Raw genomic sequence first — 68,832 nt, forward strand, 5'->3', positions numbered from 1 at the left:
AATCAACCATTCTTTCTTTTGAAAGGAGAGCAAGTCACTACTAGAGAGAAAAGAATACAAACATAAAATCAGCAACAAGGAGGGAGAGCACCTCACATAAATCAAAACTACCAGAAGACCACACACCAATAAAATACTAAAATCACTAGGTATTAAAAGGTAAAAAAAAGCATCAAAATAGTAGGAAAATGAAAAAAAATCACCCAAACTACAATTTCTTAACTAAAAAATGGCAGCACATAGTTCAAACTTTGGGTTTGTCGACATGGTAACATTATCAACCGTACTATTTGCAGATGGTTGCATCAACATGATAAATTGAAGATTACTCGCCGTGCTGGAGCGTATTTTTCAGTGGGTATTATGCTGACAAGGTGGACTGTGATGTGATTCCAATGGATCTATGCCATCTTTTCTTGAGATGTCTATAGCCATTTAATCTTAATCCAATTCATGAAGGAAGATCCAACAGGTATTCTCTTGTACAATGTGGGACGCATCATGTCCTATGCCTGAGAGAAACATGAAAGCTGAAACTATTGTGGCAAAGAAGCATGTGAAGACCCAAAGCCAAGGATGGCTTTACGTGAAGGGGTCGGCTGACGGAAGATGATGCAGTCTCTAAATTCACATTAAATTGTAATTCCAGTGCAGCTACTAAAGTTTGCAAAGATACGCAGGTTGGAAGAAAATCGAGGTAAACAATCATCACATACTTGTTGGTTCCCTAAAGGTGCCCATCAATAATAAGTAGTCAGACTCTGTTGTGTGGAGATGATAAGCAGATTGCTAGCTAGCATCAAATCGTTTATTGACCCAGTTGTATCGGCTTGAGATCAAGTCGAATCTCGAGAAAGGGATAATGTCACATTTGGGCCAGGCAACAGCAGCTGCTGCAGAAGGACATTGATTTAGGCGGGACTGGTCGCGCGTTAACGCGGTCCATTCATATTCTTTTCAACAAGAAAACAATTCTATACCCATTTCAAAAAATTAAAGAAATGTTACCTCATTTCATCACACCTTCCAAAACATTAGGCCATCGCGTCCATGCAACAATCATCCAATGATCTAGTGCAATACTCCTACATTTTTATTGTTTAACCCTTTAGGCGAGTTACAAAATCAGTGACGGTTGGTATAACATGTGCAATTTAATCTCCCACTAGCAAAATACATGTGCGTTGCTATAGATGATTTTAAGGACAAACTGCAAAAAAAAAAAGAATTATACATCATTAAACTATTTTCAAGGAACAATAAAAAAATTGGATATACAATTAGACGTAAAGTTTGTAAAAGCTTACACGGCAAAAATAGGCTAATAAGTTTCTGATCCTGAATGCAATTGTATCTTGTTACCGAAGAAAATAGGTAGCATTCCTTTGAAGATGAATGCATTCGCTGCCATTCGTTTAGCACAAGTGTGAAGTAATAAAACTTGGAATTCATGTTATATCATAATTTACTAATGTGTAAGGCCTCATCCCATCAGTCAACACAATAACAACAATGAAACCACACCATGTGTACAGGTAACTAGATCAGTTGGTGGGTATTGTTACTTCGATTACGGGATAACGTGGTGCTATGACTCCATCGAATGTGGCCTCTCCTCTCTATCCTACATGTCCGGCAAGACACATGTTATAACTACAGAGCATCATTCCATCCTGTTTAAGCCAACAAAGCTCCACTCAACCCTGTTTTCATCCCCTAGTCCACAACTCAATAGAAATCCACACATTTGAACAAAATTGAAATTTAGCCTTAACAGTTCCTCATAAATCCCTAGTGGAACTAAAGAGCAATGGGCTACTTCTTGCCGCAGCGTGCACGCTTCTAAGGAACTACAGCATCGATCAGGTATACAAAAAATCATCGGGTTGTGCAGCACATTCTAAAATACTGCATGATGAAGCAGCAACTGCCACATACTAGAAAAGGTATTTTCACAAACTCTGCACACACTGCGTGTTGTCAGCATCAATCGATTCTTCTGTATGATCCAATCTTGGACTTCTGCCTGAACTCTTGTTTTGGACTGCCTGCCTTAAGACCATCATATAGGTCATTGGTGTATTGATCATTTTAACTCGGCCAGTCATGTTAAGCAATCATCTGATTAAGGTGCCAAGCTGTTGGTGTGATGCTACTTCTTTGCGGTTTCACTGCCTTGTGAAGTAGCTGAAGCAGCGGCACTCTTTTCAAGAGTCTTCGTTGTGGCATTTTCAGCTCCTGACGGCTCAGACTGTTTCTTACGCCTGGCTCTCCTTGTTGTCATCTTGATAAGATCATCTTTTTGCGGCACCTTTTCTTTTGTTGAGCTGCTTGTTTGCTGCTTGCTGTTGGATTCTGAATCCGCATTAGGAAGCAAAGCTCGAGAACTTAGTCGTAGTTGGCCCTTGTCATTTATCTGGTTCAGACAATCAAGAAAGCAAAACATTCAGAAAAGGATCAAATCATGTGGTCAGATAACAAATGGGAATGCTGGAGGTAGGAATTGTAGCATTAGTAGTTATGCACTATAAACACCTACAAACAGACGCTACAGTTTCACTGTTACCTACAACTACAAGGCTACAACCAATTTAGAAAAAACAGCTAAGGTCACTTTTATTTGTACCTCAAATTAGGCAAGATAAGAAATTCAAACTATCCTAATCTATTTTGAATTTAGAAAGAGATACCAACCTCAATAAGCTTGACGTCTATGCGATCACCTACTTTGAAAGCCTGCACAAAATGCAGACGATTGGATTACTTCAACAAGCAAGGGGGAAAATCGAAAGCAAATGAAACAAATTCATGATATTTCCTCACATCCTCAGCCTTGGCCAACCAGCCCGAACTTAACTCACTGATATGACATAGACCCTGCACATTGAGTTAAGCAAAACAAATTATGACAGCAAGACTATCAAAATTAAACTGGACGAATTTTCAGGGGAACATCCCTTTCTTTGTGAATTATATTTATATGATAAATATGTGAAACTGCTGAAACTAAATAAGTAAATTTCAAGATCTGCTCACCTCACGTCCTGGAGCAATTTCAACAAAGGCACCGTATGGAGCTATTGATTTGATCTCACAATTCCTGGAATATGAGTTTCCAAGAAAAGGGAGTGCTAATTAGTAACCTAGTAAAATGGTTAGGAGAAAGCAAGCAGGGTAATTAATTGAACAAGAGATGAGCAATAATATACTTCAAGAAAAATAATGTACATTAAATACAAAGGGTAAATGTGAATACCTGTAAATTTCCCCAACTTTTGGAACCATGGTAAGGTTAGCTATTATAGTTTTTGACTTCTCTAAGCTTGATAAGTCCCTTGCGGTAATTTTTACCTGCCAAAGGCATTTGTCAGATAGTAATTTAAGAAGGCTAACTGGCAACTATCACTAAGTTCTCCATACCGTGCCATCATCTCCAGTATCAATAGCATCTACCCCAGTCTCCTCAATTATACTTTTTATTGTCTTTCCACCAGAACCAATTATTAAATTCACCTTGTTAGGTTTGACCTTGAAGATCAATTGTAATAAAAACATGTTAGAAACTACAGTTGCAAAAAAAAATACACAGAAACACTTCATGAAGGAAAAAAAATAATAACCTTCATGACGTGAATTAAGGGAGCATGCGGAGATAGTGCTTTTGATGGTGGAGGTGAAGATTTTGACATTTCATCTGAGGAATATAAGCAAAATGTAGCATCAGATGGGGGGGAAAGATCTATGCAAGAGAAATATGCAGAAAATGACAGTTCCAACATAAGAGCATTCTGTGGAACAGGCAGAAGAGAAGACAGTTAATTATTGTGGACCATTCAAGTAGAACTTTCTAATATTAAGGAAATTTCCAATCATCTTGTGACATAATCTTTAAGTGACATTACTCCTTGGTGCTCACAAATTTATTGGGACTTTTTGAAAATGATGCCATGAAAATTGATAAATTCAAGAATAAGCATGATGTACCAGCACAAAAGAAAGTAGCTACTGCATAAGTGCATACCCTATTTTGCATGTCGTATACTAATGCAAAACAGTGAAATTTTTAGTCCACAACAAGCATGAATTATATGTCAACTTTTATGTTTTTTTCTGGAAATGCTGAAAAGGTTTCAAAATGAGCTCAGCGGTTGCTATGTTTTAATATTCCTAGTTCTACATTTTATAGTTATGAATTATCATGTATCAGTTATCACAGATTTTCATATAGCTGGGGTAAGCACATCAAAGTGTACTGAATGTCGATGTCCAATTTAGAACAGGCTTACTCAGAATATGCCGTCTACCATCCCTAGCCTGAAGGAGTGCTTGTTCCATCACAGGTAGAGTTATCCCAACTACCTGTCACAATGAAATTTCCAAACACTAACTTAAGAACTGCAGTAATGCCTCCTAACAGCAAGCTAAATGAAAAATGCTTGCAAATCTATTTAGTCATTACAACCTTGATGTCCATCTGGAAAGCAGTTATACCACTTTCATTACCAGCAACCTGCAATGAGAGTTGATTAGTAAGACTGAAAGATGTAAGCAGCACCATACTACCATTGCTAATGCATTTCCAAAGATCAAATTCAGAATACAATACAAGTCACACCTTCAAATCCATATCACCAGAGGCATCTTCAGCTCCAGTAATATCAGAAAGTATAAGTGGGCTACCATCGCCACCAAATTCTTGTGTATCAAGAACCAAGCCCATTGCTATTCCAGCAACAGGAAACTTTATAGGAACCCCAGCATCTTGAAGTGCTAAACAACCTCCACAAACAGAAGCCATGCTGGTGATGTATCACAGAAAAAAGTATTAGCAATTGAGGAGAGTGATCAAAAGCTTATTTGTCTACGGTACGGAACAAAGAAAAATGGCCGATTGTTGAATATGCCAGAAATGTTGGGTGAAAGTTCAGGCAACCCTGGACCTAGGATGGTTTTTGTCTCAAAATAAGGGGATTTTAGTTTTTGCACCTGACCAGCTAGCAGGATCTATACACCGAACTCTAAGCAGGCAAAAAGTAACAGAACATATGGAAGTAAAATAAAAGGCCGTGCCAACTCTCATGGTTCCGCAAATAAAAAAATGCAGAACTTTCTCTCGCCAGAAGAAAACAAACAAATTTATGCAAAGTAGCAAACAGAAAACGAATGTTAAAAACTAAAGAATAATATTACCTGGATGAGCCATTACTTTCAGTGATAGTACTCTCGACACGAATAGTGTAAGGAAAATCCTCTTCCAGAGGTAAAATTGGCTCCAGTGCCCTTTCTGCAAGCATACCGTGTCCAATCTCTCTCCTACTAGGTGCTCCAATTCGACCAACTTCACCAACACATGATGGAGGAAATGAGTACTGCAGTACGTCACATAAATTAGTTGACAATGCAGAGTAATTAATATTAATGTCTAACTTTGATGAAAACAAAGCTCCAAGCTAGAATGGGAAACTATTTGGGGCTGTTTCACAAGTCAGCAATGAAAATAGTAAGCATGTAGCCTTCAAAAGAAATCCTCAAGGTGATCCTCAAAGAACAAGAAAAGAGATTGGATAGATACTCATAGACACCTTGTCAATTGAGAAGCTTTTTGGCAAAGGTGTTTTGCTTACCTGAAGATAGAAGCTTTTTGATTCCTCGGTGTCTACAAGGTTGTCAATTCGTTGTGCCATTTGATAACCACCTAAAGTGACCACAGCCAGTGACTGCATGATCAAACAAAAGAAAAAAGGTGAAAAAGAAAGATACAGGTAGCAAATCTTGATGCATTTGACTCGAGTTGAAACAGCCTCTATTAATAAACGAGTAGAAAATACACAGCTTTAAAATACAGTTTGTGGTTGTGTTTTCTATTCATTAGAAACAAACTCTTTAACATAAAAATGCATCAGCTTAAGTTGTATAAGAAAGCTGATTTCTTATAGATATGGTGCATATGAATAGAATGCACAAATTTCTAAAAACATTACAAGGTATTGAACAGAAAGCAAGACACTAGCGGCATATGACAAATACGACTAGGTCATACTGTTCGAAATCAGAAATGACAGTTACAACAGACTCTGAAATAAGGTGTATTACCTTACCTGTGTTTCTCCCCTCGTGAACAGAGCACTACCATGTGCTCGTGGAAGTAACCCACATTGAGAATTAATGGGTCGAAGTTCCCAAGGACTCCGTCCATCGCTTCGCTTTCCGCCCTGAAGTTTGAGACATTTGTGTTCAGTACCAAAATTTCCTTATTCAACCAACAAGAAAAGTCCCAATGAACTGTAAGTACCAAACAGAATATACATCGCACTAGGAAGTTCAAAGGGAATGTCACAACAGATAACACTACTTCTAAAATAGAACCCTAATTATTAAACCTACATTGAAGAACAAAGGCATGTATGACAGGCATTGCCGCAGATACCACTATGCTAAATCGTGCGAACACCCCTTTTTCTTAATTCTAAACTGTTTCGCCATAGCAGCATTCTCTCCTAAATATTACAGCTACACTTCTATTTTCATTTTTTGGATGGCCCATCGTAGGATTTAAATAACTGACACGCCTTTACGGGCTTCCTTTGCTAAGCTACACTATTACGTTCTACAAAAGGATTTCCAAGGAACCTTTGAAAACCCAAAGTCCATATAGGAAGAAAGCCAGAGATCTTTTTGCAGCAAGAACTAGAAAAGCTCGTTTGATATTTCTTAGTTTTTACACAGCTGCGATCAAATCTATATGCTGCACAATGCAGATATTGCAAATCCATGATGACTCATGATAGTTGATTATCAACACTACCTTACATCAAAACATTGCAAATCACAAGTATACATATGAAAGTTAAATCCCTAACAAGTTCTTTTGAGCAGAAAAAAAACCTCTAACAAGTTGACAAAATAGACAACAGGAAGCATTCTGCTATGCTCACCTAAGCAAGCAAAATAAATCTTTAAGTGGTAAGTGTAATCGCCGAGCAATACCTCTACAATGCGTCGTCGTAAATATTTAGATGAAACCTCCTTGAAGACTAGCTTGACATCAACTTCTGCAAATAGCTATATAGAGGAAAGACAGTGCAAGTCAGTATGAAATGTCATCTGATAAATAGGTATGAGATGCTAGATAAAAAATGTCAAGGAAAGCAAGAAAAGTAGAAAAAAAAAGTCTACTTATGCAAGAAATTTGAGAAAATTCCTGGAGAAACCTTTGAAATACAATAACAGAGGTCTATCAATAAGATACTATATCAGATGCTTTAAAGAAACATTTATATAAACCACATCTTCAACGAAGACTAAAACAATAACCATCACCTGACGAGGGGGCTTCCTTGAAACCGGCTTGATGTGAACATCACCTTCATCTACTTCTCCATCCACTATAACTTCATCCTCATCTTCGTCCTCTACAATATCATCCAAACTTTCAGCAACTCCTGATGAGATATCTTTGCAAACATAACCCTGTTCAGAAAGTATAGTTATAACTTTCTCCTCCACTGCTGAAAGAGCTTTCCTTCTGGGAATCTTTTCTTTTATTTGCAATGCCTTCACCAACTCATCACCAGAAATATCCTGAACAACATTAGCAGTTGAAATCAGCAACCTGAATCAAGAAGATGTAAAGAAGAACAACTCTTCGTTCCGACAACATGGGCAATGCCTATAGGCATTGCACACTTGAAAGGAAAAATAATGTTGCACAGCTACCAGCATATTCTTTTCAACTTGAAACTTACAGGCTCATCAAAGTTACATCACTGATTAAATAGAGAAATGATCGGCTGGGTTCATAAGCTGTTTTTTCATATGATTTACAAAACTGACCAACTGAAAGAAGAATATGCGAGAACAGCAAATAGTATTTGTACAAAGAAGTGACCACTGGAACTAGCACCATAGCATGTCAAGAAAATAAAAATAATATAAACGTATAGAAATCAAGAAAATGGAAGGATAGAAAACATCATTCTAGGCACCATTCACTACAAATTTTAGACAGTTCAATTATTGTTAAGCTACAAACCTACAGAAAAGGTTATTAACTGCTTGTAGTTGCAACTATCAAGTTCATAGATTGTACAATTGGTAAAATAGGAGCTGTAGTATGTTCATACTTCAACATGCCTGTAGAGTTCAGGAGGTGGTAAGGCAATAGCATCAACCATCTTCTTCTTTCCACAGTTCTGGACAAGAACATCAATTGCTTTGCAGATCTCTCGAATTGCCACCTGATTTCTACACTATGTCAGAATCACAAAAAAGGGATAGACCACGACCAAAGTTGTGTTTCTTTCAGGAGCAATATATTCTATCTAAAACCATATCTTATTGATAAGATATAAGCTAACCTGCCCAGCTTCCACAGCTTCTAGCAGCTTCTCCTCAGTCAGGAAATCACAGTAGCCCTACCAAAGACTAGTCAGAAATCTCAACTATAAAAGGTATGACTAGTAATCTTAGGAAAATAATCAAGATAGTTGAGCTAATTTGAGGACTAGCAACTTGGTTTACCACATGAACCTAAATCGTAATTATTTTATAAAAAAAATAAAAGGAAAAGTAACAAATGTTCAATAAATGTATATAAGATGGTACACTACTCATATTTTCCTATAGAAGCTAACAAGCCTTATAGAACATCAGAAATAGGTGAGCCAAAAGGTATGGCAGTAAAAAATAGATATTTTTACTTTAATTATCAGATCATTCATCGCCTTAAACAATGTCTGGTGTGGTTTCATGTTTGGGTAATTTTGGGTGTGCTTTTTTATCCTTTTTTTACCCTTTAATGAAATGATATGCAGCTCTCTTGCATATTTGAGAAAAAAAATCAGCGCCTTAAAGCATCAAAATTTTCGGTTATCATAAGTGCATAAGCACTGTTGAAACTGTTCTAGTGCAGTACAGGTAAAATGTGAAATAATAAGCATGCATGCAGAAAGCATCAACAAACACGGATTCTATTCATAGAGCCTGCTACCAAAGATTTTGCCCAGATTAATTCCCATTGACATCCTAGTTGAACTTATTGGGTACAGAAATTTCTGCCACCAACCAAGCAAGCCTGATATAGCTGCTGGCAGTTTGCTCGTTATAATGATAACAATAAATGATAGGAGCTTCACCTAGGATGACTGCATGCTTCTAAACCAATGATAATTGATAAATGAATAGATAATGTTAATTTCTCATATCCAAAGTTAAAACCTACTGCTAAAAATAAACTGCCTTAAATAATATTGCCAAAGGCAAGTATGACATGCAAAATGTTTTAATGCTAGGAATAGGGTGAAGCATGTATGCAACCAAAGCATCAGCACTAACCTCAATCATCAATATGGCACTATCAGTCCCAGCCATCATCAAATCCAACTCTGAATTCTCCATTTGTTCAGTAGTTGGGTTAATAACAAACTGGCCGTTAATCAGGCCAACTCTTACCCCAGCAATTGTTTGTTTATTTGGAATTTCAGAGAGAGCCCTGCAGTGAAAGCTTTGAGATAAATAATAGTATCTTCAAGATCAAGCAAAATTTAAACTCGCGCAAAAAGAAAGAATAGATCATTTTGATATTTTTCGTTAGACCTACACGGCTATACCAGCAGCTGTGATAGCCAAGCAATCCGGAGAGTGAATGCCATCATAACTGAAGACCTGTAACAGTCAGACTATCTTATCACATCGAGTCATTGATGGAGGTAATCATCACAAAATCAAGAAATAGGTAGAAAGTAGAAAACAAAATATGATGTTTGAAGCTGGCCCATCAACCACAAAAATGTCAAGGGAAAAGGTAGCCAACCATGTTTTTTTTTTTGCTGCAAAGGTAGGCAAAGGGAACAACCAAAACAATTGTACTTGCAAATAAACATCAGCACAACTGAAGTTACGCCTAGCTTCTACAAAAAAGGTTCTGTTCGGGGCATCTTGCATAAATAAACATAGAACAGTCATCTATGAAGATTGATGATAGGAATTATACAGCATCAGGTCTTATGGTTGAAGTTTCTGCTTTTTTCCAACAAAACTATAAATAATAGGTATTTCATATTTAAAGGTTGAACCGTGAATGGGATTGGCCAAGTTATGAATCCTGAATCCGAGCTACATGATGTTATGCATAAATTGGTCATTAATGAGAAAAGTACCATGTTATCATGACCACCATTTGTAGTATTATGAGATTACCACAGAAAGTTGCTGCTATTTAGAATATACTAGGAAAGGTTACAACAAGAGAGAAAACTGATAATGAGTTGCTCATATATTAGCATATGTTGCAGGAAAAAGCCAGAACATGAAACAAAACTCAGGCAACATCGATGCAAGTTAACTTTTAAAGATTACCCAGGATAGAACTTGAGTTTCATAGTAGAAACCCTTGGGCATAGTAGGTCGTAGGGGCCTGTCTATCAATCTGCATACTAAAACCTGCAACGAAAGTAAGAAAGAAATTCTAATGATCCAACAAACACAATAGTTCAATAAATTAGAAGTTCTTATAGTGAACCTCATGGTCTTTTGCCTTGCCTTCTCGTTTGAAGAAACCACCACTGGAATCAATTAAAGTATAGAATAAGGTTGTATAAAATACACAAGCTGAGGATGCACAGCGAAAAGGGTGGCAAGAACAGTTTTAGGTTTCTATACCTAGTTCTTCCAGCAGCTGAAAGGCGCTCTTGATAGTGAACCGATAAAGGGAAAAAGTCAGAAGGGTCGTTTGGAGAATCGGACAGACAAACAGAACAGTAGAGAATCTGCCAGCATAGTTTGAAATTCCAATTAGACATAAAAACGTCTACAAGTTGAAATAATGAGATTAAAAATATTTGGGACTTCAGTCTTCATCAATTAAACTGGAGAACAATGGACGAAATAAAATTCAGACTACAACATCCTGTAGAACTTGGGGAGAAGGCAAATTTTAGTATGCATAGGCAACATGCTATCCTCCAGAATGCCATTCATGAATTATGGTAACCGTCAATGAGAACAGAAGAAGAGCCATGTATTTAGAGGCAGTAAACACTAAATTCTGGCAACTTACTGTTTCCCCGTCCGTGACCATTACAGAAGCACTCGCTTGCCTCCCAATGTGGCCCGTCTCCACCAGTATCTGCGGAACACCAATACACTCCATTTAAGTAATGCTCGCACTGTGTCATCAATCAACGAAACCCAACATGAAGAACATTAAAAAAAATCCAATGCGCCTATGCAGTTGACATGAGCGCACAACAAGGCATAGTTGGTGCTGTTCACTTTCGAATTTTGATAACGGGAGGATTGCACGTGAGAATCCAGCAATTACGAGCGCGCAAAAAGCGTACAGCGCGCGCCACAATGCATTGTGCAGGGCCACACTCCGACACAGCCGCGGCGATTCGCGGCGCGTGAACAGAGCACGGCGCCACAGTTCACAGCTCGGGGGAGGAAATGTAGTTCACTGGCGCTCACCTCGCGGTCGCCGACCGGGATCCTGACGGAGAACTTGGACGGTCCGGAGCTGCTCTCCTCCTCCGCGACCGCGGCGGATGCCCTGACAACGACATGCCTCTGCGCTGGCGCCCTCCTCCGCGCGCGGCGGCGCGAGCACGCGGCGCGCGGGAGCGAGGCGTGGAGCGGCGGCTCGGGGTGCTGCTGCGGGAGCGCGAACGCGAGGTGGCGGCGGTGCGGCGGAGGCGCCGGGAGGAGGAGGTGGAGCGCGGCGGGGCCCGCGAGCATCTCGAGGCGGAGGTGGAGGCGCGACGGCGAGCGTGGGGGGTGAGGCGGAGGAGGCGGGAGACGACAGACGAGAGGGTGGCGACGCGCCCACGAACCTTATCACTTTCTCCGCCTCCGTTTTGCCTTCCGCCGTGTCCGTGTGGGTTTTTAAATCGCGAGATTTTGCCGTGCCCCTGCCCCTGGGGTTTTGGGATGCTACCTTTAGGGCAGGGTTTTTCCAGGTTTTAGGACGGTAGATACACATTGAGGTCCGTACCCTTAGACAAAAGATACGACCTTATTTAAGTTTGAATCATATTTGTTCTGAAAGTCATGAAAATTACTTTTTTTTTTCTACATGATATAGTACTGTACCAGGCATAATGTCGAATATGTTGGTCCCGCGAGCTACATAGATAAAAGAAATTGGTGTTGCTATTTTCTACCAATGCAAGCATCAGCTCCCATCTCTCTCCTCTCTACCAAATAGAAAGTCACTTTTTCATTTTACATGCAAATCCACTTATGCTCATGACACCCACAACAATGTGTTACAAAAGTTGCATTCATACTATAAATGCACATATAAGACCTGCCATCTACACTCTACACTCTAGTTTATATAGCTAAATGCTCGTAGTTCATCAAAGTGGAGTGGGAGGGGGGGCATAGGACCCTAGGCTGATTGGCCCAAGTCCCAACTCTAGATACATGTACTGTGATCGGCCAAGTCCCAGCTCTAGATACATGTACTGTACGCGTGATGTTTCGGTGATCCCTAGCTGGTACTGCTCTCTCTGCCTGTACGTTGCATGTCGTACGCACGTGTGTATAGCTAGCTAGATGCTGCGCTAAGCTAGGCCGTATAGCAGTATCTCATCGTAGCCATTATTGCAGGTAAAGCTGGGATAGAGCCTAACATGCCCACATGTAGGCTATTCCTACATGTGGATGCTAGGGTAATAGTTCATGATGGTGCGTTAGGTTTGGTCTATAAGAAGATGTAACACTTTCATTGTTTCATAATATATTTTTCTTATCGATAGATGGGATAATCTCAAATTCTTACCAAGGCAGGTGCTATTCGGATATAAGGTAGTATTGGATCAAAGTTCATCTACTGTAAGCCCTTAAAATTCTAGCTCTTCGTCCAACATTATACATGTAACATGTAAATACAATATTGATCAGGGCCCGTACTCATGTTAGAACCTTTTTAATATGTGGATTGCTTGTATAGTCTTGCAGGCATATGCTCCAAATTTGAATGTAAATCCATATAATCTATATCCATTTTCCGGATCTTTTGATAATTATTTATTCATCCAACCTATATGTTAAGTCAATATTTTATGATCCTCTGGAGTTTACTAGGGACATGTTTTTGAGAGAGAAAATTGACATGATTTCGTAGAGCTGGTCATTCTGCACACATCAAGGATTGCCAACGGAAAGTCCAGCCAGCCAAGACGTTGCATAAGAGTAATTAATAATTACCGAATCACGCAAATCATCAGAGCACCAGTGGTCTAGTGGTAGAATAGTACCCTGCCACGGTACAGACCCGGGTTCGATTCCCGGCTGGTGCATTTTTTTCTTTTTTCACTCCTTTTCTTCTTCTTTTGTCATTTAGAACCTCTTTTTCCACGGTACCGGCAGATTTAACTACCGGAATTAACATGCAGTCACACACACACAGAGCTGTCGACATCTTTTTTTTTTCTCCTCTAACATTTCAAGCACAAGCAGAACTGATAAGCAGCTAATTATAATTCAAGTTCAGCCAAGCAAAGGGCTTGAAATCTCCCGAATGGAAAACCAACAAGCAGAGAGTTCATATCGATCTGCTGCCTGCGATCGTCGGTAAGCAGCCATGAGGGTCCTTGTAACAGTACACGTGCGTCTTTGGCTGCAGTTTTTCAGTTCTTGCCTGCAGCATGTATTTCGAAAATGTGTCTAAATCATTCGATTTTTGCAATTAGAATGAACTTGGCAAACTCTTGCGCTCGTTCATTCTTCGCAAAGAATGGCAAGTCGTGGCCCTCCCCTCTCTGCACGTTTCGCTGTACACACACGGCACGGCATCTGCTGCGCGTGCACGAGATCGAGAAGCCGTCGGCGTAGAACGCATGCAGTGGTTGAGTCCCAGTTCAGAACCAACCAACCACGCGTGTCCACGACACGTCTCGGACGCACGAGACGAACAGCTCATGCCAAAGAAGCCAATCTTTGGAGGCATATAAAGAAAGACTAGCACATCTGATCATCATGCTATACTTTTTGAACTGGAATAGCTGATTGTCTCAAAAGGCCTTCATTGTTTGGATGATTCTTTCACACATGAAGAAATTGATTCTGTTATAAAAATTTGCCCAGCTCCGGAGCCTGATGGCTTCAACACCGATTTTATCTAGAAATGTTGGCCAATAATCAAGCAAGATTTTTTTGATTTGTGTGCAGCCTTTCACACTGGAGATATCTGTCTTAGAAGTATCAATGGATCTTATACCACTCTCATTTCAAAAAATGATGGTGCCTCTAAAGTTTCTGACTTCAAGCCCATTTCTTTATTAAATTGCTCTATGAAAATCATTACAAAGTTATTGGCAAATAGGTTGCAGAGAGTCATCATGGGAATCATCCATAAGAATCAGTATCGTTTCAACAAATCTAGAACAATTCAGGATTGTGCCCTTTGAATACTTCCATATATGTCATCAATCTCATAAGGAAATTATCATTTTGAAGTTAGATTTTGAGAAAGCCTTTGACAAGATAGAACATGAAGCCATGCTGGCCATTATAAAACATAAAGGGTTTAGCCTGTATGGTTAAACTAGATGAGGGATATTTTCAGTTCAGGCACTTCCTCAATTCTACTTAATGGTGTTCCTCGAAAGACCTTCCACTGCAAAAGAGGGGTGACCCCCTATCACCACTTCTCTTGTCTTGGCAGCAGACTTATTACAATCTATCTCGAATGATGCAAGAAGAAGAGGCCTTCTCTAGCTACCAATCCCTCTCCTTCACAGCTAGGATTTCCCCATTCTTCAATATGCTGATGATACCCTGATCATCATGGAAGGCTGTCTATCTCAATTGCAAACTCTCAAGGATATGTTGTAGACATTTGGTACTTCTACTGGTCTTAAAGTAAATTACTCCAAGTCAATAATGGTCCGTGTTAATATTGATGATGAGAGGTTAAGTCTCCTAGCACAAACTTTTGGATGTAGTGTGGGTACCATGCCCTTCACATATTTAGGTATGCCTCTCACCAAACCAACAATTGAAGAATTCCTGCCTATGGTTTCAAGATGTGAAAAAAGACTAGTTAGTACTTCAACTTTTCTTTCTCAAGCAGGAAGGTTGGAAATGACTAATTCAGTTTTCTCATCCCTCCTGATGTTCTATATGAGTACCTTCTTACTGCATAAAACAGTTTGCAAGCAAGTGAATAAATACAGGAAGCATTACCTCTGGAGGGGCTCTAATATCAACAATAGAGCACCACCCAAAACTGCATGGGAAATGGTTAGCTTGCCCAAAAAGGAGGGAGGATTGGGGATCTTGAACCTTCAAACTTAGAATGAAGCACTGGTAATGAAAAACCTGCATCAGTTCTTTAATAGAGCAGACATTCCCTAGGTCCATCTTGCATGGGAGAAGTACTATTCTAATAGGCAACTTCCCAATCATATTAAGAAGGGCTCCTTCTAGTGGAAGGATGTTCTCAAGCTTCTGGATAAATTCAAAGGCATGGCTTCAATTTCGATTAGAGATGGACAAACATGCTATCTTTGGCATGATCTCTGGAATGATAGAGTTCCTGCTCAGACTTTCTCTCAGCTATTCTCCTTCACCATAAGTGATCTAGGTCAACTCTTTTATTTGCCTTTATCTGCTATTGCTCTGGAACAACTGACTGACCTTGCTTCCAGTTTGGAGGATCTTCAAATCAATTCTGATCCTAATGTGTGGACATACATTTGGGGTTCTCCCTCATTTTCTTCGCAGAAAGTTTTAAACATCTCACTGGTCATAGGCAAGTTCATCGATTTTCAATTGGCTCTGAAAGTCAAAATGTCACTACAAGCATAAAGTGTTCTTCTAGCTAGTCCTCCGAGACAGACTGAGCACCAGAAACATTCTGAGGAGGAAAAACATGAACCTACCTTCTTATATTTGTATTTTATGTATGAATGGAGGAGAGGAAACTCTATTCCATCTACTACTTGGTTGTTCTTTTGCTCAAGAATGTTGGATTCTCTTAGAGCTTTTCATCGATATGTCTGCTGAGCTATATGACATTTTAGACAGTTTCATAGGGCAGCTGCAGGTTCCCTTTTTTATGGAAATCATCATTCTTACGAGCTGGTGCATTTGGATGTCCAGAAATGGCCTGATCTTCAAAGGGATTCAACCCCTCTGTTCAAGCATGTTTAGCACGCTTCAAAACAATTTTTGCTCTAGTTATTCTCAGAGTAAAAAAAGGAATGGAAGTCGCCTATGTTTCAATGGCTAGACCAATCTCTGCAATTTTTCTTATTTTCTTTCTTTCCTTCTTTATTTTGTTTCTTGAACTTTGCCTTTGTGTTGTTGTTGATACTTTCTTAAATATATTATTAATTAGTAGGAGACTTCCTCTCCTATTTCATAAAAAAAACAACCGATCCAGACAATATACTGTACTTTTGCCGTGAAAATTGCATATGCTATGTCGCTCGAACTTTATGATTTCCTTCTTTTATTAGTCATTTTGGCTGCAAATATACTCACCTTCCCACTCCATTATGTTTCATGGAAAAGCAACACATATATATGCTTAGTTCAGAGATGTAGGGAGAGCTAGGGAGGCTAAACTATCCTAGTTTTGTTCAAGTCGTTTGGACTTTGGACTAGCTTATTCATGTTGTTGCAATGATCTTTTTTTAGTTAGAAATCTTAGTGCGATGATGTTTAAACTCCCATCAACAATTCTTTTGACAAAATTATCCTAAAATTATTCCAAAAAGCGGACGTGGAGACTCGGATCAGGGCACAACGTGACTAGTGGGAGATAGAATGACGCGCACAAGCGTAGAATCCTTTGTCTTTCATGTCAAGGCTTACCTTTTTTACTAGAGTCCATCTCATCTCTCATTCGTTCTCTCTCCTTCCACCACATGAGCCTCTATCGAGCACATTGCAACATGGCTTTCCCTCCTCTTTGGTTGCCCCTCTTAGGTAACCTCTTAATGGATGCTCGTGAATTTAACACACCTTTATGGTAGAAAAAAAATTGAAAAGATCAAATAAAGGTTGTTTTTATAAATCTTTTCAACGTAACGGACTACTACAGCCTATGTAGATGGCGTCCACAAAAGGGCACATGAAAATTCCTTCAAAGAAAGGCACGCGGAAATCTACTTTTCCCTTTCCCCACGGCGAAAAGTCCCGCGTCAGCACCAGCACGAGCGGCTACCCCTGCCACGTCATCCCCACGACGAATGTTTCTCGCGCACGCTCCTCCGCCCCAAATGACCAAAACGCCCCTCCCTTCTCCTCCGCAACCGACGGACCAGCGGCAGAGCGCCTTGCTTCGATAAAACTCTAGTGCTCTGGCCCTGGCCGCCAGCTCGGATTGGTAGCTGCCTGCGGCTCTGCCCCCTCCTCCTCCACCCTCGGTTCCCGTGCTGCGGCATCCCCTGCTCGCCCGATTCGAAATTTTGAATCTTCTCTGCTCTCTCTCCATCCCAATTCCGTTCCGTTGTCGTCTCGTCAGCTCCAGTTCTTGGCTGGAGTTGCAGTATTAAAGGACTCCAGCTTTCCTGGGCTGGATTGCGGCCAGCCTCACCGATTCCAACAGCTTCCCAACCTTCCTTCCCCACCGGTTCTTGCAGCTGAGCTTCCGCGAAAAAAATCCACCCAAAATTCCAGCGATTTCCTCTTCAAGATTGCTGTGCTCGCCGGATTCTCGGCCGGCCGGAAATCTTGGGTTCGCCGCAGTCCCGTCCGCGCCGGACTGCTTCCTAGCTAGTTCGAGGAGCAGCGGCTCCGCATTGAGCTGCCGGTGATGGCGAGGCTCGCCGCGGCGCTGCTGCTGGTGGTGGCGGTGGCGTGCTGGGCGGTGGCGCCGGGGGCGGAGGCGCTGGGGATGAACTGGGGCACGCAGGCGTCGCACCCGCTGCCGCCCAAGGCGGTGGTGCAGGTGCTCCGGGACAACGGCATCAAGAAGGTGAAGCTCTTCGACACCGACTTCGCGGCCATGAGCGCGCTCTCCGGCACCGGCATCGAGGTCATGGCCGCCATCCCCAACAACATGCTCGCCGACCTCGCCGACGACGCCGGCAAGGCCAAGGACTGGGTCAAGCGCAACGTCAAGCGATACGACTTCGACGGCGGCGTCACCATCAAGTGAGTCATCCATCCACCACCCGTCTCGCCGCCGGCGCGGCGCGCCATGCCCAGGCCTCTGCCTCTATCTTTTAATCTTACCTGATATGGTAACAATGCTTTGTGATTGCACCAGCATTTACCTTGCATCGATCCAAGCACAGTCAGCTTAGCGTTAGCATCGCACTGAGCGTTTACGACAGCGACGTGTTCCGAATTGTTGTTGTGCTCCTTGGCACAAAATCATCCAGCCAATCATTCACGACAATCGGATAACGCAATGCTATAAAATTCTGTCTGTTTTTTTTTCTTTTGGCGCAAAGCTATCATCTTGCAAATCTGAAGAGCATGCTCAACCATCAAGTTTGATTTGTTTGGATGAGGGTGGTTGGATGGTGGGGACAGAGTCAGTGGAGGAGGCTATTGGCAAATTCGGTTGGTCGTGCAAGGCATCGCCATTTCTCTACCGGTCATTTTCGGGCATGGATAATGTCAGGACAATGGTTGTCATTGTTTGAATATCTGTTGATTGCCATTAGATTAAATAATCCGATGGTTCGGTGACGGCCCAAGCATGCTCCATCTTCATCTGATCAACTTGTTCAGGGCATGTTTGGAACATGGGTAATGTCAGCGTCGTTGCGATTGTTTGAAGATCAATTCATCAATAACATACTAAACTAGTTTGATGTTTCGGTATGGTCCATATGTACCAAGGACGGTCAAGGTTTGTTCAATTGATTTGTTAATGGCGTGTTTGAAAAAAAAAGGGGAGGATAAGAGAAACATACTCCCTTTTAATCTTTCGTGGAGACAGTGGGTTCCTACAGATTGATTGCGATGACGGTTTAGGTTGTGTTGGGTTTTATGTATAAGTGTAACATATAATTTGGAGATTTGAGGGTATTGCTTAGAAACATGGCAACAAAATCATAAGCTATCAGGGACCGAAAAATTGCCGTGCAGTTGTTGAACTTTGATCCTGCAAGCCCACTGAAAATCTGCTTTTGCCCTTTACACCCTGCAACTGTCTGTCATGCATCCGACCTAACCTGATCATAACCAGCAACTGCCGCCTCCTAATTCAATGGGGGAAGGCACTCATGTCTACTTCTCATTTCCTCTGTAATTTTGTTTTGTGATTACCTATTATGTGTTCTAGGATTTTTTTTTGGTCAAGGTAGTGATGTGAAATATTCTGTTTCGCACAACTCCCAAACAAATTCTACCAACTTTACTCTCAAGTCTCAACAAAGTCTCATGGCATCTGAATTTATGAACCGGATTTACTTGCTCTAAGTTCATAATTGTTAGGTGAATCATTGAAAGATGCTTCTGGTCCACTTCTTTGACAAATGAAAAGCAAGAGATTTCATCTTTTACACTACAAGCTTACCAGTTGCCATGGTCACTGAGTATCAGAGAAGTGAGATCTAAGAGCTTGCTGTGATCCTCTCTTGCAGGTACGTGGCCGTCGGCAACGAGCCGTTCCTGCAGTCATACAACGGCACGTTCATCAACATCACCTTCCCGGCGCTGCAGAACATCCAGAACGCGCTCAACGACGCCGGCGTCGGCGACCGGATCAAGGCCACCGTCCCTCTGAACGCCGACGTGTACAACTCCCCGGACAGCCACCCGGTGCCGTCGGCGGGACGGTTCCGCCCCGACATCTCCGGCCTCATGACGGACATCGTCAAGTTCCTGGCCAAGAACAACGCGCCCTTCACCGTCAACATCTACCCGTTCCTGAGCCTGTACCTCAGCGACAACTTCCCGCTGGACTACGCCTTCTTCGACGGCGGCGCGACACCGGTGAACGACAACGGCGTGCTCTACACCAACGTGTTCGACGCCAACTTCGACACGCTGGTGGCCGCGCTCAGGGCCGTCGGGCACGGCGACATGCCCGTCGTCGTCGGCGAGGTCGGCTGGCCCACCGACGGCGACAAGCACGCCAAGGTCTCCTACGCGCAGCGGTTCTACGCCGGGCTGCTGAGGCGCCTGGCGGCGAACGCCGGCACGCCGGCGCGGCCGAACCAGTACATCGAGGTGTACCTGTTCGGGCTAGTCGACGAGGACCTGAAGAGCGTGGCGCCGGGAAACTTCGAGCGGCACTGGGGCATCCTCCGCTACGACGGCCAGCCCAAGTACCCGATGGACCTCGCCGGGCAGGGCCGGAACACGATGCTTGTGCCGGCGAAGGGGATCAAGTACCTGCCCAAGACGTGGTGCGCGCTGAACCCCAACGCCAAGGACCTGAGCAAGCTCGGCGCCAACATCGACTACGCGTGCACGTTCGCCGACTGCACGCCGCTGGGGTACGGCTCGACGTGCAACGGCATGGACACCGCCGGCAACGCCTCGTACGCGTTCAACGCCTACTACCAGGTGCAGAACCAGAAGGACGACGCCTGCGACTTCCAGGGCCTCGCGCTGCCCACGGAGACAGACCCGTCCACGGCGGCCTGCAATTTCACCATACAGATAGCCGGGGCGGCGGAGGTGCACGGCCGCCGGAGCGCCGGCGCGGCGGCGGCGGGCGTGGTGCTACTGGCGTTGCTGCAGCTCCTGGCGCTGTGGTAGCGCGGGATTTGCTGCTGCAGTGGTCGTCGTGGTGACGTGTCCGGAAGATCAACGTGTACGGTTGATTTTGTTGCATTTTTTATGACTTTTGGACTGGATTTAGAGGCCTGTATTCTACTAGGATGCAACGCATGTGATTAATTGATTGGGTTTGTCTTACAACCCGCGGCCCTCTCGAAATTGAGAGCGAGTACATTGCTACATATTAACTATATATTAACGGTTTCATAGGTCGTCTCATGCAGTGTCACGTAGAATTTTTGATGATGTGAATGAGAGAGAGCGAGGAGGTCGTTGTTTCGCGAAGCAACCACCTTATGAACTAAATTGTAGGACTACGAGACTAAACAACATTGTATAAGTTATTATTGCCATGCAACTCGTAATATTTTCTTTTTCATATGCACAAATTAAGGAATTATATAATTCTACAATACAACTTATAAGATAACTCATTGTACGTGTTGTCTGTTGAGTCGTCTTAAGATTACATGTAAATGCATGAGACTATCTCTTAGACGACATCAATATATTTACCCTGAAAAAGGAACATCCCACGAGGCTAGACACCGCCCCGACACATAAGCGAACCATCTCTCCCACGCTCCACACGCCACGCTTCCGGAACCTTCCAGAAGGTTCGAGGAGGCATGGAGGTGCAGCTTTCGAGGGGGGCGGTGGCAGCCATCTGGGATGACTCGTTGGCAGTATCGGTGACGGGGTGCCGCTGGTGCTGCAGGTGACGGACTTGCGCCCGTGGCTGGTCACACAGTCGGCGCAGGGACCAGGATGGCGCGCTATGGTTCTCTCCGACGACGACCTCTTCATCTACGGTGCTCTTCTCCCCGATGCTGCCGACTCGCTAGCTGCCTTGAGGATGCGCAAGGGCGTCGAGGTCTGCTTCACCGAGTTAAAGTTGAGAGTAAGAGGTGCGCATCGCTTCCCACTCGCTTAGCTCGTTTGATTTCCGGGGAACAATTCGATGAGGAGTACCCTGACGGAGGCAACCGCCGAGCGGTGGAGCTAGCGGAGGCCGGCTGGCGCGCGCGGTCTCGCTGGCTCCCATGCCGCCGGCCCTCAACATTTGCAGAACACCCCTGGTTCGGATCGCGATCCGATTATTTTGCGAATAACCGCCTAAGTTGAATCGCGATTAATAGTCGCAATCCGAATATTTTGAATTTACCCCTACTAATTACAAATACCTCCATAAATTAGATCACGATTAATAGTCACGATCCGATTATTTTCATTTAACCCCTCGTTATTTTCAATAGCCCCCAGGTTGAGCTCCTCTCCTCCTCCGCCGCCCTTACGCCGCCGCCGTCATCCCTGACGCCGGAATCGCGAAGCTCATCCTCGCCCACCAGTCCCCGGCTCAAGCCCTAGCACCCCCACCCCCACTAACCATGAGTCGTGCATCGAAGATTCCGGTGACGAACCATGAGGTGGTGCCCCGTGATTTCCTGCATTCTGGTTGTTCTGGGCGTTTTTAAGGGTACCTTGCTGTTAGATCCTGGTAACGTTAGGACACTGCAGTGATAAACATTGTGCTTCGCAATAGTCCTTCGGTCTGTATGCCCTCCTCAAGCAGTAACACTCTGGGATTGATTTCAGCAGAACAAACAATTGATGCGGTATATCTGGTAGATAATATCCGTTTCATTTGTAGAAACGCAGTAAGTTGCAGGGCGTAAATTGCTCTAACGTGGACCGTCTAATTGATTCTGGCTGTTTAGTGTTGATTTCATATATTCCCTGTTGACTGCTTCGTGGCATCTCTTTCTGTTTTCAGAAGATTTTTTATTCTTTATCTAAGTTCATGGCAAGCGGGGAAAATAGATCTCATGGGTGAAAACATCATCGTCAACTCCCAACATATACATGCTTCTCCACCACTTCAAATGTTTTAACATTTTGATCCAACACAAAACCAAATATCACAACGCCTGCAGACGACGGGTGCATGGGTTGTTACTCCTCCGCGGCTGCAAGCTGCTTATTCCACGGCGCCCTTACCGGCCTGGCGGGGCGGTGCTGCGGGTGGTGGAGGCAGTCGCAGAGGCGCCGGAAGAAGTCGACGACGGGCTGGATCCGCGACAAGAGCATGAACACTGGGCCCAACACACCACCGGTCACCGTCACGATCGCCATCGGCTCCATGGATTTGCCCTTGCCTGCCTGATCCCTGATCACTTTAGAGAAATTAAAACCTCTTTCACCCCGCTGGTGAAAGAATCTTTAGCAAAAACTTGTATGTATCGACGTAAGGCAGCTTCTTCTTGGCTTGGCGAAGGGGAGGGGGTGGAAGGAGACACAAATTTATGCCGGTGGATGAGACGGAGAGGCCTGGTGTTGTTGGAGCCGTCCTGCGGTAACTACGGACTTGCATCCACGGCTGCTGCAAACGTCTATTTTAGGCACTACGAGTTAAGGGTTCTCATTCAGGAAGTGCTAGAAAAAGGTAACTTTGTTGCTGAAGTTGAGGTCATTGCATTCTGATAAGAGTTTACATATAGTCCAACTGCATGCAACCCAAAGCATCATTTTTTTCATATAACAAATTCATGTGAAAAATAAAGTTATTGTAGCCGTTTATTGTAGTCATGATAAATATTATACCAATAAAACGTTTATTGATGGCGGTTTATTGATAAATATTATACCTATCAAACGTTTACCTATCAAACGTTTATTGTAGCCGTTTATTGATAAATATTATACCTATCAAACGTTTATTGTAGTCATGATACAGCCATACAGGTTTGTTTCCATGTAAAGGTTTTTTTAAAAAACCTGTATGGCTGGCTGTATCTGCATCCGCTGCATAGCATTTCCTCCATGGGCCATGGGCCGTGACCTACATACCGACCGTTGTGATGTGGCCCGGAAACCACCACGTTCACGGGCCGTCAGCAGAAGGAACCCAAACCCTACACGACTTCAACCCGCTCCGACGCCTACAAATGGTAGAGCCCTGACTCTTCCCACCCATCTCCGCCGCCGCCGCCGCCACTCTCGATGGCAAGTTAGGGTTCATCGCCGCACCCCATCAACCCTAGCCTCCTCCCCCTATCGTTCGATCCTGATCTGCTCTTGTTCCGTTCGTTATCACAGTCTCGTCTCGTTCGTTTGCGTTGTTGGTTTGCTGCTTTTGTGGGTTGATTTTGTTTTTGTTTTGGCACATCGGTTGATTTTTTTTGGTCTGCCTAACATTGCAATTGTCCGGCGCTGCATCCGGTGCGGCGGGCAATCTATCCTTAGGCGAGATTCAACCAAAAGGGGAGGACGCTTTCCTAGTTCTTCCCGCCTGCTTCTTAAGCTCCGGCCGTCCTCCGTTTCTTCCCAGGATTCGCCGGTGACAAGGCAGGCAAATTTCTGATGATTCAGCCGTGATTTTTCGGTGTTCGTTTATCTCTCTAGAGCGATTTGGTTGCAGCACCAGTCGGCATGTGGGGGCGAGTATGACGAAGAAAAATCAATCGGATTCCCATTGATTTCTTAAAGAAAGATGAGATCTTTAACCAGCTACTTCTGACTCGCGATGTCACTGCCATTGGTTCGTTCGTTTTTTTTTGGGGGGGGGGTGGGTTGGTTTGGTGCGCCTGTTCTGCTGTTCTGCGTCTGTGGCTTCGTGGGGGGCCGGTGATGTGATCAAAATATTTGCTACTCTTGATGGGGCAAGAGCCCCACCTGATGATCACGAACCACCAAGATCTCTGAGGTCCTCTAATCACTCATCTTGTATTCGATCTGCACTTCTGCTTTGGTTCTTTTTGTTATCTTTTCTGTCCGTTTGCAGTAGCGGATATGGCCATTCAAAAACTCGTCGACCGCAAGCTGCTGAATTAATTGACATTACTTTGAACACAGGAATAACTGCTGAATTGCATATGCCAGTTACAGTTTGAGAATGTGACCACGATTTCAATCTACTGCAAATTCCTCATCGCACTTTCCTTGCCGGACTATAAATCCTTTTACAAAAGCCATTTCTTTTAAAAAATCAACTTCGCAATCTTGATTCAGCCAACAAAGCATACTAATTTCTACTGAATTTTGATGTTTTTATCATGCAACAGCATAATTATGAGGATGACGAAGAAAATCAATCGGATTCCCATTGATTTCTACACGAAAGATGAGATCTTAACCAGCTACTTCTGACTCATAAATCATACATGCTGATTTTTTTTGTGATTTTACCTTCTTTTTTTTCGTTTCGTTTGCATCTTCGTAGTTTGCCGGAGGCTGGTGCCGTTGAAAGACTGCTACCCGTCTACTCCAGATTTCTGACGAGTCACCAAGATTTCTGACGTCCCCAACTGGCCATCACTCCAGCAGCGGATTCATCAAGATCAAACACGCGTGTAACCCAACTGTCCATCTCTCCAGCAGTGGATTGAAGATTCAAACACGCGTGTAATTACTTCAATGATAGTGGCATATAATTGAGATGAGAATGTAATCAAAACTCGTCTGAATTCCTGAACATTCAGGCGAAGCAAGGTGGCTTCTAGGCTCTAACTCAGACAAACTTTCACTTTCCTGAACGCTCTCGTTGCCACACTGCACGCAAACCTTTTGCTAAGACGAAAATCAAGTCAATTTTCAAGAAACAAAACAGAAGCCATTATTCATGAATTATGAGTTCAGTAATATGCAGGAAAAAACTTTTGTACGTCAACCAATGGGCCATAATATATGTTTGCTCTTCTCTCGTCAGGTGTTAGAATAATCTCTTCTTCTTGCAAAGAAGACGAAACCAAACTCGATTTCTAATTGTGATCCGAAAAAGGTCCGGTACTCCCTCTACTGGCTGGCAGCTGGTTCAATGCACCGGTTAGAATTCATGCTGGCTGAGGGTACACACACCCGTTTCGCTAATATTCCCTCTGCTCCAAAATGTGCCGTTTCGCTAATATTCCCTCTGCTCCAAAATGTGATCGTTTTAGGTTTTCTATATATAAATTTTGCTACCCACCTAAATATAAAGTTATGTCTAGATATATAGCGACTCACATTATTCATGATATGATATACACCTAAATATAGCTTTTCTCTCGTCAGGTGTTAGATGGTCGTTCCATGTACTAGAAGTGGTAACTTCATCACTGATGAATTTTAGTGCTCCAATCCTCTCTAGAAGGCGTCACTCTCATTTGCCTCTCACACTGTTCCCTTGTACCTAAAGCGAAGCTATAACTGACTGACAGCATGGAGGAGTAAAACGCCACTGGCAGCCAATTCCTTTCTTTGGCACTGTTTCCTCTCAATCAATTATACCCAAGTGTCTCATCCCATGTACTACCGCTTTCCAACATACACATTGATCTCGAGTATGACAAGAGGATTCAGACAATTGCATCTTGACATGTATGATGTGCAAACCTTGCAAGGAACATGACAAAATAAGCAGACCTGACATGTACATGTTCAACTATTACTTCATCTGATCACATAAACAGGGCAGTAGCAAGATGAGATGAGCTTCAGACTTGCAGCGGCTTGGTATCACAAGTGATAACATGCAATGATACAAAACCGGTGACATGTCTGTACACCACTTGGCCTCCAGGTCCAGAATAAGCAAATACCTGACAAGCAATCTTATCTTCCCAAGATAAACTAACTTCCAGAGAAAGCGACGACGCAAAACCACAGCAACTTTCGAGAAAGTTTTGGAGTAAAGCGATAGCACAAGCTGTGATCCTTTCAATACTTGCAAAAAGGTATGCTGTCAAACTAAGGATTCAGAAATCCTTCAACTTACCTTCTTGATATGCACGGAACCCAGGTAATAAGAAAACCAGCAATCAACGTAGTAGAAAGCAATAGGATTAAATTACAGTTTGAATATATTTACATTATTACACAATCGAGAGAATGAAACCATGATTAAAGGAGAAGGATAGACACAATTGAGACCCCCTACTACCACACTAACCCAGACCACCACCTGAAGGAACCTATCGATTGGAACTTCTTGAGGACTCAGGAACCCAAGCATGAATTCAGCGATCCCTTCATGACCAGGCATCAAATCTTGTTGATCTTCTCAGCCATCACAACTGGGTTCTGCTTGGCTATCTGCTCCCGTGCCACCTTCTTGTAGTCGAAGGTGCACTGGTGGGAGTCGGTGTAGCGGTGCGTGGAGCAGAAGGTGCCCCCACAGCGGCACTGGAACCCAGTAAGCCCAACTTTCTTGCGGCAGGTTAGGCACCGGTTGCTGGGTGGCTTTGGGGGCTCCTGCTCTGCTTGCTTCTCTGCCACAGCTTCAGTCACAGCAGCAGCATGGGCATCATCATGCTTTGCTGTCTCCAGTGGCACCGCGGAAGAAGATGCTGCCGTGATCACCTTCTTCTCCACCACAGGGGCTTCCATCAACTTGATGAAGTCCCTGTAACACTTCGAGCACATATTGTTCGTCATGCTGCTGCCAAAGAAACCACAGTTGTTTATGCACAGAATTGGGGCCTCAGGCGCATGGACTCCAGTCTCCTCGGACTCTTGTTTCCAGCTCTCCTGTGCCATTGCTACCGATGGACTGCAGGGACACAAGTTCCATAGCTCATTAGCAAAAAATGGTTATTTAGTTAAGAGTGACAAATGGCAAAAAAAAACATGATTCAGTGGAACTATAAAAGGTTGTACAGAAAGATATTCAAGAGGAAATTAGCAGTGCTGGATTGAAAGAAAAGGATTTGCAGTAAATTTCAATCCTTGTTTTCTCCTTACAGGACATGGTTGTTTTCAGAACAGCAGCTGAAAAACAAATCTGACGTGCTATAGATCACAAATGAACAATCCTAAGTTAACAAAGTTATGCCAATTTTATCCAAGTGGCCATTCTGCAAGGTCTTTGAAATAGTTAGTTGCCGGCAGAGGACAAGTTAACAATCCACAGCCTATGTCAAGTCAATCCAAACATCAAAAGTTACTACCCATGATTCTATCTTCAGTACCTTGAGAGTTGATGCAAACATCAAAAGTTGCTACCTCTGATTCTTTCTTCCTGATCAGACTAATTTCTACTAACACATATAACCAGGTTGCATATTAAGCTGTAAAACTGAAAACAGTCGGAAACATCGACATGTCCGTCAGCCTCTCTAGCAGAACAAAAATAAAGGGCAAGCGCATCGAACCTGCAGAGCAGCAATGGGATTGTTAGCCAACAACCTGCACCCCAGGTCTTCTGTAAGAGCAGATTTAATTGTGCTGGACCCAGAGCTCTACCTCATCCTTATTGAGTGCTCCCTATAAACAACTCAAGCTCTGCAACCTTTGGTTACTCAACTGTCTCACGCAATCATAGCACTAAGCCATGGCCTTCTTGGTTGATCCACAAGTAAAGATTGCTTACATAGCACCACAACAAGGCAGGCAACCAGCAGCATACAGGCAAAGCAATCTATGCCCGGAACCGCAATCAGCCAGATGCACACCCAATTCACGCAGTCAAACTTCATCCACACGTCCAAGCAATTGACGTTGCCACGGTCACCACGAAACCTCCAGCCGCAATCAAGGTTATCCGTGCCAAGCACAGCAAGGAAGCTCGCTGCTTCATCCACCCATTCACCCCAAGGGCCAAAAGAGACCTTCCGTATCAGCACACATCTCTCTCACTTGGTTCATGTTTGGCACCGAAGCTTGCATGTGCTGCAAGGGATGGAAGAGCCCTGCCACAAGCAAGCAGCCACAGGCGCTGGTGGCGCGTACATGGCGGGCCAGGATGAAATCACTCCCCCCATCCGCCGGCAACCACCAAAGTTTGTTCATCAGCCAGATTCGGTATCCCTCACTGTTTCACTCCCTCTGCTGTTCCTATAGGTTAAGGTCTCGCCTCCCATCCTAGAAACAAACGCCACAAACGATTTGCAAACAATTAAAGGGAAAAAATATATATCCAAAGGTGATTCCTCCTCCCCAAACTGCTCATAGGAACAGAGAAACGCGCACAACCTATGCCAGCAACCAACCAACCACAGCGGTCAACCCAATCGCAATTCGCGCAGATCCGATCCAAAACCAACCGCTACGCCTCGACGCAAAAGACCACACCACCAACCTACAACCGAAACAGCACCAAAAATCCCTAAAAAAAAAAATCGGCGCACCGCGGACCCCGTCAACGGCGAGCCTCCGAGCCCGCGCCCCCAGATCGGGCGGCGGGCGATCGGATCTGGGGCCGGGGATGAGGGCGAGGAGCAGGAGGAGGAGGAGGAGGGGGGAGCGGCGGGCGGGCGGCACCAACCTGTGGGCGAGACGGCACGCGACTTTTCCCCCGCGGAGAATTTTTTTCTCTCCTTTTTTTTTTCGGGCGTCGAGAGGTAGGCGAAGGCTATGGCTTATTTCAGGGGGTGGTGGACGCGGGCGGGTGGGGTGGCGTGCGCTTATAAAGGCCAACCCTTTCCCCGATTCGCCGGCGGGCTTACCATCTGATTATATTTAAATTAATTACTCGTCGGGCTGTTAATTATCGTGTTTAGACGGGTGATTAGCGTGGACCCTTCTAGACGGCGCGCGGAGATGGAGGACCACGAGGCGCGCGGCCGGCAGAGAGCCAGGCGCCCGTGTGGATGCGGGTGGGGCCGAGGGGTTGTGGGGCCCGCGTGCCAGCGGGGCTGGCGCGTGGGGTGGTGGGTGCTTGGGGGGCGGCGTGTAACGGGTCCACGGTGGACGATGTGGGGACGGGAGGGCCCACCTGGCGGCTGCGGCGGTGGGGTCCGAGGCTTTTTTTGGCGGCGGGTGGGGGTGACGTGGATCCGGCTGGAGTCGTGCGTGGAAACTTTACAGCGATCTTGTTTCAAAAAAAGGAAACTTTACAGCGACGTGGATCGAGTTTTGAGATGTTGCAACTTCATTCTTCTTGTTGGGCGCCACGTTTTGTTATGTTTGGGAACTGGGATGAAAACGATCTGTTTCCGATATGTTTCCAATGGATTCTGTTATTTTTAAGAGAAATTTTCACATGATTTCAAAAATAAGAGAGAGAGAGAGAATTTCATGTATGTAATCCTGATACTGGAGCACGTCGGCCGCGGTAGAGCAGTGAAGCATAGCGTCGCCACTCGCCGGCTCACGTCGGCGCCGGCAGGACTCCGATGAAAGCACCGCCCGCACCGGCGGCCGGGCTGGGTTCATTTCGGTTACGTCATGGTTCAGCCCGCCAGGACGCGCAGAAGCAAGCGACGGCCGGGGTGCAAGTCACGAGGCGCCGCCGCGGGGTTCGATCGACGAACGTTTCAAAAAAAAGAAGATTCGATCTGACGGCGGGGGTTGAATGGGGGAGCGAAGTGAGACGGAGACGGGTTTCGCCGACGTGTGGGCCGCGCTGTCACGTCGTCCGCCGGCCGGCCGGTATGGATCGTGCCGCGGTCTGCTGACTGCTTGACGGCGGCGGCGCGCAGCCGGACAGCCAGGTGGCTCCCATCTCTCTTTTCGATCGGCGGCTACGTCAACATGTGGGCTGGGGGTGCTGCATCCGCCAGTGGGGCCCACTTACATGGAAGGCCCATACAAAGCGTCCCAAGGTTTTGGGCCGGCTCGCTGCGAAAGATTTTGGGCCGCACGGCCCAGCGAGGAAAAGGCCGCAAGCGAACAAGTGTGGAGAGCGGAGAACACGATACGACGACAGCCAACAGGCTTTCTTGTTCCCTCGTGGCTCGTGCTGTCTACTACCTCGCTCCTCTCCCGATTCGTCCACTCATCGCGAGCGCACCGGCAGAGAGAGCGAGCGATGGAGAACCAGCTGCTCTCGTCGGCCGCGACCCACGAGGCGCTCCCGGACAGCTTCGTGTTCCCGCCCGACCAGCGCCCGCCGGCGTCCGCCGCCGCCGTCGCGCTCCCCGTCATCGACCTCTCCCGCCCCCGCGACGAGGTCCGCCGGGACGTCCTCGAAGCCGGCAAGGAGCTCGGCTTCTTCCAGGTATACACCCCTCTCCGGTATCCGCCCTCCTCCTCCTCCATCTCGATCGGCTCGCTCGCTCGCTCGCTCAGCTTCCTCTCCTGGACATCGGTCAGGTGGTCAACCACGGCGTGCCGGAGCAGGCGATGCGGGACATGGAGTCCAGCTGCGAGGAGTTCTTCCGCCTCCCCGCGGAGGACAAGGCGGCCTTCTACACCGAGGACACCGACAAGCCCAACCGCCTCTTCTCCAGCACCGTCTACGGCGCCGGCGGCGAGCGGTACTGGCGCGACTGCCTCCGCCTCGCCTGCCCCTTCCCCCTCGATTCCGCCGCCACCCGGAACTCCTGGCCCGACAAGCCCGAGCGCCTCCGGCCGGCGGTCGAGGCGTTCGTGGCGGCGGCGCGGGCGCTGGGGATGGAGCTCCTCCGGCTGCTGTGCGAGGGCGCGGGGCTCCGGCCGGATTACTTCGAGGGGGAGCTCAGCGGCGGGGACGTGGTGATGAACGTGAACCACTACCCGCCGTGCCCGGACCCGGAGCGGGCGCTGGGCCTGCCGCCGCACTGCGACCGCAACCTCATCACGCTGCTGCTGCCGGGGACCGTCCCGGGGCTCCAGGTCGCGTGCCGCGGCGACTGGATCCGGGTCCAGCCCGTGCCCGGCGCCTTCGTCGTCAACTTCGGCCACCAGCTCGAGGTCCACAGCTCAATCCTGTTTCTTATGTGATGCGAAATGCTGGTGACACGATGTTCTTCTTCTCGATCTCGATCCTGATGGTGATGATGGTGGATCGGCGACACGACGTTTCTTGATCCTGATCCTGATGGCGATGCAGATCGCGACGAACGGGCTGCTGAAGAGCGTCGAGCACCGGGCGGTGCCGAACGCGGCGGCGGCGCGGACGTCGGTGGCGACGTTCATCCTGCCCACGGAGGACTGCCTGGTGGCCCCCGCCGCGGAGCTCGTCGCCGGCGAAGATAACCCGGCGCGGTACCGTGCCGTGACGTTCCGCGAGTTCATGCGCGTCTACAAGACCGTCGGCGCGCGGAGGGAGAGCGTCGAGAAGGCCTTCAAGATCTGATTGATCTCCGTGCTTCGCACGTCTCGAGCAGGCGCGGACCCAAGCTGCCTATGGCATTGTAACCGCGAAAGCGACTAATAATTGGTCGATACGAGAAGAAATGGAAATCAGACGAGATGCTTGCTCGCCGCTGCTAAGAACTTTGCTTATAATTCAATAATTGATTTATACGAGAAGATGATGCGGATTTGTAGCTAGTTTATACTGCACATGTGATGCGAGCGTGGTGCACTTGTTCTCGCCGTCTTGGCGTAGTCGGGTTCCCACCGATCCAAGCCTCAGACCATGGCCGGGATGGCAGGCTGGTTCGCCGCCGCAAGATCCGGTGGCGGTCAACCGCCTGGCGCCATGGTCCAAGTCAAACAGGCGTCGCGGCCTCGCGGGGGGTTGGTGCCAGTGTTGGGTTTTCGGCCCAACTGGGCCCGGGCCTGTCCTGCTAAGTATACTTGGGCTTCCTGGCAAATGGGCGTTGCGAAACTCTTAGGCTTGGTCAACACAACGGGCGGGACGGGTTGACTAGCAAAATTCAAAACCCAAGCAAGAATTACATAACGGACCATTCACATCCTGAACCAACAAATTTGAAAGAAGGGAATCTCTAAAAGACGAATCTCACGGACAAGCTTGGCTGTCTCATCGGACCACGTCGCCTGAAAAACATCCACCGTCGGATCTCAGGCATCGCTTTCCTCAGCGGTCGGTTCCGGCCCTTCTACCGCTAGTATCTTCGCGACCCTTCTCCTCCTGGTCCATGCGGCGGCACGGCCCCCTCGCCCCTGGGCAACCCTGGAGGCCACGGGGTCCACCTCGAGCGCGAGTGAAGCAGCACCGGCCACCACGACGATAAAGTGGAGCATGAGCGCTTCCACGAGGTTTTAATTTCTCTTAGGTGATTGGAGATCAAGCAGGCAAGGGCAAATCCATGGAGCCGATGTCGATCGTGACGGTAACCGGCGGCGTGCTGGGTCTGGGGTTTGTGCTCCTGTTGTAGATCCAGCCCGTCGTCGACTTATTCCGGCACCACACGTCTTCCGGCGTCTCTGAGATTGCCTCCGCCAAAATATTAAGGCCCATTGATTCCGTCTTCTTTGCAAGGTTAACAAGAGATTATTCTAACCCCTGACAAGAGAAAAGCAAACATATATTAAGGCCCATTGGTTGACGTACAAAAGTTTTTTCTGCATATTACTGAACTCATAATTCATGAATATTCATGAATAACATTACTCCGCCAAAATGGCTTCTGTTTTGTTTCTTGAAAATTGACTTAGTTTTCGTCTTAGCAAAAGGTTTGCGTGCAGTGTGGCAACGAGAGCGTTCAGGAAAGTGAAAGTTTGTCTGAGTTAGAGCCTAGAAGCCACCTTGCTTCGCCTGACTGTTCAGGAATTCAGACGAGTTTTGATAACATTCTCATCTCAATTATATGCCACTATCATTGAAGTAATTACACGCGTGTGTGAATCTTCAATCCACTGCTGGAGAGATGGACAGTTGGGTTACACGCGTGTTTGATCTTGATGAATCCGCTGCTGGAGTGATGGCCAGTTGGGGACGTCAGAAATCTTGGTGATTCGTCAGAAATCTGGAGTAGACGGGTAGCAGTCTTTCAACGGCACCAGCCTCCGGCAAACTACGAAGATGCAAACGAAACGGAAAAAGAAAGGTAAAATCACAACAAAAATCAGCATGTATGATTTATGAGTCAGAAGTAGCTGGTTAAGATCTCATCTTTCGTGAAGAAATTAATGGGAATCCGATTGATTTTCTTCGTCATCCTCATAACTATGCTGTTACATGATAAAAAAATCAAAATCCAGTAGAAATTAGCATGCTATGTTGGCTGAATCAAGATTACAATGTTGATATTTTTTTTAAACAAATGGCTTCTGAAAAAGGATTTTATACAGTCCGGCAAGGAGAGTGCGATGAGGAATTTGCAGTAGATTGAAGTCGTGGTCACATTCTCAAACTGTAACTGGCATATGCAATTCAGCAGCTATTCCTGTGTTCAAAGTAATGTCAATTAATTCAGCAGCTTGCGGTCGACGAGTTTTTGAATGGCCATATCCGCTACTGCAAACGGACAGAAAAGATAACAAAAAGAACCAAAGCAGAAGTGCAGAACGAATACAAGATGTGTGATTAGAGGACCTCAAAGATCTTGGTGGTTCGTGATCATCAGGCGGGGCTCTTGCCCCATCAAGAGTAGCAAATATTTTGATCACATCACCGGCCCCCCACGAAATCACAGACGCAGAACAGCAGAACAGGCGCACCAAACCAAACCAAACAAAAAACAAACGAACCAATGGCATTGACATCGCGAGTCAGAAGTAGCTGGTTAAAGATCTCATCTTTCTTTAAGAAATCAATGGGAATCCGATTGATTTTCCTTCGTCATCCTCGCCCCCACATGCCGACTGGTGCTGCAACCAAATCGCTCTAGAGAGATAAAACGAACACCGAAAAATCACGGCAGAATCATCAGAAATTTGCCTGCCTTGTCACCGGCGAATCCTGGGAAGAAACGGAGGACGGCCGGAGCTTAAGAAGCAGGCGGGAAGAACTAGGAAAGCGTCCTCCCCTTTTGGTTCAATCTCGCCTAAGGATAGATTGCCTGCCGCACCGGATGCAGCGCCGGACAATTGCAATGTTAGGCAGACCAAACAAAATGAACCGATGTGCGAAAAACAAAACAAATTCAACCCACAAAAGCAGCAAATCAACAACGCAAACGAACGAGACGACACTGTGATAACGAACGGAACAAGAGCAGATCAGGATCGAACGATGGGGGGAGGAGGCTAGGGTTCATGGGGTGTGGCGATGAACCAGTGGAGAAAATAGATCTCATGGATGAAAACATGTCAACACCCAACATATACATGCTTCTCCACCACTTCAAATATTTTAACATTTTGATCCAATGCAAAAACAAATTAATGTCACAACGCATGCAGATCACAGGTGCATAGGTTGTTACTCCTCCACGGCTGCACACTGCTTATTCCACGGCACCCTTACCGGCCTGGCAGGGTGGCGCTGCGGGTGGCGGAGGCAGTTGCAGAGGCGTCGGAAGAAGTCGACGATGGGCTAGATCCGTGACAGGAGCACGAACACCGGGCCCAGCACGCCGCCAGTCACCGTCACGATCGCCATCGGCTCTATGGATTTGCCCTTGTCTGCCTGATCTCCGATCACTTCAAAAGAATTAAAACCTCTTTCACCCTGTTGGTGAAAGAATCTTCAGCAGAAACTTGCATATATCGACGTAAGGCAGTTTCTTCTTGGCTCGACGAAGGGGAGGGGTGGAAGGAGACGTAGATTTATGCCGGTGGGTGACACAGAGTGGCCTGGTGTTGTTGGAGACGTCCTGCGGTAACCGCGAACCTGCATCCACAGCTGCTGAAAACGCCTACTTTGGGCACTACCACTGCCACATAAATAAATTGGTGATGTGGCGATGAATTTACTGAGGAAAGAGAGAGAAACCGTTTCTCCGGTGGGAAACGATGTCGATCCGTGCACCGAGGGCAAAGAAACGTTCGATTTTCGCGTTGGGATCGTAGATCGTTTCCATCCGTGTGAGGTTCGCTCACTCGCCGGCGCAACACCGACGCGTTGGCGGCGCTGCCACGCCACGCGAGTTCATCGCAGCTGTCGCGGTCGCCAGCTACGAAAAAGGAGAGGCACCTCGCCGGTGGCGGCATTTGTGCTAGCTCGGCCCACCCTCGTCGCACGCTCCCCCTCAGAGCGACCTCGAATCCTCGATAACCCAGATGAGGTCGCGACATGGACAAAATTGAAACCAGATAGAACCACAGATCAAAAACGTTGAAGTTTAATATCACAATTCAACTCACGAATCGTGCAAATCGAAGTTATTCAACGCTCAGATGCGCTGCCACGGTTGTGGATTTGGTGTGCATGTGCATCAGGAGTGCCCGCATGGTGGAGTTTGCTAGCGGGGAGCACCACGACGCACCCGTGCTGCTGCAGCTGCGGGTGCCTCGACGCTGGAAGCCCCGCAAGCACCCCCACTGACACCCTTGCCTTGCACAGCCTGAATGCTGGCTCAGCTTGTCCTACCGGCGCCGCCGGGGCCTTTGGGTGGCCTCGTGGCCAGCTCCTCGAGTCCTGCCGCCTTCGCCAATCCCCGTGCGCAGTGACTAGCCAGGATTTTTTATAGAGGGGGCCATAAACAATACTTAATAGATTACATGTAGTATATGAATGCTTGATTTCAGTTTAAATTTAACTTAATAGACTACATGTTTTTATCAAGTACACAAATAAAGAAATAACCAATATGTATTCAATCAATCACTGTTTTGTGTGCTTACCTACTTAGAAATGTATCAGTAATTAGTACATGTTTGCACAAACATTAGGGGAGGGCTATGGCCCCTGCCAGCCCCCCGGCTACGCCACTGCCTGTGCGCGAATCCGGCGCCCAATCCCTAAGCTTCGGTGAAGCGCCGCCGCAAGCGCTGAAGAAGTCCCTGCCATCACAGCCTACTGATGCCGAGCCACGGGTGGCAGCGCCACTTATGGGTCCAGCGCTATCGCCGGCAAGCGCGTTGTGTGGGCGGGACAAACGAACACGAGCCAAGGCTGAACCTCGAGTCAATTGCAGTAAAGTTTGGAGACTTTTTGCAAAATCGTCAGGACATATTCCAAGGACTACGAGTTGATTACGAAAAAATTGAGAAACTTTTCTACGAAACAACCACGACGGTTGAAAACAACCGCACTTTAATATTAGGTAAAGATATCTGCATTTAAATCAGTTGACCGTCGTTCAAAAAACAAATTACCATCTCCTTCCTACGGGCAACAACTAAGTTTACAACTGGGATAGATATTAACTACTCTTGAAATAGCCTTAGAGCTATACGAATTCAGCTCGCATCAGGTCTTCTAGAAAATCGACTTTCTTTTAGTGTACCGTTCTGACTCTTGCCATGAGTTTATAGGTTGCTTCGAAGATTTCGACGATGGTACTTACTATTTGTGAAGCAAAGATAATACATTTTAGAGAACAAAAGAAACAATAATTAAATAGACGCATGCATAAAAATGGCATTCTCTTGTCCTGACATTTCAGAGAACAAACTAAATAACAATTAAATAGACAGATGCATAGAAAATGGCATTCTCTTGTCCTGACATGTAATTGCTCTTTTTCTACTCGACAATACAAAGCTAGCATATTAAAATAAGTAGGGGAAAGATTAACACATATTAAGATGGTGACTTATATAAGTTAAGGAAAAAAAACCTTGAGTAATGCTTCAAGATATAAATCAATGAAAAACTCAATAGATAGAAATCCATTTACCAATGATTGTCTGTTGTAAGTGATTTGCAAGTAGCTTCATTAATAGGCTCAGAATTATTGTCCATTGGAACAACCTTTATGAATCTGCAAGAAAGAAGGATAAAAATCCCATTTCAGGATGTTATTTGAAGAACCCATCTTGGTAGTAGTACAAAAATCATGTACTCCATCAGAAACTCAGAATCACCTATATCAATTAAGCGACACATGTAGTAATACCACCACACACACAGTCAATGCTGACGGATGGATGTGCAAGGGAGAAAGACGAAACATTCAGGATTTCCTTTGAACAGAATAGATCATGACAAGATTAAGGGGGTGTTTGGCAGTACTTCACTCTAGGAAAAATTGCTCCACTCCACCAATTTTAAAAAATTCGCAGCCAAACGCGTCTAGCTCCAGCAACTCCAGCTCTAGGAAAAAGGTGGAGCAGGGGGTCAGATTCACGTTTTTAGTGGAGTATGGCCCTGTTTGGCATAGCTCCACTCCTAAACTCCAGCAACTCCATCAAAAAATTCAGCCAAACACCCCAACTCCAAAACTCCATGGAGTTGCCAACTCCATGGAGCTGTAGTGCAAATGGAGGTGGAGTTTTGGAGCACCTCTTTTGCTGCTCCAGAAACCACTCTTTTGAACCTCCTCGTGGAGTTGGTGGATAATTACCCACCAATGCCACTGGTTACATAGAAAAAACGGTTCGTTCTATTTTCCTCCGATACTCCACGCACTCGTGAAGCGTCCCCACATAAGTAGAGACTAAATGTGATCCAAATTATCAGTCCCAGGAGGCTGATAACACATTTATTCAACAGATAGTTCAGAAACCGTACAGCTCCCGAAGGAGTGGGCGGGCAAGCCACACCCAAAGCAAGACTAAAGCGATAACAACACAAATCCAAGTTGCAGTCCAGTCGGACTCCGGGCTGCAATCGGAGCTAAGCGTCAGCGGAAGCATCCTGCAAAAGGGCCAACACCGCAGGCAGCGTTGGGTGCAGACGCAACCTCCTACTCGAAGTCCTCGGCGACGAAGTCCGGATCCTCCTCTGAAGTAACAACACAAGGGTGAGTACAAAAGTACTCAGCAAGTCCAACCCCATCCACGGAGGGGGATACAACAGAGTATGCACATGAATAATCAAGGAAATAAGCTATGGTTTATTTGCAGTAAAGCTGAATTTTAGACACATGCAAGGATCCATTTCAAAGCAGTTTCATGAAAACATTTTAGTACACAATATATCAAGTGGGGTTGATCCTACACAAAGGATCCAAGTTTTATCGCTACCGGACTCCCCGTCTGCCGTAGCGCACGGCACATCTGCCGGACACTTTCAAAATTCCACGCACCCACACACGCAGTAAAATGCCAGTCATCCTCAAAAGCTAGTTGTGTGACCGAGCCGTAACTCGTCCAATGCCGTGGACACGGCTACCCGGATAGGTTTTAACTCTGCAGAGGTTGTACACTTTTCCCACAAGTAGGGTACCGTATCGCGATCACCTTAGTGTCGGTACGGATCCTAACAAAGCCATTACCCACCTTAGCCAACACTGACTAGTCAACACAAGAGCGCTCAAGGGGTTAGCAACCCATCCACGGGGCCGTAACCGGGACCTAAGTCACCAAGAGCTTAGTCCTTTTCCAAGGCCTCCCGTTGCTCACCAGCACACCCGAAGCCTAGCAGTTTAGCTAGTGGGGTTTATGCTAAGCCGTTGCCCATACAACGGTCGAGTGGTTGTACGATGATGGAATTAGGCAGGATGACACATCAACTCGGTCCTTAGTCATGACAAGATGGATATCTCCCACACTGCTCAACCATTGAGGTACGAGCCCATCAACCCGGCGTTCCACACAAGAAACACCCATCCATCTCATCCACCACCTCTCTTTACACCCGAAAACCCAACTCCTCAGTTAAACATACTCATACATTATTTTCCGAGTAAACAGGTGTAGTCATGTTTGAATTTGGATGATGAGTTCCTAAGCATTCTAGCAGTATTTATCATCTAAACAGAGCAACTCATATTTAGAGATAAATATGGGACAACAAGGAATAGTCATAACAATCAAGGGGTGGCTATCCAACCATGTCTTGCGATAAAACAATATGCATTTTATAAAACAGGCCAATAGGTTGTGTCTGAAAAAAAACTGGGTATTAAAATATGCATCAAAGGGTGAGATTGGACTTGCCGTTCTCAAAGCCTTCCGGGAGCTCCTGCTCGCGGTACTGGTCCTCGGGCTCGGGCTCGCGGTCGAACTCCTCCTCGCGCTCCTCCTCGGGTACTCCGCGATCTACGGCACACACAAACGAGCACACAATAAATAAAAGGAAAAAGGGTTTTACCCGATGAGCTCCGAACAGAAAACATGAACGGAAAATAGGTAGGAAGGGTATTTTCGTGGGATTTTGATATGCCTCGGCGGAAATATATGAGAGGAGGTTGTGGTCGAATTTGGGGTGGATTGGAGGAAATTTGGCGCATGAAATGACGGGTTAAAGGAGTATTAGGGGCTTTAAAACGGGGTTTAGGACTGAACCGCGAGAGCAGGGACCTATCTGTAATTATTTTTGGAATGGTGGGAGGACTTGTTCGCGAATCAGGGAAATTGGTGGGTTGGATCGCGAGGAGAGGGATTTACCCCTTCTTCTTCCTGGAGGCAACAGGAGGTGGAGAAGAAATGGCCGTCGGCGTTCTAGTGGTGGGAGTGGAGGAAGGCAAGGTGCTCGTGGTGAGGGTGTGGAGGTGAAGGCTCGGCTCCCCCCCTTTTATAGGCGGCGCACGGGCGGGCGAGGGCCGAGGTAATGATGGCGGCCGGACTTCCGGCCGGTGGCGTGCCGGAGTGGACGTCCTCGTGGATGGCGTGGTGGCTCGGTCGACGAGGAGCACAGGGAGTCCACCGAGGTGATGGCCGGCGTGACGTGCGGTGGGACGGCGGCGACCGGCGGCCGGCGACGCGGCGTGTGCGGCCAGGCGCTAGGCGCCAAAGGCCGGGCGTGCGGTGCGCAGGCGGGCGCGGGCGAGCGGGCGAGCGCAGGCGCGCGGGCGCGGCCGGGCGAACTGGTGCGGAGGAGCGAGCGCGCTCCGGCGCGGGAGTGGCCGGGCGCAACGCGTGCATGCGTGGATGAGCATGGGCGCGTGCGAGGAAGAAGCTGGGCGCTAGGTAGTAGTGTGCTGGGGTGCGTGCGTTGTGCAGGTGGAACCGGGGCCAGCAAGAGGTGGCGTGCAGCCGCTATGCGAACAGTAGAGGTGCAGGGGCCAGCGTTGGGGGCCAGGCACGGGCCCAGGGAAGTGCACGCGCGCCAAGAAAAGCCAGGCACTAGGGGACATACACTGGAGCATGCGACATGTACTGGAGCATGCAGCAGGGGAAGAAAGGAAAAGAACCAGGCGCATGTGCATGCGGCCAGCACCAAGTCCTAGGGGAAAGAGAATAGAAAAAAGAAATGGTGCATGCGGCCAGCACCAAGTTCCCGGAGGAAAAGAAAATAAAAAAAAGGAAACGGTGCATGCATGCATGCATGCATGTAGTACGTAAGGAAAAGAAAGCTAGGAGCTGTTGGTGCGAGGAAAAAAAAAAGGAGAAAAGATAGTGAAGGAAAATGAAAGAAAAGGAAAGAAGGAAAAGAAGGAAAAAGAAATAGATGGCGGCGACTGCGGAAATGGTTGCGGGCACGCACGGCGGTCTGCCATCCGGCACGCGGCGAAATTTGTGGGGAACGGAAAAAGAGGGTTGACGACATCGGGTGCCGGGACGGCGGGTCCGGCGGAAAGGAAATGATTTGACGGAGCTCAGCGGTCGGAAAAATTTTGGAATGCATTTTTAACGAGTGATTTAATTGGGTGTATTTTTACGGGCGTTACAACTCGTCTCCACCGCGCCTTGGCCGCCCGTCGCTCCCGCCGCCGGCCGCCGTGGCCCCTCCGTCCCGCGCCTTGGAGCCCCGCCGCCGGCCACCCCCAACGCCGCCCGTCGCTCCCGCCGCCGGCCACCCCCAGCACCGCCCGTCACTCCCGCCGCCGGCCGCCGTGGCCCCTCCGTCCCACGCCTTGGAGCCCCGCCGCCGGCCGCCCCCACCGCCGCCCGCCCTAGCCCCGCCGCCGGCCGCACCCCCCGCCGGCCGCCCGAGCCCCGCCGCCGGCCGCACCCACCACCGTCGGCCCGAGCCCCGCCGCCGGCCGCACCCCCCGTCGTCGAGCCCGCGCGCGCAGGAGCCGCTGCCCGGCGTCCGTCCACGCGGTGTCGTAGGACGCGGACACGCACTGCAGGCAGTACGCCTCGGCGTTGGGGAATATCCGCGCCGCCTCGGGCGCGGCGAAGGAGCTGAGGCGGTCGTACAGGACGACGATGCGGTGGGAGCGCGTGGAGAGGCTCGCGAGGAGGCTGGCGACCGGGCCGCGCGCGCCCGCGACGAAGGCGTCGCACATGGGGATGAGGTGGGACGGGAACGGCGAGGGCGCGGCCGGGTCCGGCGGCGGGGAGGCGTACGCGGGGACGGGGACCTCGAGCTCGTGGAAGCGGATGCGGCGGAGGGCGTCGTCGCCCCAGCCGTGCACGCGCGCGCGCGCCTGGCGGACGTGCGCCCCCGGCGCCGCGTAGTGCACGGGGAGCCCCCGCGACGCGAGCTGCAGCGACAGGTGCAGCATCCCGTTGAGGTGGCCCTGCGCCGGGAACGGCACTGCTACGACGGCAACGGATTCCATGGAGGTCTCAGGCTTGGGCGGCAGAGCTTGATGTTGTAGCGTACAGTAGTTGGCCTCCGGCTCCATGTACTAGTGGGGATAGAGAGGATGACAAGTGGGGCCTGAATTGGGGGCAACAATGGCAATCCACACTGAAATCGATCTTTTTTGGAGTTGAGAGTACCCATCTAGCCAAACACCCCATTTTTGTTCTGGAGTTCTAGAGTGGAGCTGGCTCCACCTGAAGTTCTGGAGTGGAGCAGCTCTACTCGGAGTTGGAGCCATGCCAAACAGGGCCTATATCAGGGAGGAGTGCTTCAAAAACTCCCTTTTCAAACCTCCTCGTGGAGTTGGTGGGTATTTACTCATCACTGCCATCGGTTACACACATACCGATTCACAATCAGAAAAGAAAACACCCCGTTACTTCTCTTTCCCCTGGCTTGGGCTGTGCCCGGCAGTGGCTCGCCGCCGCCCGCCCGCCTACCAGCAAGGCCACGCTCGCCCGCCGGCGAGCCGCGCGCTGCCCCAGCTGCGAGTTGGTCCCGTTCTTTGACGATGATGATGACCTCCCGCCGCTCTCCTTGTACAACCTCAATGTGCCGGTCTCCGAGGATGACGTCGACGTCCTGGCGCTGATGTTCAGCAAGGAGGAAATCTAGGTGCTGTGGCCCGCGCGTCAGGCATCACCGTGGCCATCCTGCATCAGGAGGTCAGGCATCTTCAGGCATCAGGAGGTCTCCGCTGTGGCCATCCTGCATATCGTCGTGAGGCACCAGTTCCGCACGCCGGAGCTCTCGCGCGACCGAACGACGCTGGTTTGCCAGTGCCACGATCTCACGCTGGCGGGTGACGGTGGCTACTGCGCGCTCCACCAAGACTGGCCGCAGCTGGAGGACCGAGTATGGATGTACTCGGTGCAGGGCCGCCGTGGCCATGGGCCACGAGCCGCCCCTCCCCCACAAAGGAAGCACGGGCAGAGGAAGAGAATGGAAGGAAAGAGAAGAGACATACATGTATGTCCGTTCACAAAGGGTAAAATAGACTATTCACGACAAAGTGCTCATATTTCTAGAGCTGGAGCACTGCCACCAGCCAAACATGTGCAGCAGCTCCATATTTTTCTGGAGTTGGTAGAGCGGAGCTGGGAAAATGTGGAGCTGGTGGGTGGAGCTGATTTTTGTGAGGTAGAGTGCTGTCAAACACCCCTAAACCAGACCAAACTTTAGTTGCAGCATGAGATGGAGGACCAAATAATCTCTTTTGATTAATTACAAGCAGTAGCTGATAGAGGAGGGTATCGGCTTAATTACACCTAAACCTCAGCAGAAGCCTTCCACCATCTGTCGGTGCGTTGAGCCTATGCCTAATTTGAGTAGGTCTACATCTAGTGATACTAAAATTGCAAGACTTACAGGAGGCTCTGGTGCTCGCAGTCGCCTATCGTTCCAACTGCGCCTGGCACCTCGGCACCTGCTGATCCTCTGCTCGCACTCCCTCCTCCATCTGGAAAGGCATAAAAACAACAAATCACCAGTGAACATCAGTACGACATGAATTTTGTTTAGTGGATCCAAAACAGTAACCGGTGAATCGAAATCCTAACGTCTTCTCTAGGACACGCATTGTATGATGAAAGCGGATAAGATACGTACCCAGCATGGCGCGCTTGGTCCTAGACATGAGTGAGAAGATCTTTGAAATGATCTAGGATGTCGACTATAGGAAGGAGGGTGAGTAGTCGAACCTGAAAATATTTACAACTCCGAACAAGTTTATCAGCGACTTCCGGAAATTTCCGAAGATTGTTCCGAAAATTTCGAAACTTTTGGAATTTCCGGAGAAATCTTCAGATTTTTCCGGATAATGACAGATTTGAACTACAACCTCAAGATAAACTTGCTGAAAAGTAAATCAACGAATATAGGTGATACAACAGGTTGTTTTAAGCCTTTGGCACAATCGGAATTTCTGGCACAATCTTCGGAAATTTCCGGATAATGACAGATTTGAACTACAACCTCAAGATAAACTTGCTGAAAAGTAAATCAACAAATATAGGTGATACAACATGTTGTTTTAAGCCTTTGGCACAAGATAGCACAGCTGGAAACTTACTAGAAAAGTAGATCAAGCTCAAACCTTAGAAATATGTTCTATGCTTGAATATGAACAAATTTAAGAACAATAAGCATAAGAGACAAGGATTTGTTTCCCGAAATTTAGCTTCACACCTTGAAGCCTACGTCTCCGTTGAGGACCCACGAAGGGTGGACTTTTCACTCCTAAGCCACTTTTCTCCCTATAGCGACCACAAAGATCAAGTTAGAGTCACTTACTTAATCGTCGGGTTAATACAAACTTCCCGAGGAAGCCAAATTGCTTGGATGCTCAACCGGGCAATGCCTAGCCGGCTAGGAGTTTGAAGCTCCAAGAGTAACAAACGTGGAACACCGGCTTGACGAAGCAACAAGGTGCTCAAGAGATGGAGATTTAGCTCACTAGAACTCTTCCTTGCTTTCCCTTGAATCTCTCCTTAAATCCCTCACCAAATCTTCACCTAAAGGTCAAGAGGGGAATAAAGAGGGCTATGAATGCTTCTGAGTCGTTCAGGTCAGTCAGAAGGCAAGAGGACATCTGTGGAAGAGGTGAGGGGGTATTTATACCCCTTCACCTCGAAACTAGCCATTGGGGGTTCAGTTCTGGAATTTTTCGGAAAAATCCGGACCTCCGGAACTTCTCCGGAGACCCTGAACTTTCGGAATTTTTCGGAAAATTCCGTAACTCTCAAGTTAGCACCACTCTAAGTATCCCCATGTGATGTGTAGGTGCAAAGGATGTCTCTCATAGGTTTGTTAGGTCATCTTGAACACCTTTTTTCAATGTAAAGACCAGAGATCACACATCCCTCTTAGTAGTGCAGTATTCCTATACTCAAATTCAAACCGAAAATAAATTTAGACTTGAAGGTATGCTGTTTATCTATTCATTTCATTTTGAGGGGGTCCATCACAAGTACTTCATGACTAATAATCCTTTTAAACCTCCTTATGCACTTGAAATTTTGTTAGACACTTAAGCTTGCATCATTAAATCACCAAAACCCACTTAAGGGGGCCAAGATACTCTTCAATCTTGGGCACCACCGGGTTGGTTTTCTACAAAGAAATGGAATGTCAGTGCGTACCCACCAGATGCTCGTGGAAATGCCCACCCATAAATGTAGAGCCAGCGCAAAGTAGAGGAAGCAGGAATGGATGGACTTGGAGCCTGTGGCCGAGATCCTTGTAGAGGAGGAACCCTGAGAACTCAGCGGTGCAGAAGCGCTCGAGGAACTTGATGAAGATCTGGTGGAGTGGGTTGTCCATCTTGTTAGCGGCAGCCTTGAACTCAGGGTTGCGCACGAAGTGGGTCTAGTGGTAGTCCGTCTTGAACTCCTGTAGCAGCACGTTGAACTCCGCCTGGTCGAAGTCGAGTCAGTGGTGTAGAACGTCTTGCCCCGCTTCTTGAGACCCAAGGTCTTGGGCGGCGCGGTGGGGGTTGCGGCGGAGGTGGACATGCGGAAACGGACCACAGAGTGGCGGGTGAGCAGGAGGTGCCAGCACCGGGGAGGCCATGGTGAGGCGGACATCCTCTACGAGATCCGCGGCGGCCTGGTTGAGAGAGCGGGCGAGGAAGGCAGATCCATCCAACACCTACCCTCCACGTGGAGGAGGCGGCGGCGGTGGATTGGGATCCTGGATGGGTGGGAGCGAGAACGGAGGAGGAGGGAGGAGGACCAATCACCTCACCGCACTGCCACCACAGCGCGTCACGGTCACGGCCACCACCATGACCATGTTTCCGTCCCTCCTCTCGTGAGCGGCAGGGCGAGGGCGCCGTTGAGGGCGCGCAGCGCAGGGAGGTGGTGGCCTGGGAGGTCGAGGGTGAGGGCCGCGCGAGCGAGGGGGTTGGGGGTGGCGTCGGGGGTGCACCTCGTGGGAAGGCGAGGCGTTGTAGGGCGGAGAAAAGAAAATGGAGGACGGAGAAGAGAGCGGGGCTAAGGGGAGCGATTGGAAGGGCCAAAAATGAGTTGCGGGAGGATGGCGGACCGAAAAACTTCTGACCCACGTTTTTACTCGGTTTTATTTTTTTATTGTAGACATTACACCAACGAAGGCATCGGCAAAAAAAACACCTTTGAGGAGGAGATTACGGTGATCTTTGGTGCTTGCACCCGTATTTAGTTGATGACACCCTTTTTAACCCTGTTCAAAACAAGGCACCACAGATCAACCAAATAAACACAAGCAATCGTCGATATCATTATTGTTACAGTCTTGGAGCCATTCCCCTTTACGTTTGCATTACCATTCTAGAACCAAACGCCACCTCAAGCTTAGTCAACAACACAACAGTCGAAACCCAAGCATGAATTCATTGAATTGCCATAACGGATTACGGATCTTTCACATCCTAATTTTTTGTCGTTGGCTGGAAAGGTAGGAGCATGTTTGGATCTATGCCCATTGTTGGCACCTTAGCAGCCGGGAACGTGGAACGTGGCCATATTTCTTATCTCGGGTACGTCGTTGCGGGACGATTAGGAACAATTAGTGTAAAACGGTAGCTGTTTTTTTCACCTACGCACGGACGAATCGTAGGCGCGCACATCCCTCACCAATGAATTGGCTCGCCGATGATTGGCGTGGGTCATCTGTTGAGTCCACTCCATGTCATACAACCGATTCTATCCTCGTGGTCATCTGGTCATATGTTGAATCTACTCCATTTCATACACCGCACGTACTTCCATAATTCAAAATTTATGAACAGTAACTACATCCTTATGGTCAAGCAACCAGGACAGACACTTAGGCCCCTTTGGTAGGGCTTCTTCATCGACTTTTGGTGAAGCTCTACCAAAGGGGCAACTTGAAAACGGTTTCACCACCAAAGTTGGGGAGAAGCCACAAAACAACTTACACTAAAGAGGCGAAGCTAAAAAAAGTGGCTTCACCGACTTCTACTCCCTCTTCAAGTATTAATTGATCATAAAATTACTCATATTACCATTGAGAAGCTGTTTTACCAAACGTTTTCCAAAACGGCTTCAGTTCCACTAGAGAAGTCACTTCACCAAAGGAGCCGAAGCCATGTTGGTAGAAGCTGGAGCCTTACAAAAGACCTTCCTATGTCAGGTTCAGGCTCACATTTCCCATGCTCTTCCAGGCTTCCAGCTCTATCCCACAATGACACAGTGCCCAAACAAAAGCTGGCACGCGTTACCACTCACCCACCTCGATCAGTTTCAAACTTTACACAAGAACCCCGCGACCTGGTTAACAATTGGATTACACCAACAAAGCATCGGCAAAACACATTGCAAATGCCTTTCAAGAGGAGATTACGTAGCTGATGACACCCTTTTAATTTAACCCTGTCCAAAACGAGCCACCGTGCCCCCGGAAATGCTCTGACACGTTGTCGTCGGGCTGTATATATGGCCGCACCGGCCGGCGCCGACGAGCCGTGCAGCGCACCGCAGGCTTGCAGCATGGCCGTGGTGTTCGACGCCGAGGTGCTGAGCCGGGAGGAGAGCATCCCGGCGCAGTTCGTGTGGCCGCCCGAGGAGCGGGCGCCGGCCGCCGGCCTCGGGGTGGAGGAGATGGACATCCCGGTGGTGGACCTCGCCGAGTTCCTCCGCGGCGGCGGCGAGCTCCCGGCCGGCATGGCGGAGGCTTGCGAGCGGCACGGGTTCTTCCAGGTGGTGGGCCACGGCGTGGACGCGGAGCTGATCGCCGAGGCCTACCGCTGCTGCGACGCCTTCTACGCGCACCCGCTCGCCGAGAAGCAGCGCGCGCGGCGGCTCCCCGGCGAGAGCCACGGCTACGCCAGCAGCTTCACGGGCCGGTTCGACTCCAGGCTGCCGTGGAAGGAGACGCTCTCGTTCCACTGCCCCGCCGCCGCCGCCGCGCCGGTGAGCGCTGGCGGCCGCGCCGTCGCCGACTACATCGTCGGCGTCCTCGGCGAGGAGTACCGCCACATGGGGTACGTGTACGAGCCCTTGTCAGTCGTGTCAAAACCCCTGCTGCATAGTGTACTGTATCAGATCCAAACATCAGATGTTGCTTAAATCTTGCAAAACCCAATCAAAATGCAGTTGCAAATTTAGTTGTTAATTCTTGCTAAGATCATGTCTTTAGCTTAAGTCCACGTAGATATCAATAATCTCAGTGAAAAAATGTAGTAATCTCAATAAGATTATGATGCACGGGTGGAATATGCAGGGAGGTGTACCAGGAGTACTGCTACGCGATGACGCGGCTGGCGCTGGACGTCACGGAGGTGCTGGCGGCGGCGCTGGGGCTGCCAGACCGCGGCGTGCTGCGGGGCTTCTTCGCCGGCGGCGACTCCGTCATGCGGCTCAACCACTACCCGCCGTGCCTGCAGCCGCACCTGACGCTGGGGACGGGCCCGCACCGGGACCCGACGTCGCTGACGCTGCTGCACCAGGACGGCGTCGGCGGGCTGCAGGTGCGCGCCGGCGGGGACGGGGGCGGCGGCGGCGAGTGGCTCGCCGTGCGGCCCCGCGCGGACGCGTTCGTCGTCAACATCGGGGACACCTTCGCTGCGCTCACCGACGGGCGCCACGCCAGCTGCCTCCACCGCGCCGTCGTCAGCGGCGGCGCTGCCCGCAGGTCGCTCGCCTTCTTCCTCAACCCGCCGCTGGACCGCGTCGTGCGCCCGCCGGAGGCGCTCCTCCCCGCCGGCCAGCCGCGCGCGTACCCGGACTTCAAGTGGCGCGAGCTCCTCGAGTTCACGCAGAAGCGCTACCGGTCGGACGCCAGCACCATGGACGCCTTCGTGTCGTGGATCGCGCGAGGCCGCGGCGACGGCGGCGGCGGCGGCCATGACCATGGCGGACAGGAGGAGGAGAAGTGATCGATCTCTCAAGCTCATCAAGCAATGCATCCATGGACGCATGATTAGTTGTGTGTAAAAATAAGAAACTAGATCTTCGTGGATGTAAATGGTAGATTGGTGCTAATTATGGTTTTATCTAATCTTTGATGAACAATTGCTGTTGGTGTAGAAACGCATGCGTTCATGCAAAATGTTTGGTCATGTGATGGCACAGCGCAAGTGTAGGTCACCATGAGAACGTGCTAATTTCGTGTGGTTCGAGATGAAAAGATCGTCTCCTGACCTTGATCTGACACCTGCTTTCTACGTTGCTGCCAAACATAGGTACAATCAGAAACTAGATCTGACGGCTTTTGCTAAAACGGGGAAGAAAAGCTTTTCCTTAAGAAATTGGTAGGTCACACAACACAATTCGCCACAATTATTTTTCAGATCCCATGCAATCTTGATACTATGAATCAAGACCACAAGATGCTAATCCAATAGATAGGATTAGTGGTGGAATTATTTTACAGTTAAGCCCCCCATCCGCCGGCCACTTTTGATGGAGCACCACTAACCCTATCCATTGGATTAGCATCTTGTGGCCTTGATTCATAGTTTCCAAGATTGCACAGGGTAGATGGTGATGAGGACATAACCTGCTCGGATACAACCACATTAGTAACTTTTGATTCACAGGTGAAACAATTCTTTACCATGATTGTATTTGATACATTTGATGAATTGATGTTGCACCATGATGTGTGTTCGTTGTCAATTTCAGAAATACATACGTGGATCAAAAATAATGTTAAACACACATGGAATGCATCGAGGATCAAAGAAGTAGATTGGGGGCCAAGTCCAAGTATTTCCAGCGTCCTCCACCAGGCCACCATGTCACTTTTGGCCCAAGGAAAGAAAGAATTCCAATCCAATACGTTTTGGGGCTGGATTCGGACTGCAGCTCTGTATCAACTTGCAACGGCCGCCACGACCTCATCCGGACTCCGTTTTAGGTGTTCAAGTACTCCTTGGAATCCTTATGAACTCTATTTTCATATGGATCTGGAATCATATCCATATCTTCTCTGAGTCGGCCGCAATCATCGAAATACTACCAAGAGGTTTTCTATCCAGAGGTGTTGTGTCGCCTTATTTTGGCCCAATGGGCCGTGTATCAAATTGGGTCCATTAGGGACATGTCCTAGGGTTGGAGCACGACCCCAACACCCCCTGATCATCCTCCTAGGTATTAATAAGGATTGGAGCCACCACGAACGGATTGGGTTTTGTTTTGTTGAAAGTTTAGCCATTGCTACTTCCTTGTAGACGTGTGTGTCGACTAGACCATCCGTTCTACTCAATTCAGAACCCCAACTTTGTGAGTTCAGATTGGTTTTCATCTCCATATTTGCAATTAAGTTGCTTGTTCTACTTGTTTTTGCTTGTTCTTCAATTGCTTGCAGGACGAGTGCCCTAGTGGCCGGGTGACGCGCTCCACAAGATCGCGGCAGCCATTGGAGGTGGTGTATCGGTTGCTAAGGTGCAGCTTGGAAGGCTGTAGTCGGGCCGTGAACGTCGTCTCCATCCACCAATCGAGTTATCCACGCCTCTCTCATCGAAAGATCGGGAATCAACCCTAGCGGATTCATATCAGATGGTTTGCACCATATACATTCCCGCTAAATTATGCCCTGGGTGTATTTATTTTTTCCCCCTGCATTAGTTTTTCTTTCACTTAAGTTTCATCTGATAGCGACAAGCCAACAACAGGATATTACGAAAATTTATTCCAAGAAAAATGTTCCGGGGTGAATAAAAAATTCTTCTAAATTAAGATAAAATGTTACAAGAATATACTGCCTCCATTCCAAATTACTATCCGTTTTAATAGATTGGTTTGATCAAAAACTTAAGTAGATATAATATATATCTAAGTGCATAGCAAAAGCTATGTATGTAGAAAAGCCAAATGAATAGTAATTTGAGACGGAGGGAGTAGTAACCCGACATTATAAAAATATTTTCAAGCCATGGTTGCTACATTGGTTCCGTGGAGAGAGGATGATAAGGAAGAAGAAGAAGAAGGTGATGAAGAATACATACTAGGATAGCCATTGGTTTCATAAATGACGCTGCATTCTCAATGTCAGACTCCTCCAATCACCTTTTCTTTGGAGAATGTGCCTAAGCACGTGTTTTATTAAGACAGAAAGTCTCCGAGACACAAAGTTACAAAACCACCACGCAGACAGTGGTGGCACACCCAAGATAAGCACACAAGTATCAAAAAAAAGCCCACATGGAGTACATGAGAATGCCAAGAAGACATCGTGATTTTCATTTATGTTAAATTATGACATTTAAAACAATCTAGCTCCAAATGACTTCTTGTGTTTAGTAGTGCTGAATATTCTTACTTTACCAATGTTCTTTTTCACTGGTAAACACTACCTCTTTGCATTTTCCTTTTGTGAAGGCCTTTCAGAGGGAGGCGCATTGCCTGCCTTCCAAGAGGTGACAGAAGAAAGGAATGAAAGAAAAGGTTCTAATTCTGCACAAAGTTGCCAAACAATGAAAATGACTTGCACACCATCCTAAATCCAAATAAAGTTCTATATGGAACCTAAAGCTAGCCAAATATTTACATGTGGCTGGCAGCAGCAATCAGTACGCCGTGATGTCGGTGAGGACACCGGCGACCACCGCCAGCTTGCCGTCGTCATCGAAGTAGCTCTCTCGCATTTTCATGAATGTGTGGCAGGTCAGCAGGCTGTCGGAGCCGGCCTGGTGCGCCTCGCCGACGGCGCGCCCCACGTTGAGCTTCCCGGCGACACTGTCCAGCCCGCCGCGGAGGTCGGCCGGGCAGAGCCGCGCCATCTCCTTGACGTCGAACAGCCGCCGCCGGAGGAGCGACCTGGCGACGCCCTCGAACTGCGCCGCCGTGCCGGGCAGCTCGTACCCGGGCCCGTAGATCACCTTCACCAGGTACGCGAGGTCGTAGCCGCCGCTGAACGTGACGATACCGGCGCGGCCGAGGCCAGCGCGCAGCCACTTGCGCAGCCGCGGCCCGAACGCCGCAGCGTCGACGCCGTGCCGGCGCGTGCGGTCGAAGTCGACGCCCTTGGCACGCAGCATCGCGATGGACTCCAGCGCGTGGCGGTGGCGGCGCACGTCGAACTCGCGGAAGTTGAACTCCCACACGCACCGCGCGGGGCCGCCGCCGCCGCCGCCGAGGCTCGGGAGGCGGCCGCCGGAGTCGAACAGCGTGAGGCCGAGCTGGATCAGGTCCAGCGCGTCCACGTTCTGCTTCAGCAGCTCGTACCGCCTCTCCGGCGTGAGCATGTACGCCGCCCCCGCCGGCCGGTACACCGTCCCCGGGAACTCCGTGTCCACCGCCGCGTACCGGAACTTGGGCAGGAGCGACTCGATCAGCTTGGCCTCCGCGTCGAAGTTATGCGCCCACACCTGGCGCACCTCCACGCGCGGCGCCGGAATCTGCCGCGCCGTCGCCAGCCCGCACGGCGGCGCGTCCGAGCTCGATGGGAAGGCCGGCAGCGGTCCGCGCGGCGAGGGTGTCGTCTCCATCGTCGAGGAGCAGTCGGATGGCGTCGAGGGGGCGGAGGAGCCCGCGTCCATGACATCCTGCGACACCGGCCCGGATATGGCCATCAGCTTAATCGGAGGGGGAACGGGGACGGCGCCGCACGTCGCCGTGGTGGGCGATCCCTGGTTTCTCTTCCGCGCCGGCGCCGCCAGCCCCCACGCGGCCTCCGCCATCATCATCAGTTTCTGCTGCCGCGACGGCGGCGGCAGCGCCGCGTACGGCGCCGACGACTCCATCGAGAAAGCCGGCAGCGTGTCGTACGGCGGCGCGCCGGTCTCCGACGAGGAGGGGGCCGGCGAACTCAAGTCCATGACATCCGCCGTCGCCGTCTTGGAGTTGTAGACGAAGCGCGTCGCGATCGGAGGAGGGTAAAAGGGAGCGCCGCACATGGTCGCCGCCGAGGAGCGCTGCTGCCTGCTGGTTTCTCCGCCGGCTCGGTGGTGGTGGCGCCGCCGCGGGATCTTCTTGGAGGGGCGGCGGCGGGTTCGATCATGCACGCACGCGCGCGCGCCAAAAGGATCTATCTGATCGGTCGGGTTGCTACGGGACGAGCGCTGGCTGTCGCGATTTATAGCGCTGGCGTTCGTGTCGTGCTCGGGGTGACGTGTCCGACTCGGTGCTGCACGTCACGATCTACATGGAAACTTTTACCGAAGCGATTAGGCGATTCGTATTTTTACCCGGCTTCCGGTTTCCGAGGCAAGGGTTATACAGTACATGCTGTGGTGTATTACGTATTTATTTTTGGTATAGGACGCGTGTAATCTCTGTGGTACACGCCTAGGCAACGGAGTCTTACCACCGTATCGTGCCGTGTATCTCTGGAGTATATATAGTCTGTATAAGTCAGAACTAATCTTTGTATCAGAGTTTCTTTTTTAAATAATAACTATATGAAAACATGTGTAGATTCTGAGTTTGTAGGAGGGCTATGTTGAAGTCATGCTGAAAGAAAACAGTAATGCTATAGTCCGAGCGTCCGGACTCGTGTTGCTTCTCTGGACGGTTACCGTGTTACGTGGTACAAGCATGTCAAAGTATTTTTCCTCTTCCGTCAACGCAGCTGTTATTCCTCTTCATTATTCTGACTCTCCTCTCGATTGTTTTGACTCCGGCCACTTCTCTCTCTAGCACACCATAGCAGGTACTAGCTAGGTACGCGCACAACCATGGAGACAGTGGTAGGGAGAGACCGTGCAGAAGGCTGTGGCCAGGCGGTGGCGGAGGCAAGAGAGCACATGGTGGATGTACACCACCCTCTGGTAAGCCTGCTTCTCTTTAGAGGGGACGAGCCTTGCCTAGTAGCAAGAGTCGAAGGTGACTGGAGGAGCAAGATGGCGGCGCAGCCTACTATGGTGTATGGAGATATATGACCCGCCGCCGAATCCCGCCGCCGCTGCCCGATTCACGGGCTCCAGTGCATAACCCGCGCGGGCTAACGTCGAGGCGAGCGGAGGAGGCGCACGGGGGCGGCGGCTCTTCTTCCCGACGGTGGGCGACGAAGGCACAACGGCCACTACCGTCCCCTGCGCCGGCCGCCGGAGGAGCTGCTCCGCCGGCAATGAGCTTGGCCACCTGAGGAGCTCCACAGGGAAGGTGCCGAGTGCCGCTCCCCCGCGGCCCAGGGCGAGTCGCGCCGGCCGCCGCCATCCTCCTCCTCCTCCACCGTTTCCTAGCGTTGGATCCCACTGTGCAGTGCTACTCCTGCCAGGTTTTGCTGCATGTTGCAAGCATATGTTTCAAGTGTTTCAGATGTTTCAAAAGAATGTTGCAAGTATTTCATGTGGATGTTGCAAAGTAGATTTAGATGTTGCGATGTTGCATATATTTCAACACATGTTGCAAGTGTTTTATCTGGATGTTGCATTTAATGAGAGATTTGAATGTTACAGTCAACACGAAACAGATATTGCGGTGGGTTTTTTTCCTCATCATCAACAGATGGCTAATAAATTTTTTTCGACATGTTTTTTGATGTTGCAAACGGTGATTTTCTATGTTGTAAACGTTTATTTTCTATGTTGCAGACATTATTTTTTGATGTTGCGATAGACCAACGGAGTGTCTGATGGGAAGTTTACCCATCGGACGTACGGACGCTAGCAACGTCCGAAAGAAAATCAGGACAGGAACTAGAGCAATGTTGCCATCTTATGAGCTTATGATCATATACCTTTTCTGTAAGGTGTTTTAGTTTTTTTGGGACTCAGTTCTCTAACACTAACCAAATTATAAAAACAAAGGAGGTACGCGGGTGCGGAAATTAACTACAAGGCACTAGCAATTACAACATACTTCAAATATACTGTATGACCTTTAGGACACGTTCGACTACTATAAAACAAAGCATACTAGTAGTTGGGATAAATCTACCGAAACACTCTCTCTGTATAGCCATATTATGACACCCTGAGGATGACTAAATACCTCATGTGTGAGCTGGGTGAGCTTGATTTGGATGGGACAAAGGATCCTGACGAAGTGTGGAGGGATAAGGCTGAAGGCAAATTAAGAAGATGGCGAAACAGTGGCGTGGCGCCAAGAAGACGATGATCAGCAACAAGACGCAGCTAAAAGCGGTTAACAAGTATCCACTAATAATCAAGAAGTGTGGACGATCGATTGATCGATCACACATAGCCACCGATTGGCCTGGATGCGACTGACCCCCTCGGTGGTTACGAGCATTTTGGGATGTAGGGACTTGGGCTGTGCTATACGTGGGTCATTCGAAACACGACATTTTAGCACGTCTCAAAGCATAGCACAACACGAATGCGAGGGTTGTGTCATGTCTAAGATCTCGACACGACGGGTGGTACGGCACGGCACGTATCTTGGGCTATGCTTGTTCCAGCACGGCACGAAAATGACCCATTAGCACATATGTTGACTATATCATCCTAACATCATATCATTCGTTTAAATTTATATGTCATATAACCTAACATAACTACTATAATGAAAGAAAACCACAAAATCTACTTACAAGTACGGGATTGTGATAATGGTCATTCATAACATAACAATGTTACGTTCTCGTATGGCCACAGGTAGTTATAAACATTCATCTACAATAACAATATGTATATATTAAAGTTTGTGTTATCTATTATTTTAGAAACTATTTTCTTTGTATGAGCAAAAGTATGTGGAAGCAAATAAGCACCAATAAAAAATAAATACATGTATTGTGAGAGCCATGCTTGGGCTGGCACGGCACGAAGACGTGCTGACGTGCTATGAGCTGTGCTTAGGTCTAGTAAGATGCTTGTTGTGCTATGCCGGTATGGCACGGTGTGCCTAAAAGTCTAGATATGATACGGCATGAGACACGAAAAGGTCGAGTCGTGCTAGCACGGCATGGCTAAGTTCCAGTTCTCAGCAGACTTACAGTAACCGAAGGCTTGGATTCGATCCCTCAACCTCCTACATGCAGTTTGGTTGTTCACTTTATTTTCAGCACTACCTTTTTACTGCATTTGAGTGTAATTCTTTTTTTTATTACTATAAGGATTTTGCTTTCATTGCTTCTCGTTGCTAGTAAGTCCTGAGATTTCTACTCATGCTAGGATTAACCACAATCGCAGTTTTGTTATTGTATATGTGTATTTGAGTGGTATTTTATTTTATTTTATCTATTTGAAGTGGTTCTTGATTCAATATTTATTTTTAAAAATACTATAAGGATTGTGTTTTAAAGTAAAGATTAGTTATCAGTTAGAGTTGGAAGTCAAGCCTATTGGATTGATATTGTAGTTTGGGGTATTTTGGCACACCGTTAGCGGTAGAGCTTGTCAAAAGATTTAGAGGAGGCCAATAGAAGAGTTTAATTAGTTTATGATTAGATTACTTAGTAAAATTTAGATTTAGGAAGAGGGAGGGGGACATATGTGCCCCAACGCATGTAAAGCTTTGCCAATGCGCACCATGGTATCAACAAAAACATTTTGATTTCTGAAGTAGTATTAACGACCTAATCCACAATTCGGTATAAGTTGATCAAATTCTCTGTTAGGCATGTCTTCCAAGTACTGAGAGTCATTGTCATACGTACGTTGTTATGCTTATGGGAATCACAAGCGACGTCGAGTGGTTGTGCTTTATGAGAACCTGCAAGAGTGAGAGAGAGTGAACATTTTGATTCCTGAATTATTTAAGGACTAGTTCAAAATTCAGTATAGGGCGACCAATAACTTCCCTAGTGCATTATCTTTTTTGCATGTCATCCAATTATTGTTAGTCTTATGGAAATCCAAGGGCGGTGGAATGGTTGTGCTTATGGGAATCCACAAGTGAAACTTGAAATCGAATGTGTTAATAAATTTCTTATGCCAAATTGAGTGAATTTTATTTGGATGGTGAGCACACTCCACCAGGGACTGGGACCGATGAAATGAACTTCTGACCTCATGGTAATATTGTTTTGAAGTAAAAATCTGCATCTGGTAATGGACTGATGAAATGAACTTTTGACCTCATGGTTGGGTAATTTGGTGGAAAAGAAAGGGATTTTAACAAACTGCAGGATGAGGAGAACAAGACGGCGAAAGAATGCTAGGTTTCAAGAAAAAAAAAAGGATCGCGGAACAACAAACGGAAGGCAAAGATGGTTATCAAGTGCTATTACATAACACTGGAATAATAAGTGTCTAATCGCACGTTCACACGTAGCCGCCATTAGCCCGGATGACCTGTCCGTTGACCCACTCGGCGGCGTCGGTGCAGAGGAACCCGACCACCGGCGCGATGTCGCCGGGCTCCCCGAGCCTCTGCATCGGGTTGTTCACCACGTTGCGCCGCACCATCTCCTCGCTCTTCCCGGCGAAGAACATGTCCGTGGCCGTGGGCCCGGGGGCCACGCAGTTGGCGGTGATGCGGGTGCCCTTGAGCTCCTTGGCCATGGTCCGCACCAGCGCATCCACGGCCGCCTTGGACGCCGTGTACGCCGCGTACCCCTCCGGGAGGCTCCCCACCACGGACGACGTCACGGCCACGATCCGCCCGCCGCCGCCGCGGGGGAGCCGGCGCGCCGCCTCCCGGAGGCACAGGAACGCGCCGCGCAGGTTCACGGCGATGGTGCGGTCGAAGGACTCGGTGGTGGTGTCGGCCACGGACGGGTACGCGTCGTCGAGCACGCCGGCGTTGGCGACGAGGATGTGCGGGGCGGGGGCGCCGAACGCGGACGCGGCGGCGTCGAAGAGCGACCGCACGCCGGCCTCGTCGGCGACGTCGGCCCGCACGGCCACGGCGCGGGGCAGCGACGCGGCGAGCGCGGCGGCCTCGTCGGCGCGCGACGCGTACCCCAGCACGAGGCTCGCGCCCAGGGAGGACAGGTGCGCCGCGATGGCGCGCCCGATGCCGCGCGACGCGCCTGTCACGATGGCCACGCGCCCCGCCAGCGGCTGCGCCGAGGCCGAGGCGGCGGCGTTGGCGGCTACGGCGGCGACGTTGGCGTCCGCCATCCTATATTCTGGCTCTGGGTTTGGTCGCGTGCGCGTCCAGAGAGCTATCTATCTACTGGCGATCGATGCCTGGCGGCGTTGCGCGGCGCGCGCGCGTTCCACGTCTCGTTCTGCGCTCGGGGAGCACGCGTCGGGAGCAGGAGCGCACGGCGTGGTGAGGTGACGCTGGGGACCGAGCGCTGCTGAAACAGGGTTGCTCTCGTGATCCGTGGTGCGTCGCATCGCATCCTATCCTATCCTGTGCAGGCTTTGTGGCCTAGTACATTTCTGTTTGGAGCTGCTGTCCTACAGTAGAGTGGCATCAAATCCCCAGGTCCACAGTGAAGATTGAAACGTCATGGCTAGTGGCAGTTATGCAGGGATTCGACAGGAAACGCTGCCCCAGAGTTCCACGCCGCCGGTCGTCATTTTTTTTTCGTCGAATACGCAGTAGATCTACACATTTTTTTTAAGCAGAAGAGAACGAAGTTTTACAACGTGTCGGCTATGCTGGCACACCGGGCGACGGCATTGTGAAAAGCTAAAAAAAGAAATATGCCGAACAAAACCATTTACCAAAAAGAAATTGGCCGCCGGTCTCGCCGAGGTCCCGACAACGGCGGCGGCGGTGTCACCGGCGTCCGCCATCCTATGCACGGCGTGCTGGTGACGATGGGGACCGTGCATGCTGAAACAAAGTCTCATGACCAATGTATCACCGATACGAGATACGCCGATACTGATACCGATACGGTGATTTCAAAAAAACATAGACATACCGATACGTCAAAAATATAATCTATATATATCAATCTATATCTACGGTGGTTTCTTCCAACCGTCTCGGTTGTTTTGCAAAAAAATTTCTTAACTTTTTCGTAATCAACCCTCAATCGGTTGTAGTTCTTTGACGATTTGCAAAAAAGTCCCTCACCTTTTTTAATTATCCCGTTATCCCGTGAGTTAAACAGACTGCAGTTCTTTCTTCCTCGCGTACCGCGCGTGTCTACCCGTCGACGCATCCGTGGTGCGCGCCCTCCATCATCCCTACGAACTAGTCTGTCGTCGTGACTCGCCTTTTTCGTAATCAACCTGTTATCCTTTGAGTTAAACTGATCGTAATTCTTTCTTCCTCACCTTCCACACGTGTCTGCGGCCGCCGACACCCCCGCGACATGCGCCCTCTCTGCCATCCCGACGAACACGTCTGTCGTCGCGACATGCCTTCTGCCTACGCCGGTAAAACCTGAAGCGCTGCCGACCATCCCTGTGCTGACTTCCACTCGCACACGCCTGCGTCAGGTTCGGCGCCAGCAAATCTCCTCCAGCCACCGACGTGAGAAGCATGGGAAGCTAGCCACTACGACGTAAGCTCCACATTTATCACCACTAGCACCAGCTTCCCCTCCTTCTCTGCGGCATCACATGATTTATCATGCGTTCGCACTAGCACTGCCAATGACTGATGCTCGATGGATGGCAACACCCTATTTGCAGGAAGGGGGAAGGAAGTGGAGCAGGATACTGAGGAGGAGCTCAACGGATGAGGCTCGGTACCGGGCCTAAACAATGTGGACGCCACGTTGGCAGCGTCACATCGGCAAAAAAGCCACCCCGTGACGATTTGGACCAGCAGTGAATGAGTAAGCAAGATTAGAGATCCAAAAATGCGTTTTCAGAGTTGATGGACCTATTTGACATAGCGCTACAAGTTTAAGGACCCATGGTGCATTTCACTCTTTATTTATTTTAGCAAGGAGTAACCTTCACGGGCTTTGGAGCTTGTCGACTGGAGAGTTCTAAACTTGATCAACCGTATGAACGTATAGAAACACGGTACACATCTATCTCCGTTCCTAACAAAAAGAACAAGAAACATACAGCTGTGTGTGTCAAGAAACAAGAAGCTATCCGGTAGCCACATCTGGTGATCTTGGCTCTTGCCGTACACCGTCATCTGGTAGCTACTTTTTATTATGTTTCACACATGCCTTTATTTTAGTCCTAGGTAGGGGGAAATTAAGTTCTATGAGACATGGGTCAAATATCCGATTAACATTGACTTTTGCGACATAAAGTTTCCTTGATACTTGCAGGAAAACGTATAAGAAGCCGGAGATGCGGTTCAACGTTGGAGCAAAAGGATTTACCTTGTACCGTCGTACCGAGTTTGGCATCGTTGACGTGCGCGAAGGTCTCGTGGTGAAAGACACGTCCTTGTACCGTGAAGTGTCGCTGCATGCGCATCGAACGCAGGAAATTCTCGGACCAGTTTCGTGCCTAGCTTGAAGGGACAGGGCTTGCTTACCTGGCCAACCTACAAAGAAAATTGTCCGCGCATCTTGAGATTGCTTGCCTCTCTTCATGAAGCTCTTAGAAAGTACAAGGAGCGTTGCCTGAAAGATGGGTTCTTCTACTTGGTTCCAAGTCCACATAAGTACGCGATCTCTGCGCGCAGTCCTTTGTTCAGTATGTCACGGAGTGAAGCTATTAAGAAGGTAAGGCTTCTTCATCGCAAGAGAGAAGCTTTTTCGTTTGCGAGCAGCACCTCTTCAAGTGTACAAGGATCAAAATCATCAAGAGAAGTTGTTTTAGAGGGAAACACGAGAGGATATACAGTGTTGAAGATGACTCTAATCTATGCTTTTATAATAGGCTTAGCCTATATGATAGTATATTTACGGTATATTTAAAACAACAGTCTAATACAAAAATTTATCGGACACCATTCTTGTACACAATTTTGTTTTTTCTATCATGATATCGATGTTTTCATTAATTGAACACGTGGCACGCAACGGTACATCTTTTTTACAGCTTCAACTCTCTGGGTGCATGTGGTGCATGTTATGGAATCCATTAAATTTTGGCAATTTCGTTTGAAACACAGTCTAATCTGCCAGCAGTCAGATTGTAGACAGCATATAACGTCATCGCCTCCGAACCTTCACGCATTCGTCCGTTGTAACTTGAAAACTTGACCAACCGCGTTCGTACATTCTGAAACACGGAGCGTGCAACTGCGTGTCAAGAAACAACAACTCCGTTGGTGTTGATGGCCCACGACGCGCGAGGCGCCTCGACTACATGGGCCGAGCTCCCCGCCGACGCGCTCAGCGAGATCGCCGGCTACCTGCACGATGTCGGCGACTTCTCGTCCGCTTCCGCGCCGCGTGCAGGCCGTGGCGCGAGGCTCCGCAGCTGTCCCCCGCGCCTCGCTTCCTCCCGTGGCTGGTAGAGTCGTACGACGAGATCGACGCCCCCGGCGGGCTCCTCGTCCACTCGCCCTTCTCAACAAGGAAAACTCGGCACGTCCTCCCTCTCTCCGCCCTCCGTGGCATGGCGATACAGGGATCCGACGTCTCTAGCGGACGACGCGTCCTGGGGCTGTTCCGACGAGGGCCGGACCGTCGCGCTCATCAACCCGCTCGACGGAGACGCCACCTCATTGCCTCCACTGCCTCAGAGCGTGTGTCTTCCCCGGACGACGAGTGGCGAAGCGCAGGCGGTGTCGTCTCTAGCGACGGCGTTGTCGCGTTCTACACTATCACGCCCGATGACCTGGCAGCCATCAAGCTGCGGCCCGGCGAGCCCGGCTGGGAGGAAGCGGACGTGACCGACTGCCCGGCGCGGGTGGAGATTAGGTGGATGCGTTGGGAGTTGGGACAAGCGCCACGCCGCAGCGCTGTGGTCATCCGCCGCCCTCCCCGGAGTTGCATGCGGCATCGCGATGCTGCCGCTGCGGGCTCATGTGGGTAACAGGTACGTGCTCGAATTCCGTGGTGAGGTTCTGTGCGTTGACATGGACATACCACAGAGAATTAAGCAATCAGGAGTCGCGCCGAAATCGGTGACTGTTCAAGGGCTTGTTTAGTCCTTTTTTTTTTTCCAACTTTGTCACTATGCAAAAGAAGATTCCCCATCACATCAAACATGCGGTACATGTATAGAGTACTAAATGTAGACGAAATTAAAAACTAATTGCACAGTTTTGTTGTACCTTGTGAGATGAATCTTTTGAGCCTAATTAGTCAATGTTTGGACAATAATTCACAAATACAAACGAAATGTTACAGTTACGCATTTATAGCAAAATGCAAACTTTGTCACTCACAATTTGGGAAAAGTCTAAGTCCACACGATGCAGGTCGAAGACCACGGGTGGCATCGGTGGGTGGAAAAGGATACTGGCCATATCTGCTTCTTCCTCGGTCCGAAGAGCAGCTTCGTCATTGACGCTCGAGAGTTTGCAGGCAGCGCGGAGGTGACAGGAGGATGCGCCTACATCCTCTGCTGGCACCCCAAGTGGACGGAGAGCAAGCCAATTTATGGTGTGTACAGGTGCTGCCTCCAGAGCGGCAACGCCACGGTCGTCGAGCTGCCCACCTTCATGATTCCCATGTGGTTCATGCCTCAGCCGAGGGCATCTCCATCGCTACCGCGTGTGCAGTAACTGCAACAACAGACCAGGCTGCTACATACTTTCCTCTTTCTTTATCGAGCACATGCCACGATCCAGGGGGTACGGCAGACAAAATGTTTTCAGCGAAGAAAATTACCATTATCATATTGTCATGTTATTTTTCTTCTCAGGTTCTAGGTCCACTAAAGAAAAAAAAGCTTGTGCGCAATAGTGTGCCACCTCCACAGGTCGGTTCGACCCCATGGATAAGAGATCCGCTCCAGAGAAATGAGTATATTGGATCTCCGGTTGAACGTATGAGAAAACAAAGGGGGCAGTGGTTCGACCCTGACCTGACGGCGCCGCCGCCACCTCTCACCTCTGCCCGTGCGCGAGGCAAAGTTCTCACCGCCGTCCGCCCCTTTGTGTACGCATGTCGTGATTTTTGATTTGTTTTCAAGTCGGGCATAGGGTTGGCTGCCTGTAATCTGCACTAATCGTGCTTTTGACTTGATTTCTCTCTCCGGTCTGGGAAAACGCTACTGATGATGTGTTCGTGTGCGACGTGTGCAGCAGGAGAGGTTCCGGCAAGAGCAGAACTTGGAGATGCACCGGCGCAGGCTCGACGGCGGCGGCACCGCGCATGAGTGGCGCAGGCGCAGCGACGAGCCGACGAGAGACACAACACAACGCGTGCTCCGAACCATGCTTGAGAGGCAGAAGCAATACGCTAAATTTCTTGCACTGGATTTTGATTCCAAGCGATCGATGCATTTTCCTTTGCAATACTAATGAAAGCAAGTTATTACAATCTGATATGTAGAACTTTGCATCTCAATGTCTCATACAGACTCAGGTACTGAAATAAGATTCTGGCTTTACTTAAATTAATGCTGTAGATTGTTTATTTTTGGGACTACGTCTAATTTTGAGTGCCTCACGTTTCAGGTGCAGTATCCCGTGTACTTTGTGTTGCATGTATGATACTGAAAACAATGATTTTGGTCACACAAATCCTGCTAGAACATGCATGATTTGCTCACAGTTATTTTGCATATGATTGGAAATATGAAAGGATCCTAATTTAAACGTAAACGACGTGACTATTTGTTAATATTTGGCCTGCTGGTTGCTCAAGTTTAGTGATTATGTAATCTGAAGAAGCCATTTTTTTTCTTTTGTAACCGCGGCAGATTTCCAAAATTGAGCAAGCAATCAGCAGGAGCTAGTATATTTAAGGGTGCCTTTGGTTTAGCTTCCAAACCTCCTTTTGCTCAAAAAAGTCAAAAACCAAACCAAAAGGTGGACTTCCAATAAGGTGCTTCCACAAAAGTAGCTTTCCTCTAGTTCGTTTTCCACAGCACCCCTTGGGGTGCTTTTTGCGGCTGTGAGGGCAAGCCTTTCAGTGAAATTACCCACCTTGCCACTCGTTATGGGCGTAACATTTCGTTTTTCTTTTCCCCCTCGACACCTCCTCTCGTTTTCTCGCCCGACGCCGCTCTCCGCCTCCACACGCCGCAACCCTAGTGCATCCGGCCCTACCCTCCAGCGGAGGTCTGCCCTTGGCCTTCGATGGCGCAACGAGCCATGCCGGCGGCGCCCCTCCTCCGCCTCCCCTCGAGCCGGCAGCGCCCCTCCTCACCTCCTCTGCATGTTGGCGACCTTCCCCTTCCCGATTTGCACACCGGCAACCTCCCCTTCCCGATCTACACGCCGGCCACCTCCTGATGGTACATGATACTCCCCCTTCCTTCTTCCTACTGCTAGGCAGATTGTGTATGTGCAGATTGTGTGGTACTGCTACCCCTTCCTTCTTCCTACTGCTAGGCAGACTGTGAATGTGCAGATTGTGTGGTACTGCTACCTCCAAATTGGTACTGCTAGATTATATGGTACTGGTAGGTTATGTGGTTGGCAGATTGTGAATGTGCATATTACTGGTTTCTGTATTTGTATGTGTGTTGACCAAGAGATCCTACTTTCTCTGTTGACTATGAAAAGGTCAAAGAGGACCATTTCTGGCCTTATTTCAAAGGTGCTATTGGAGCTACTGATTGTTCGCATGTTCCAGTAGCAGTGCTAGCAGAGAAAGTGGTCAATCACACATGTCGACATGGGTATACATCTCAGAATGTGCTAGCTGTTTGTAATTTTGACATACGATTTATCTTTGTGGTTGCTGGGTGGCCAGGTTCTGCACATGACATACGGATCCTTAATCATACTTTAGCAAATTTTCCTTCATTTTCCGTACCCCCTAAAGGTATACATGCTTTGTTACTAATTTATCAATACTTCTATTGTTATTTGCCTTTGCTGATTTGGTTGTATAGGTAAATATTATCTCGTCAACTCTGGTTATCCAAACTGACTAGGATATCTTGCCCTTTTTAAAGAAAGCACATACCATATACTAGAGTTTTGACTTTGTAATGGGCGAGCTCCTTAAGGGAAGTACAAGTGTTCAATTTCTTGCATTCATCTCTTCGAAATGTTATTGAGTGAGCTTTCAGAGTATTGAAGCAGAAGTGGCATATTTTGAAGGGCATTCCAAGTTTTCCTACTCGTACTTAAAAACATATAATTCTAGCTTGTATGGCATTGCATAATGTTATTTGTGATAACAATTTGCAAGATAGGGAGTTCGATAGATGTGATGCGGATGAGGAGTACCTGCTACAACAGGCATGTGTCACGGCACAAACACAAGGAGATGCAATCTAGATGGAGAGAATGAGGATACATGAATACCATTCGTAGTAGGACAGATGATGCTTTGATCAGTGCGAGCGGGAGATAATTATGTTTATGAAGGACAATCGTTATATGAATTATATGTCTTTTGTAAAAATTTATCGTTGTATCTACGTGGATCATAGGTTAATGGTGGATGCAAAACTTAAAAAAATTAACTTTCCCTTTTTAAAATGGTAATTTGCATGTGAATTAGTGAACAACACAGTGTTTTACAATCAATTTGAATATCAACAGTCTCTCAGGTCTTCAGGGGCATTACAGACATTTCCCAGCAAATCTACAGCTTCACAACTGTTACAACTAAACGGCTTTCAGCTTTCCTACAACTCGCAGCAGCTTTTTTCACAGCTCACAGTCCACAACAGTTTTTCCACAACTCACAGCCCAACCAAATACATCCTTATGCAACACAGCTTTCCTTGATAAATATGGGTCAACACGAGTGATTATTTCAGTAGGAGGCCAAGATACATAGGGATAGGGTTGAATCGTGGGTCATGCGGACCGTAACAGTATAAACAATTTGGATCGATCCATCGCTCCTTATTAGTTGCATGGGTGCGGTGGTGCGGTGCGGATCGGACCAAGGTGCGCCCATAAATCCTTATGTGAAAGTCATCACTCATCGACCAATCGGACCCTTTGGCCTTTGCGAAGCCTGTCAGCACGTGCTCTTGTAGTCTTGTGCAGTTTTACCGTTAAAATTTTTGCGGGGGCAAGCTGTACTTTGATTCATTTCGTTTTCTTGCAATTGGAATTGATTATAAGTCTGTAACTTGCTGAATCTAGTTTTGCCTTTTGTCATTGCTGGAATGATTACTTCAGGAATATTTGTAGCGGTTTCAAGGATCAAGGCATCAGTCACGAAGGTAACACAGTTTTTATGTTGCAGTTACTGCTGTACCCCTGTGCTGACTGCTTTGGACCAAGTGCCGCTGTCCCGTAGGTGTCCATTTTGCAGAGATTGCCCGTTCTTTCCGACGTGGACGGCAAAGTCTTAACGGCCCGTCGCGGGTGCTCTAACTTTTCAAAAAATAAAAGAAAAGGAGAGATTGCCCGTTCCGAAAAGTTCAACTAAACCGTGGCAAGTATTAACTGCAGTGCAAATTTATTCAGTGTACCATTCCGACGGTGCATCAATTTTATTCACATAAGACTGTTCTGAGATGGCAACTCAGAGAAAGCAGCATACTTGGTTTAAGAAAAAAGAAAAAGAAAAAAGAGATTGTCACCGCTGCTGCGCGGCCCACATGAGCACAGCCTGCGTAGTTTACGTTTACCGGCAGTCCACACGTACAGGATGGGATGACGAACCGGAGCATGTTAGCACTCCACGGCACGTACTCGAAGATCCCCGCGATCAACCTTTGATCCGGGAGGAAAGACTGCAGGTGCGTGCGGCGGCGGCCCACCAGATGGTGTGCGGCAGGAGCCTGGTGGTAGGAGCAGCTTGGCCCCGTGCGGCAGGAGCCCCTGGTGGAAGGAGTTCTGAGCGGTAGGAGCCCCTAGCGGCAGGACTAGAGACGAGCGGCAGGAGCCCCTAGTGGTGGCAGGACCAGAGAGCCTCACGTGCGCTGGTTGCGGCAAGATTAGGGTTAAGCTTCTTTGGCTGGTGATTAGAAACACATTTATAAGGCTTGCTAAATGGGCATGCAGTTCAGTTTGAGCCAAGTCCTCTTGGGCATCCAACAGTCTCCCACTTGCATAAGAGTTAATTATGCAAGTATCCATGTGTTCCAATCCCTTAAGTGCGTGACCCCGTAGGTTCATGCAACCTACGGACTCAGAAACCATTTCCGATCAATAGTTAGCATTGGCCTCTAGCAAGGCGTACTGACTCCTGAAGGTTCACGAAGATCATATCTTGCATAATGTGTAACACTCACCAATATTAAATCCTTCTGCCACACGACACCTAGCTAAGTATAAGGCGAATGAAGTGCTACCCTTATTCTTAGCCATTTCTCACTCAGTGAAGAACTTTTCTGATCGACTAACTTTTAGTCGAGGCATGGCCATGCACTTTCAGTCATCACATCGAGAGGGCCCAGAGGAGTCTCTCCAGACTCCTCTGAAACAGGAGGGGCAGATTCCTTCTTGATTCGGTACACCCTGCAACTTGCTTCAACCACATCCGAAAGCAAATTCAAGGTGTTGACTATGACGAATTCAAGGTGTTGATTATGATGAGACATTTTCGCCCGTCGTCATGCTGAAGTCTATTCGGATCCTTCTAGCAATTGCTGCATATTATGACTATGAGATTTGGCAAATGGATGTCAAAACAACTTTCCTTAATGGAAACCTAAGTGAGGATGTGTACATGACACAGTCTGAAGGTTTTGTCGACCAACAAAATGCTAGAAAAGTGTGTAGACTTAGGAAGTCTATATACGAGCTAAAGCAAGCATCCCGGAGCTGGAATCTTCGTTTTGACGAGGTAGTCAAATCGTTTGGCTTCTCTAAGAATAAAGAAGAGGCATGTGTTTATAAGAAAGCTAGTGGGAGCGCACTCGTGTTTCTAATCTTGTATGTGGATGACATACTATTGATTGGAAATGGCATTCCGCTTATGGAGGATGTCAAGGCCTCATTGAGAAAGAGTTTCTCTATGAAGGACCTTGGAGAAGAAGCTTATATACTGATCATAAAGATCTATAGAGATAGGTCTAAATGCTTAATTGGATTGAGCCAGAGCATGTACCTTGACAAGGTGTTGAATAGGTTCAACATGAATGATTCCAACAAAGGATTCATACCTATGTCACATGGTATAACCTTGAGCAAGACTCAGTGTGCGTCGTCACCTGATGAGCAAGAGAGGATGAGTCGGGTGCCATACGCTTCGACTATGGTTCGATCATATGTGCCATGTTGTGCACGCGCCTAGACATTTCGTATGCCCTAAGTGTTACGAGTAGGTACCAATCCAACCCGGGTGATGGTCATTGGGTTGCAGTAAAAAATATTGTTAAGTACTTCCGAAGAACTAAGGATATGTTCCTAGTCTATGGAGGTTCGGAGGATCTTGTTATAAATGGTTACACCGATGCTAGCTTCCAAACTAACCAGGACGATAGCAAATCTCAATCAGGATATGTCTTCTGCCTCAATGGTGGGGCAGTGAGCTGGAAAAGTTTCAAGCAAGAGACAGTTGCAGATTCGACAATAGAAGCCGAGTATATTGCAGCTTCGGAAGCTGCAAAAGAAGTTGTATGGATCAAAAAAATTATCTCTGAGTTGGGCGTGGTCCCTAGTTGCTCCGGTCTGATATACCTCTATTGTGACAATAGTGGTGCTATCGCACAGGCAAAGGAGCCTAGGTCGCACCAGAAGTCCAAACACATACTATGGCAATATCACCTGATTCGAGAAATCATCGATCGAGGAGATGTGAAGATATGCAAGGTGCACACCGACCTGAACATTACAGATCTGTTGACTAAGCCACTCCCACAAACAAAGCATGAGATGCATACGAAGTCAATGGGCATGAGATGCTGGCATAACTGACTAGCACTAGTGGGAGGCTTGTGATGATGTATTCCATTAAGGTGGTCATAAGATGATGACATCATGTCAACATTTGTAATCTGCATTTTTCAGTGATATGTTCCATGACTTTGTCATTATATGTGATTGGCGAATACGTGATTCGTTACTAAAACTCCATGATACAATATTGACATTGTACTAAAAATTGATCCCCAGCTTCCATGCAATATGCGGGACTGTGACGTAGAGATAAGCTGGTAAATGTGTTGGGTGGATGATCTTGTTTCACAGGTCATAGCAATATGAGATATTGCACCAACAATGTAGGCACATGTTAGGAACACGGTGCCGAATAGACCCACTACGAGACACCACGAATACACTTCTATCGGTGAGTCTCGTAACGACACGCATATTACGTCCTCAGATCTGAGATCGGTGTAGAGTCCAGGATTGTGGAGCATCACATTTTGGGGTTGCTAAATGCTATTCCGTAACTGGGTAGTTATAAAAGCAGCTTTCGGATGTGGTTGA

The 68,832-nt window shown here is 48.0% G+C and overlaps 6 protein-coding genes and 7 non-coding genes across 14 annotated transcripts; 7 read left to right on the forward strand and 6 right to left on the reverse strand.

The window, feature by feature from the left end:
* Positions 1–1,676: 1,676 nt before the first annotated feature.
* On the reverse strand, positions 1,677–11,851 carry LOC117844731 (probable polyribonucleotide nucleotidyltransferase 1, chloroplastic). The gene is made up of 24 exons (XM_034725503.2): positions 11,467–11,851; positions 11,057–11,125; positions 10,660–10,766; positions 10,520–10,562; positions 10,357–10,440; positions 9,599–9,663; positions 9,334–9,490; positions 8,358–8,414; positions 8,124–8,237; positions 7,321–7,581; positions 6,988–7,062; positions 6,099–6,212; positions 5,625–5,717; positions 5,191–5,369; positions 4,616–4,799; positions 4,463–4,510; positions 4,287–4,359; positions 3,621–3,694; positions 3,421–3,528; positions 3,257–3,351; positions 3,037–3,100; positions 2,824–2,877; positions 2,695–2,736; positions 1,677–2,416 (listed from the first exon to the last, which is right to left on the reverse strand). The coding sequence occupies exons 1-24, from the start codon at positions 11,731–11,733 to the stop codon at positions 2,153–2,155; spliced, it is 2,691 nt and encodes an 896-aa protein (XP_034581394.1). The 5' UTR covers positions 11,734–11,851; the 3' UTR covers positions 1,677–2,152.
* Positions 11,852–13,230: 1,379 nt separating this feature from the next.
* On the forward strand, positions 13,231–13,301 carry TRNAG-GCC (transfer RNA glycine (anticodon GCC)). Its single transcript has one exon. It is a non-coding gene; the product is annotated as a tRNA-Gly (tRNA).
* A 3,940-nt stretch (positions 13,302–17,241) lies between these two features.
* Positions 17,242–20,901, forward strand: LOC117845553 (glucan endo-1,3-beta-glucosidase 8). The gene is made up of 2 exons (XM_034726615.2): positions 17,242–18,108; positions 19,551–20,901. The coding sequence occupies exons 1-2, from the start codon at positions 17,768–17,770 to the stop codon at positions 20,671–20,673; spliced, it is 1,464 nt and encodes a 487-aa protein (XP_034582506.1). The 5' UTR covers positions 17,242–17,767; the 3' UTR covers positions 20,674–20,901.
* Positions 20,902–24,131: 3,230 nt separating this feature from the next.
* Positions 24,132–24,216, forward strand: LOC117846702 (small nucleolar RNA R12). Its single transcript, XR_004638429.1, has one exon. It is a non-coding gene; the product is annotated as a small nucleolar RNA R12 (small nucleolar RNA).
* A 97-nt stretch (positions 24,217–24,313) lies between these two features.
* LOC117846682 (small nucleolar RNA SNORD24) lies at positions 24,314–24,400 on the forward strand. The gene has a single exon (XR_004638408.1). It is a non-coding gene; the product is annotated as a small nucleolar RNA SNORD24 (small nucleolar RNA).
* Positions 24,401–24,762: 362 nt separating this feature from the next.
* LOC117846698 (small nucleolar RNA R12) lies at positions 24,763–24,845 on the forward strand. Its single transcript, XR_004638424.1, has one exon. It is a non-coding gene; the product is annotated as a small nucleolar RNA R12 (small nucleolar RNA).
* Positions 24,846–26,495: 1,650 nt separating this feature from the next.
* On the reverse strand, positions 26,496–29,086 carry LOC117844823 (zinc finger A20 and AN1 domain-containing stress-associated protein 9). 2 transcript variants are annotated; one of them, XM_034725618.2, is made up of 2 exons: positions 28,934–29,086; positions 26,496–27,220 (listed from the first exon to the last, which is right to left on the reverse strand). In XM_034725618.2, exon 2 carries the CDS (start codon positions 27,205–27,207, stop codon positions 26,713–26,715), a length of 495 nt encoding a protein of 164 aa, XP_034581509.1. In that variant the 5' UTR covers positions 27,208–27,220; positions 28,934–29,086; the 3' UTR covers positions 26,496–26,712. The 2 variants fall into 2 exon arrangements, with proteins under 2 accessions (XP_034581509.1, XP_034581510.1); XM_034725619.2 differs by lacking the exon at positions 28,934–29,086 and adding an exon at positions 27,822–28,802.
* A 443-nt stretch (positions 29,087–29,529) lies between these two features.
* LOC117843314 (2'-deoxymugineic-acid 2'-dioxygenase) lies at positions 29,530–31,863 on the forward strand. The gene is made up of 3 exons (XM_034723884.2): positions 29,530–30,607; positions 30,703–31,281; positions 31,421–31,863. Exons 1-3 carry the CDS (start codon positions 30,185–30,187, stop codon positions 31,664–31,666), a joined length of 1,248 nt encoding a protein of 415 aa, XP_034579775.1. The 5' UTR covers positions 29,530–30,184; the 3' UTR covers positions 31,667–31,863.
* Positions 31,864–33,363: 1,500 nt separating this feature from the next.
* LOC117846700 (small nucleolar RNA R12) lies at positions 33,364–33,446 on the reverse strand. Its single transcript, XR_004638426.1, has one exon. It is a non-coding gene; the product is annotated as a small nucleolar RNA R12 (small nucleolar RNA).
* A 368-nt stretch (positions 33,447–33,814) lies between these two features.
* On the reverse strand, positions 33,815–33,901 carry LOC117846683 (small nucleolar RNA SNORD24). Its single transcript, XR_004638409.1, has one exon. It is a non-coding gene; the product is annotated as a small nucleolar RNA SNORD24 (small nucleolar RNA).
* An 87-nt stretch (positions 33,902–33,988) lies between these two features.
* Positions 33,989–34,073, reverse strand: LOC117846701 (small nucleolar RNA R12). Its single transcript, XR_004638428.1, has one exon. It is a non-coding gene; the product is annotated as a small nucleolar RNA R12 (small nucleolar RNA).
* A 13,165-nt stretch (positions 34,074–47,238) lies between these two features.
* Positions 47,239–48,626, forward strand: LOC117843972 (gibberellin 20 oxidase 3). The gene is made up of 2 exons (XM_034724763.1): positions 47,239–47,732; positions 47,972–48,626. The coding sequence occupies exons 1-2, from the start codon at positions 47,239–47,241 to the stop codon at positions 48,624–48,626; spliced, it is 1,149 nt and encodes a 382-aa protein (XP_034580654.1).
* An 8,026-nt stretch (positions 48,627–56,652) lies between these two features.
* Positions 56,653–57,870, reverse strand: LOC117842856 (NADPH-dependent aldehyde reductase-like protein, chloroplastic). The gene has a single exon (XM_034723381.2). The coding sequence runs from the start codon at positions 57,663–57,665 to the stop codon at positions 56,865–56,867; it is 801 nt and encodes a 266-aa protein (XP_034579272.1). The 5' UTR covers positions 57,666–57,870; the 3' UTR covers positions 56,653–56,864.
* Positions 57,871–68,832: the final 10,962 nt, after the last annotated feature.

The sequence above is a fragment of the Setaria viridis genome, chromosome 2 (assembly GCF_005286985.2).
Source record: "Setaria viridis chromosome 2, Setaria_viridis_v4.0, whole genome shotgun sequence".
NCBI lineage: Eukaryota > Viridiplantae > Streptophyta > Magnoliopsida > Poales > Poaceae > Setaria > Setaria viridis.

Bases quoted from the DNA above. Each gene is read 5' to 3' on its own strand.
- LOC117844731 (XM_034725503.2), bottom strand. From the start codon at position 11,733: ATGCTCGCGGGCCCCGCCGCGCTCCACCTCCTCCTCCCGGCGCCTCCG. The intron at 11,126-11,466 runs GTGAGCGCCAGT...GGTGTTCCGCAG, and splicing joins TCCCGGTCGGCGACCGCGAG to ATACTGGTGGAGACGGGCCA. The intron at 9,491-9,598 runs GTAGGTCTAACG...CTTTCACTGCAG, and splicing joins ACAGCTGCTGGTATAGCCGT to GGCTCTCTCTGAAATTCCAA.
- LOC117845553 (XM_034726615.2), top strand. From the start codon at position 17,768: ATGGCGAGGCTCGCCGCGGCGCTGCTGCTGGTGGTGGCGGTGGCGTGC. The intron at 18,109-19,550 runs GTGAGTCATCCA...CCTCTCTTGCAG, and splicing joins GACGGCGGCGTCACCATCAA to GTACGTGGCCGTCGGCAACG.
- LOC117844823 (XM_034725618.2), bottom strand. From the start codon at position 27,207: ATGGCACAGGAGAGCTGGAAACAAGAGTCCGAGGAGACTGGAGTCCAT.
- LOC117843314 (XM_034723884.2), top strand. From the start codon at position 30,185: ATGGAAGGCCCATACAAAGCGTCCCAAGGTTTTGGGCCGGCTCGCTGC. The intron at 30,608-30,702 runs GTATACACCCCT...GACATCGGTCAG, and splicing joins AGGAGCTCGGCTTCTTCCAG to GTGGTCAACCACGGCGTGCC. The intron at 31,282-31,420 runs GTCCACAGCTCA...ATGGCGATGCAG, and splicing joins ACTTCGGCCACCAGCTCGAG to ATCGCGACGAACGGGCTGCT.
- LOC117843972 (XM_034724763.1), top strand. From the start codon at position 47,239: ATGGCCGTGGTGTTCGACGCCGAGGTGCTGAGCCGGGAGGAGAGCATC. The intron at 47,733-47,971 runs GTACGTGTACGA...TGGAATATGCAG, and splicing joins GAGGAGTACCGCCACATGGG to GGAGGTGTACCAGGAGTACT.
- LOC117842856 (XM_034723381.2), bottom strand. From the start codon at position 57,665: ATGGCGGACGCCAACGTCGCCGCCGTAGCCGCCAACGCCGCCGCCTCG.